General features: G+C 41.5%; 3 protein-coding genes and 1 long non-coding RNA gene across 6 annotated transcripts; 3 read left to right on the forward strand and 1 right to left on the reverse strand.

Moving 5' to 3' along the window:
* Positions 1–7,450: 7,450 nt before the first annotated feature.
* On the forward strand, positions 7,451–14,557 carry slc25a23b (solute carrier family 25 member 23b; the record flags this gene model as incomplete). 2 transcript variants are annotated; one of them, XM_024434002.2, is given in 9 exon segments in its annotated part: positions 7,451–7,574; positions 8,246–8,333; positions 8,419–8,530; positions 8,918–9,076; positions 9,267–9,419; positions 9,856–9,969; positions 10,109–10,276; positions 11,180–11,330; positions 13,025–14,557. In XM_024434002.2, coding segments are annotated over 9 exon segments (1,251 nt in total), but the record flags the coding sequence as incomplete, so codon positions are not given.
* An 8,126-nt stretch (positions 14,558–22,683) lies between these two features.
* Positions 22,684–27,446, reverse strand: LOC112259063. The gene is made up of 2 exons (XR_002954801.2): positions 27,136–27,446; positions 22,684–22,990 (listed from the first exon to the last, which is right to left on the reverse strand). It is a non-coding gene; the product is annotated as an uncharacterized LOC112259063 (long non-coding RNA).
* Positions 26,446–38,477, forward strand: pdxdc1 (pyridoxal-dependent decarboxylase domain containing 1). The gene is given in 24 exon segments (XM_024433820.2): positions 26,446–26,627; positions 28,015–28,091; positions 28,256–28,324; positions 28,457–28,537; positions 29,111–29,257; positions 29,334–29,523; positions 29,675–29,743; positions 32,013–32,091; positions 32,608–32,692; positions 32,796–32,844; positions 32,969–33,070; positions 33,283–33,408; positions 33,516–33,566; positions 35,372–35,432; positions 35,635–35,705; positions 35,781–35,886; positions 36,109–36,280; positions 36,431–36,471; positions 36,474–36,548; positions 36,697–36,818; positions 36,993–37,085; positions 37,195–37,291; positions 37,375–37,473; positions 37,610–38,477. Coding segments are annotated over 23 exon segments (2,343 nt in total). The 5' UTR covers positions 26,446–26,627; the 3' UTR covers positions 37,891–38,477.
* A 2,661-nt stretch (positions 38,478–41,138) lies between these two features.
* Positions 41,139–59,126, forward strand: gspt1l (G1 to S phase transition 1, like). Of its 2 annotated transcripts, none has more exons than XM_024433823.2 (14): positions 41,139–41,656; positions 43,607–43,654; positions 51,379–51,627; positions 52,015–52,048; positions 52,178–52,255; positions 52,370–52,550; positions 52,778–52,932; positions 53,231–53,371; positions 54,608–54,701; positions 55,023–55,103; positions 55,370–55,543; positions 55,685–55,774; positions 55,922–56,090; positions 58,302–59,126. In XM_024433823.2, the coding sequence occupies exons 1-14, from the start codon at positions 41,464–41,466 to the stop codon at positions 58,352–58,354; spliced, it is 1,740 nt and encodes a 579-aa protein (XP_024289591.1). In that variant the 5' UTR covers positions 41,139–41,463; the 3' UTR covers positions 58,355–59,126. The 2 variants fall into 2 exon arrangements, with proteins under 2 accessions (XP_024289591.1, XP_042172211.1); XM_042316277.1 differs by having other exon boundaries at positions 41,139–41,653; positions 58,302–58,851.
* The last annotated feature ends 2,720 nt before the right edge of the window (positions 59,127–61,846 follow it).

Raw genomic sequence — 61,846 nt, forward strand, 5'->3', positions numbered from 1 at the left:
AAGAGGCTTAGTCGTGCCCTCTTCACGACTGTGTTGCTGTGTGTGGACCACGATCCTTAGTGACGTGGACACCGAACTTGCAGCATTCAACCCTGTCGATGTGACCCGGGCGTGCTCGGCCCTCCGTTTGTCTTGCTGACATTGAGGGAGAGGTTGTTGTCTTGGCACCACACTCCCAGGTCTCTGACCTCCTCCCTATAGGCTGTCTCATCATCGTTGGTGATCAGGCGATTGTTGGGGATCAGGCGTTGGGGATCACCGTCATGTCATCGGGAAACTTAATGAGGGTGTGGGAGTCATGAGTGGACATGCAGTCGTGGGTGAACAGGGAGTGGTGGATGGGTTGTTGCCTACCCTCACCACCTGGGGGCGGCCCTTCAGGAAGTCCAGGATCCAATTGCAGAGGCAGGTGTTCAGTCCCAGGGTCCTTAGCTTAGTGATGAGCTTGGAGTGCACTATGGTGTTGAAGGCTGAGCTGTAGTCAGTTTATAGCATTCTCACATAGGTGTTCTTATTGTCCAGGTGGGAAAGGGCAGTGTGGAGTGCAATGGAGACCACCTGAGCTGTGGATCTGTTGAGGCGGTATACGGATTGGAGTGGGTCCAAGGTGTCTGGGATGGTGGTGTTGATGTGAGACATGGCCAGCCTTTCAAAGCATTTTATGGCTACAGATGTGAGTGCTTCGGAGCGATAGTAATTTAGACAGGTTACAATGGCGTTCCTGGGCACAGAGACTATGGGGGTCCACTTGAAACATGTAGGTATTACAGACTGGGTCAGGGAGAGGTTGAAAATGTCAGTGGAGACGCTTGCCAGCTGGTCAGCCCATGCTCTGAGCACGTGTCCTGGTAATCCGTCTGGCCCTGCGGCCTTGTGAATGTTAACCTGTTTAAAGGTCTTACTCACATTGGCTACAGAGAGTGTGATCACACAGTCATCCGGAACAGCTGGTACACTCATGCGTAGTTCAGTGTTGCTTGCCTCGAAGCGAGCATAGTTAGCTAGTCTGGTAGGCCTGCGTCGCTGGATTTCGTACTAGGATTCGAACTTATCCCAACCAGAAGCCATGGATTACAGTCAACATCTGCACTGAGCTAAAGGCTAGAGCTGCCGCTTTCAAGGAGCGGGACACTAATCATGACGCGTATAAGAAATCCCGCTACGCCCTCCGATGAACCATCAAACAGGCAAGGCGTCAAAACAGGACTATGTACTTACTGTCACTGTGGGGAAAATGTTGTCGATGCACTCATTAATGAAGCCGGTGGCTGATGTGGTAAACTCCTCAATGCCATCAAATGAATCTCCGGACATAATTCAGTCTGTGCTAGCGAAACAGTCCTCTAGCTTAAACTGTCATCACCAGGGATTTGGGATACTACTGTGTCAATGCACATCTGCACAATGTCATGAGTTCAACTCAGCCTGGCTGGCTGGATTTATGACTACTGAAGTCATCCCTTTTACAGGACATTTTCCATTCAGTCCAGATAATATGGTTATGATAGTAGTTGATGATTGGGGATTTCTCTTCACATAAAATTCTATACACCTTGCATCTGTGGTGTGCATAAACCGATTAGAAAAGTCCCCACAGAGCCCAGTAGAGTCACAGAGCCCAGTTGAGCCACATAGCCCAGTAGAGCCACATAGCCCAGTAGAGCCCAGTAGAGCCACATAGCCCAGTAGAGCCACATAGCCCAGTAGAGCCACATAGCCCAGTAGAGCCAGAGAGCCCAGTAGAGCCACAGAGCCCAGTAGAGCCACAGAGCCCAGTAGAGCCACAGAGCCACAGAGCCCAGTAGAGCCACAGAGCCCAGTAGAGCCACAGAGCCCAGTAGAGCCACAGAGCCCAGTAGAGCCACATAGCCCAATAGAGCCACATAGCCTAGTAGAGCCAGAGAGCCTCGCCAGATTCAATGGGTTTTTCTCAAAATGTGTACTACCGTGCACTGAGCGTGTAAATTGGAGCACAGGAGGGTCGGCGTATGAGTCCAAATCAAAGTATGCGAAACAAAGCACAGAGGTCACTTCTCGAATACGTGCTCTGTTTGTACATCATTTGAAGTATGCCTTGATGCAAGCTTCATTGCAAAGTATGCACAGAAATATGATGCAACCACATTAAAAATGATGCAACATTTCTTGAAATCAATGGCGTCCATTATTTGAGCTAAAGTGAGAGAAAATAAACGTGAACATTTTGTAATTATGTCATGGTGTAATTGTGGCCCAAATATATTTTGGCTGGTAAAAACATTTGAGTGGCTGGTAGATTTTTCCATCTACGCCTGACCCTTTCCTACCACACCGACTGGTCTTTCATGGCTGGCAGTGGCACATACAGTTCCTTCAGAAAGTATTCACAGCCCTTGACTTTTCCTCATTTTGTTTTGTTACAGCCTGAATTTAAAATGGATGAAATTGAGATTTTGTTTCACTGGCCTACACACAATACCCCATAATGTCAAAGTGGAATTATGTTCTTTGACATTTTTACCAATTTCTTAAAAATGAAAAGCTGAAATGTCTTGAGTCAATAAATATTAAACCCCTTTGTTATGGAAAGCCTAAATAAGTTCAGGAGTGAAAATGTACCTAACAAGTCACATAATAAGTTGCATGGACTTAGTCTGTATGCAAAAATAGTGTTTAACATGATTTTTGAATGATTGCCCCACACACACAATTATCTCTAAGGTCCCTCAGTCGAGCAGTGAATTTCAAACATTGATTCAACCACAAGACCAGGAGGTTTTCCAATGCCTAGCAAAAAGGGCACCTATTGGTAGATGGGTAAAAAACAAACAGACATTGAATAACACTTTGAGCATAGTAAAGTTATTAATTACACTTTGGATGGTGTATCAATACACCCAGTCACTACAAAGATACAGGCGTCCTTCCTAACCTTAGTTGCTGAGAGGAAGGAAACCGCTCATGGATTTCACCATGAGGAAAATGGTGATTTAAAAAAAGTTACAGAGTTTAATGGCTTTGACAGGTGTAAACTGAGGATGGATCAACAACATTGTAGTTATTCTACAATACTAACCTAAATTACAGAGTGAAAAGAAGGAAGCCTGTACAGAATAAAAATGTAACAAAACATGCATCCTTTTTGAAATAAGGCACTAAAGTAAAACTGCAAAAAAATTGCAAAGAAATCAACTTTATGCCCTGAATACAAAGCATTAGGTTTGGGCAAATCCAACACAACACATAACTGAGTAGCACTCTTCACATTTTAAAGCATGGTGGTGGCTGCATTATGTTATGAGAATGCTTGTCATCTGCAAGGACTAGGGAGTTCTTAAATGGAATAGAGCCCTACAAATACACATCGACTGGGATATTCTGTAATGATGCCAGTGATCACTGCAATTGCTTGTGTTAGAAATACAAAATGACCAAAGCCAAACCATGTTATATTTTTTAAATACATTTTAGACAGCTTGATGAGCAAGCGATCTTACATGATCTGTACCATAATATTCTAATGATCTGTACCATAATCTGTACCATAATGGTCCCTGGTTTTCAGATAACTTGGCAGAATTAATTAGAAAGAGAAACATCTCTTGGGATCAAGCTAGACATACAAGTGCTCCTGTTGACTGGGCCTCCTTCAGAGTGCTAAGAAACAAATACACAGGGTTGATCAGGAAGTCCAAATCATATTACTATCTAAATGCAGTCACAGAGAACCTAAACAACCCTACCAAGTTCTGGAAGCGAATCAAATCAGTGTCAGGTTCTAATGTATCCTCTGGCCTTCCTGACCATTTAATGATGGATTCTAATGAAGAGAAGAATAAAGCCCATATTGTAGGGGTTTTAACAAGCACTTCATATCTGCTGGTTCAGTTGTTGATAATGGTGGGGTCCAGGCCTCTAATGTCAGCTCTGTTATAGTCAACTATGATATAGGCCCTCATGTGAACCATTTTAACTTTGAGCCTGTTTCTTATACTGAGGTCTATAAAGCACTAAAGGGAATAGACACTACAAAGTCTGCAGGTCCCGACAACTTGGACCTCTACCTCTTAAAGATAGCAGCTGGTATTATTACTGAACCTGTGGCTCACATTTTCAACTTGAGTCTCTTGACCAATTACATACCCAGTATTTGGAAATCAGCTTATGTCCTCCCACTGCTAAAAGGTGGAGATCCCTCAGATGCTAATAACTATGGTCCTATCTCTAAACTCCCTAACCTGGCCAACGTCTATGAATCCCTAGTGAACTCACAATTAAAAAACTTCTTAATTGAAAAGAACATACTGAGCTGGGTTCAGTCTGGCTTTAGATCGGGGCACAGCAACACAACTGCAGCTATGGCAGTGGTAAATTACATCATTAATGGACTTGATATAAAGCAACATTGTGCTGCTCTGTTTGTGGATTTATCAAAGGCCTTTGATTTAGTTGACCATGAATTGTTGCTAGCTAGACTCAGAAACATTGGTCTTAGTGAAGGGGCAGTAAATTGGTTTAGGAACTACCTTTCTGACAGAACACAATGTGAATATACCAACAATCACAAGTCTAGCTTTCCTGAGATTAATAGAGGTGTGCCTCAGGGTTCCATTTTAGCTCCTGTGTTGTTCTGAATTTGTATTAATGATTTGGGAAATGGGATGCAACCAGCAAAGTTACATCTATATGCAGATGATACAGTTATATATTCATGTGCTCCTTCTCTGGTTCAGGCTGTTGAAGAGCTCCAGACTGCTTTTCAGTCACTGCAGGCCTCCCTTTATGGTCTCAAACTGGTCTTGAATATACAAAAAACTAAATTCATGACCTTTACCAGAGCTAGAACTCTGCCAGAGAACATTAGCATTGTCACATTTGGTGGCTTATCCATTGAAAAGTGTCATCCTACAAATACCTAGGTATTTGGTTGGATGACAAGTTGTCCTTTAAAGTTCATGTGGACAATCTTGTGACAAAGCTTCAATTGAAATTGTGTTTTTATTTTCGTAATAAGGCTTGCTTCCCTCTTATGACTAGAAAGATGCTTGTTCACGCCACTTTTCTCTCTGTAATTGATTATGGTGTATATGCATTACAGACTGGACTCTGTTTATCATGCATCCTTGCGCTTTATTACAAATGCCAAGTCACTCATCCACCCTTGCACATTGTACCAAATGGTAGGTTGGACCTAATTTTATATGTGCAGAAAGATACATTCGTATGTGTTTATCTACAAAGCCCTTTTGGTAAACTCCCTCATGTTTTAATTTGTAATGTTACCTCTGTATGTTTTTAGTTATTCTGTAAAGTGATTGTTGCAAGACTGCCTTCTTTTTTGCACTAGCGCATGGAATAGACTCCCTTCATCTAGATAGAGACTCTGAATTTAAAATATTGATGGGAGACTGTTACACAGGAGTGTAAATGCTTTTATTAGGCTGGATCATGTTGTTGTATTGTTGTATGTTTTAATTCTGTAATGTATTGATTGTTGCTGCCTTCTTGGCCAAGTCTCCATTGAAAAAGAGACTCTAGGTCTCAATGGGCTTTTCCTGGTTAAACAAAATGTTTGTTTTTTAAAGAGCTAAGCACAGGCAGAATCCTAAAGGAAAACCTGGTTCAGTCTACTTTCCAACAGACACTGGGAGGTAAATTCACCTTTTAGCGGAACAATAACCTAAAACACAACTGAAGTTGCTAATTAAGACAACATTGAATGTTTGTGAGTGGCTTAGTTACAGTTTTGACTTAAATCGGCTTGAAAATCTATAGCAAATATTGTACAATCCAGGTGTTTAAAGCTCTTAGAGACTTTCTCAAGACTCAGCTGTAATCGCTGCCAAAGGTGATTCTAACATGCATTGATTCAGGGGTGTGTTTTTACTTTGTCATTATGGGGTATTGTATGTAGATATGTGAGAGAAAACAATCAATTGAATCCATTTTGAATTCAGGCTGTAACACAACAAAATAAGTCAAGGAGTATGAATACTTTCTGAAGGCACTGTAGGTGATAGTGCACTTGCTTTAAGTAACACTCACACAGAAGCACACAGATAGCACTCCTCAGGTTACGTCTAATCAGTCATTTAGGTTAGCATAAAGGAAATTAGCTTAGGAGATCACTCCACCACACTCAGTAGTTTAGTTTAGCATCACTCCTTTCACATAGCATCATCCCTCCCCAGCCATGCAGCAGATTAGTTTAGCATTATCTCCACACTCAAATAGTAGGCTAGTTTAGCTAAGCATCATCACCCACAGCTGTGCTTGTCCTTCAAATCTCCTCTGGGAGTTTTCAGACACCACAGGCAATATCCCTCTGGACCAGAATGTATTTGTCTGGGAATGCTTAAATAGACTTTGCTCTGATTATATTTGTGTCATGGAGGAGGGGGCCAATTCAAAGGCATACTTAAAGTTATGCTTGTCATGTGTTATACAGACAGCTTCCATCAGCTACACTTAGAGTTACAATTCAAGCATTTATACCTAACAGAAAGTTGAAATGGTGAGGATAAGTGGCAAGATAAGCAAGGATATTCTCATTTGAATTTCATTACAATATGCAAATCCTCCCCACTATCTCATTAACAATGTCAAGGATTTTGTGGACTCTTGAACTGCTTATTCATTAAAAATACAAGACGGACAGACTCAGAAAGAACCCCTTGATAGGCTTAGACAAGATTCTGAAAACGTTGCTGCCAAGATTGAGCAAATCTCTCCTTTCCGTGTGTTGTGTGTATTGGTCAAGTCAGATTCCAGTAACATGTGATTGTTACTGAAGATTAACTGGACACTGGGCACAGGAGTGAAGCGGATTATGACAAGGTCAAAGTAGGGGTTCTCGCTCTCTTGCTCTCTTTCTATACTATTCCCTCGCTCTTTCTTTCTCACTCTTGTTCACACTCTTCTCTCTTTCTTCCTTCCTCTCCTTGTTTGAGGAAGCACTAGAGAGGATGAATATAGAACAGTTCTGCTGATTGTTTTATGTTTGCAGGTTATGACCTTTTAATTTGACCTTTATTTTACTAGGCAAGTCAGTTAAGAACAAATTCTTATTTTCAATGACGGCCTAGGAACTGGGTTCTTCCTTTCTTCCAGATTTCTCCTTGTTTGAGGAAGCACTTCAGTTACTAGTCCAACACTCTAATATAGAACAGTTCTTCTGATTGTTTTATGTTTGCAGGTTATGACCTTGTAAAATAATGATAAGCTTTGTTGTCATTTTCTCACACACTCCTTCCTGCTTCTTCCCTTCACTCCCTCCATTTACCTCTCACCCCCTCAAACTATCACCTTACCCTAAATCTCACCCCTGGCCCCAACCCACCCCACACTTTTTCACCTTGTCACATCCCCCTTAACCTCTCTCTCACCCCCTGTCCCCTACACTGTTTGACCCTTCACCCCCTCCCTTTCTGCTATTTTTACCCCTCCTCTCACCCCAATCCTCCTCCTGCAGATAGTGCGTGAGAGTGACACCAACCATGATGGCTTGCTGGACTTTGAGGAGTTCTCTCAGTACCTGTGGGCCCACGAGAAGGAACTGCGGCTCATGTTTCACACACTGGACCGCAACCATGACGGTCGGCATGGCCACCTCACTAACACACGCACATGCATACACATTTACATTTGACACTTTAGTCATTTAGCAGACATTCTTATCCAGAGCGACTTACAGTTAATGCATTCACACACACAGAAAATAAGTATTAAAATAACATTATAAACTGGGTGGTTCAGGGGCCTGAATGCTGATTGGTATGACAAAACATATATATTTACTGCTCTAATTAAGTTGGTAACCAGTTTAAAATAGCAGTAAGGCACCTTGGGGGTTTGTGGTATATGGCCAATATACCACAGCCCTTAGCCGTGGTATGTTGGCCATGTACCACACCCCCCCCGGGCCTTATTGCTTAGATAATCATGTATTTGAACCCAAGTCTGATTTAAACACACATAAGTAGACACATGTAGGAGGGCTATTTGGATACATTGTCCTTTCACTTACAAAACACTGTTTAAATTGTTCAAACATGCACAGAGCATTCTATGTCACATTGCACTGGTATGGTAATTTATCTGAATGTGTGGTATGACTGCATGAATGGTATTTAGTATCATACCACATTAATGCATGGAGTTCACCAAGTAGCCACACACACACACATCACTGTGCTCTAACTGTACTGTATGCCTGTAGGTACATATTACATGTTGTGGGCACTGATGGGATTCACTGTTTATGCAGGGCGCATTGATGTCGGGGAGATTCAACATTCGCTGCACAACCTGGGACTGGATGTGTCCACAGAACACGCCATCAAAATACTACAGAGGTGTGTGTTTGTAAGCGTGTGTGTGTTTTGTGTGTGTGTGTGTGCGTGCATGCATGTGTTGACACTGCTCTGTGTGTTCTCTCAGTATGGACAGGGACGGCACCATGACTATCAACTGGAATGAGTGGCGAGATCACTTCCTGTTTAACCCTCTTCACAACATGGAGGGCATCGCCCACTACTGGAAACACTCTCTGGTCAGTCAGTACTGCCTATCTATGCCTTCTATCTCTACACTTGAAGTTTAGATCTTTGCTTGACATGAAGTAGCACAGATATCATTACATGGAATTTTCAATTATTGATGTAATAAAATGTAATTACATATTAACTATAGAAACTAAACATTTTGCCAGTATCCTTTCATTAAAAATGTGGCCATTTTCTTAATCTATGTATTTATAGTTACTCTGTAATTACATTTTATGTTATAGTTTACACAGTTTAAATTGTTTCTGATGCTTTATCCAGGAATTTTAGTTTGGTAACCTTAGACAAGGGTTCATGTAATTTACATTTGGTGAATACAGATAGTTCTGGATGTCAATCAAGTTTATTTGATTGGCATCTCTGTGATTTCTCAGATGTTTGACATCGGAGAGCACATGACAGTGCCGCCAGAGTTTTCCCAACAAGAGCGCCAGTCGGGGGTAGTGTGGAGGCAGCTGGTTGCCGGGGCGATGGCAGGGGCGGTGTCACGTACAGGAACCGCCCCCCTAGACCGTCTCAAGGTCTTCCTACAGGTGAAGGGTTACTGTTGTGTTTACTACAGGCTCAGAGGTTAGAGGTCAGTCCAGTGCTGATTAGTAGAATTAGGTGTGCTAGAGCAGGGCTGGAACAAAAGCCTGCACTCCAGTAGCTTTCCAGGAGGAGGGTTAGCCACCCCTGATGTACAGAATGTTATTAGAGTTACTGACAATGCTGTCTCTCTAGGTGCATGGCTCCAGCTCTAGGGGGATCAACCTGTGGACGGGGCTGAGGGGGATGGTCCAGGAGGGGGGTGTACGAGCCCTCTGGAGGGGCAACGGCATCAACGTCCTCAAAATAGCCCCAGAGTCTGCCATCAAGTTCATGGCCTATGAACAGGTGAAGGAAGAGGACTGTACGCACCTGTACACAAATGTGGGTGTAAGAGGCCCCAGAGGTTGATTTGGATTTATTATGGACAAATGTACATCTGTAAACAAGTTCTGGTGTATGGGGTAGTCATTAGTGAAGCATAGGAATGAAGAAGTCACACACCCACACTGAGGTGTGAAATGTTGCTCACACACACACACTCTGTTTCTCACCCTGTCAGACACACCCTGTGTCTCTACGTGTTGTGTCTCTGACTCTCCTCCTCCACCCCAGTGTGACTCACGTATTCCCCCCTCACCCCCATCTCCCCCAATCTACACCTCCCCCTCACTTTGTATCCCTGCCTCTCCCACCTCCCACAATCTATCCCCCTTATCCCTGACTCTCTTCCACCTGCCTGTCTCTCCTCTCCCCCCTTTCTCCCCTGACTCCTCCATCTTAGATCAAGTGGTTGATCCGGGGCAGAAATGAAGCGGGTACTCTGCGGGTGCAGGAGAGGTTCATCGCTGGCTCTCTGGCTGGAGCCACTGCACAGACAATCATCTACCCTATGGAGGTGAGCGAGGGGAGACAGACCGACAGAAAGATAGACAGACTTTTTATTGAATAAAGAAACATAGGACTTTACCCTTATTTGCCTTCTCTTCCTTGTACACCCTCTCTATTTCCCCTTTCTCCCCCTCTTCACTTCCCAGGTGCTGAAGACTCGTCTGACCCTGAGGAAGACTGGCCAGTACTCTGGCATTGTAGACTGTGCCCGTCAGATCCTGAGGAAGGAGGGGGTGCGAGCCTTCTACAGGGGCTACGTGCCCAACACACTTGGCATCATACCATATGCTGGCATAGACCTGGCTGTCTACGAGGTGTGTGTGAGAAAGTGTGTGTGTGTGAGAGAGAGAGTAGGGCTGTCCCTGAAAAAAAAAAATATATATATCTTGCTTGACCGTAGTATATTTTTCCATATATAGACACACCTTTATATGTTTTAATAAAATCAACTATATGCACTGAGCTTGTCTGATGCTTTAAGCACACTGCTTGATGAAATAATTAAGACACACAAATGACTCAAGAGGGGGCCAGAGATCAAGATAACCAGAAGAAAAAAAATCTGTTCTCGACCCTCCTCATCCTGCTGCTGCTAGCCTTCGTAGATTCTGCCGGTACATTACTGAAGTTGCCAGTAATAGGATAGAGTGATGGACTGTGCCATCCCCATGGCCTCCTCAATGTTTTAGTCCACTGAGACAGGCACGAGTCAGACAAGTGTCTCATCTGCCATAAAAAAATACATGTCGACCAACAGCCTATCGACCAAGCAATCGACCTGTCAACTAAATGGGGTCAGCCCTGTGTGTGTGTGTGCCTGCCTGCCTGCCAGCTGTGTTTGATGTTTTCTGGGAGAGCTAAACCTCATCACTGGCCCTGTCCCTTGTACTCAGTAAAATGCCAGTCAGTATGTATGCTGCTGTTACTGTTGCTCAGCTCTCTTGTAAAAATGACTTTTATGTGTTTAAGTGAACTTTGAGTTTTACTTTTACTAGCAGTCAATGAGCCGTGGTTCTCTCTACTATGTCCTCATTTTTTAATGCAATAAAATATCTGTCAAATTAACAATGTGGACTATCTATCCCTTCTCTTATTCCTCTCTCATTTTCCACTCACCCCTCTACCCCCCTCTTCTTTCTCTTTTCTCTCTTTTTATTATTTCCTTGTCTCTTTTCTCTCCCCTCTTCTCTCTCGTCCCCTCCCCCTTTCCATCTCAGACTCTGAAGAATGCCTGGCTCCAGCGGTACAGTAAGGGCTCTGCTGACCCGGGGGTGTTGGTACTGCTGGGCTGTGGTACTGTGTCTAGTACCTGTGGACAACTGGCCTCCTACCCCCTGGCTCTCATTAGAACACGTATGCAGGCCCAGGGTGAGCCTGGTGTACAACTGAACTGCAATTATACCTTCTACCTTACTACATAACATAGATGATATTACATAGATAATATAGATTATATTACATTCAATAACATAATCTATAACAAATGAATTACTACCTACTATGTCAACCTATTACCCTATATCTACATCTACAGTGCAAGGGGTCTGAAAGTATTCAGACCCCTTGATTTGATCCACATTTTGTTACGTTACAGCCTTATTCTAAAATGGATTTAATAAAAAATCATATTCAGCAATCTACACACAGTACCCCATAATGACAAAGCAAAAACAGGTTGTATGACATTTTAGCACATTTATTAAAAATTAAAAACAGAAATACCTTATTTATATAAGTATACAGACCCTTTGCTATGAGAATCGATGTTGAGCTCAGGGGCATCCTGTTTCCATTGATCATCCTTGAGATGTTTCTACAACTTGATTGGTCCACCTGTGGTAAATTCAATTGATTGGACATGATTTGGAAAGGAACACACCTGTCTATATAAGATCCCACAGTTGACAGTGCATGTCTGTGGGAGGTGACCAAGAACCCGATAGTCACTACGACAGAGCTCCAGAGTTCCTCTCTCGATGGGAGATCCTTCCAGAAGGACAACCATCTCTACAGCACTCCACCAATCAGGCCTTTATGGTAGACTTGCCAGATGGAAGCCACTCCTCAGTAAAAGGCACATGACAGCCCACTTGGAGTTTGCCAAAAGGCACCTAAAGACTCTCAGACCATGAGAAACAAGATTATCTTGTCTGATGAAACCAAGATTGAACTCTTTGGCCTGAATGCCAAGCGTCATGTCTGGAGGAAACCTGACACCATCCCTACGGTGAAGCATGGTGGTGGCAGCATCATGCTGTGGGGATGTTTTTCAGCTGCAGGGACTGGGAGACTAATCAGGATTCCAGGCAAAGATTAACAGAGTACCTTGACCAAGAGACCTTTTTGAGATTTTTGTTTTTTGAAAACCTGTTTCAGAACCCAGGACCTCAGACTGGTATCCAATTGTTTTTAACAGGACAATTATCTTGTCACACAGCCAAGACAACACAGGAGTGGCTTCGGGACAAGTCTCTGAATGGCCTTGAGTGGCCCAGTCAGAGCCCGGATTTGAACCCGATCTAACATCTCTGGAGATACCTGAAAATAGCTGTTTAGCAAAGCTCCCCATCCAACCTAACAGAGCTTGAGTGCATCTGCAGAGAAGAATGGGAGAAACTCCCCAAATACAGGTGTGCCAAGCTTGTAGCGTCCTACCCAAGAAGACACAATACTGTAATCGCTGCCAAAGTTGTTTCAACAAAGTCCTGAGTAAAGGGTCTGAATACTAATGTAAATGTGATATTTTTGTTTTTTATTTGTATAAATTAGCAACAATTTCTAAAAACCTGTTTTTGCTTTGTCATTCTGGGGTATTGTGTGTAGATGGATGAGGAAAAAATACAATTGAATCAATTTGAGGATAAGGCTGTAACGTAAGAAAATGTGGAAAAAAGACTTTCAGAAGGCACTGTATTACTGTTCGGCTATCCAAACAGAGTTGAATGCATTCAGTTGTACAACTGACTAGGTATCCCCCTTTCCCCTATCTATTAATAGCTATCTAACGGATATAACTGAACTGAACAACAGATGTTTTCGCCCACTTTCCCTCTTTCCACCAGCCTCCACTGAGGGCGGGCCCAAGCTGTCCATGGTCGGTCAGTTCAAGCACATCATATCACATGACGGGGTACCTGGGCTCTACCGCGGCATTGCCCCCAACTTCCTGAAGGTCATTCCTGCTGTCAGCATCTCGTACGTGGTATACGAACACATGAAGAAGGCTCTGGGTGTGAAATCGTAGAGAGAGGAATTGAGAGGCAGAAGAAAGAGAGGGATATAGAGTGCAGCTCTTGGATTTCAAGATGGAGAGGAAGACAGCAGAGGATTGAGGGACAGAAGACCCTTTTCATACACATTCAGTAAGCTTCCTGTTTACACCTAGCTAGACAGATATACTCACTGTTTGAATCTCTCAGCCCCTCTGACGCTGTACCGTCATTAAAAAGAGGGAAGAGTCTGCTATCAGGCTGAGCTGAAGTCTGTAAGAAACGGCTGTGTCCGAGACAGATTAGGAGGAGGAGGTGTGAGAGCGAGAGAGAGGAATGAGAGTGAGAGAGGAATGAGAGCGAGAGAGAAAGTGGAAGAGAGAGAGAGAGAGAGAGAGAGAGTATGTGTGTCTCGGCAGAATCTGGGCCATTCTTCCTCTTTGTTTATGAGCTGTAAACCCCATTATAGTCACATGTCCACAATAAGTCTGTGTGTTGCCCTCCAACCAAACACAGTGAAGCACACAGTACAGTTTGTATACCTATATGTAGGCACTTATCTAAGGTCAGTTTCATGTTTTGTGAATATAAAGTGATCTTCCTCCAATGACCTTGACATGTACTCTGTATTCTCTCTTTACTACACAGCAGAATGTGTGGGGTTGTTCCACAGTGTGCTGTTGCTAGAACACTACCAAGCCAAAGTAACCCTACTCTTTATTTCAATATCTCAAAAGAGATTAGAATTGGATTACATGCACTATGTTTGTCTTCAGTTGCTATTCTCAAAAAGTACATTCTAATGGGGGAGATTCTAAAGTTCTTAAACGAGGAAACTTTGACGTTTACATGATGTACTGTATATTGATACAGTATGTATTTTGTAAGGGAAATATTCTGAACACATTTGTAAGAGATACTTATACATGGTCTTATACAGAGCTGTTCCTCTGACCTAGTCCATGAATGGCTTTGCACTTTTTAGAAAGGGAATGTTTCTCCCCTATTTTAAGTGGCTCTCAGTCAGGTCCAAAATTATTGGTACCCTTGATAAAGATGAGCAAAACATACTAAATAATGCACATTTTGACCTATATTGTCTGCTCCAAAAAATGTGAACATTATATAATTTTATACTAAGACAATTACTCAGAGAAAGAGATTTTGTCTAAAGCTAGAATCCTTAAATAACAAAGCGGTCAACCAAACACTTTTTTGGTAAAAAGCTGGGGGAAGGGCCTGGAGAAATGTAACCACTCTCAAATTCATAGACAGAGCTACGGATGTCAGGACTGACCATCAATGAGATGAAAGTGATAGTTTTAACCATGTTTTGAGGCTCTACATTTACATTGTTTACAAACATTGGAGTAAAACAAGCTTATATTTTGGGTTCTGATGGGGAACGACAGTTGAACTAAGCTCATGAGGCATTCATAAATTATATTCTTCAATAATCAATGGGTATATATCATTAATTTATAAGTCCAAAAATGGATGTAGCAACTAAGGATTCTTGCTTTAACAAGTAAAAAAAAAAACATTTTAAAAAGTGGTCAAATTTACTGCCACCACTGTTTTCATTACATTTCAGGCACTGAGCCTTTTTCTCAAAATGTTTTATGAGATTGGAGAACACATTGGGAGGGATCTTAGACCATTCCTCCATACCACTGGTTTTCAATGGGGTTCATGTCTGGAGACTCAGATGGTCATTGCAAAATGTTGATTTTGTGGTCAATTAACCATTTCTTTGTGGCTTTTGATGTGTGCTTGGGGTTATCGTCTTGCTGGAAGATCCACTTGCAGCTAGGTTTCAGCCTCCTGGCAGAAGCAACCATGTTTTTGGCTAAAATGTCCTGGTACTGGGTATAATTCATGATGTCGTTGACCTTAACAAGGGCCCCAGGACCATTGGTAGCAACATTGCCCCATAACATGAAATATCCACCACCATATTTTACAGTAGCTATGGGGTTATTTTCTGCATATGCATTCTTTCTTTCCACGCAAAATCCAGCACTGGTGTGTATGGTTAAAGAGTTATATTCTCATGTCGTCCATCAAATGTAAACGCCTGTGTCACATTCGTCATAACGAGGAGAACAAGGCGCAGCGTGATAAGAATACATTCTTCTTTAATAAACGAAGACCACTAAACAAACTGATCGTGACGCTGACATACAACTACACATAGACAATAACCCACAAAACCAAAAATGGAAAATGGCAACCTAAATAGGATCCCCAATCAGAGACAACAATAAACAGCTGCCTCTGATTGGGAACCAATTCAGGCCACCATAGACCTACATTTACCTAGACAAACCAAAACCCTATAGACATACAAAAAACCCTAGACAAGACAAAAACACACATACCACCCTCGTCACACCCTAACCAGAATAATAAAGAAAACAAAGATAACTAAGGTCAGGGCGTGATAGCCTGGAGTTTGTTAAATGGCATTGGCACTTGGATTTGAACCAGTGCTATGGTCAGATGACATGAAAATAGAGATCTTTGGCCACGCACACCAGTGGTGGGTTTTGCATTGAAAGAAATATGCATATGCAGAAAATAACCCCATACCTACTTAAAATGTGGTAGTGGGTCTTTCATTTTATGGGGCTATTTTGCTTCTGCTGGTCCTGGGGGATTCACACTTCCTGGCCTCAAAATCAGGATTATTGCCAGTTATCTTGTCCTGGTAGTTAATAGATCAATAGCTCACCCACCTGGTTTCCTAGGTCTGAATCAGTCCCTGATTAGCAGTGGTGGAAAAAGTACCCAATTTTCATACTTGAGTAAAAGTATAGTGAAAATCACCCAGTAAAATACTACTTGAGTAAAAGTCCAAATGTATTTGGTTTTAAATATACTTAAGTATCAAATTTAAAGTATAAATAATTTAAATTCCTTATATAAAGCAAATCAGACGGTGTCATTTTCCTTATTTTTTTTATGGATAGCCAGGGGCATGCTCCAACACACAGACATCATTTCTGAACAAAGCATGTGTTTAGTGAGTCCACCAGATCAGAGGCAGTAGGGATATTCTCTTGATAAGTGTGTGAATTAGACAATTTTCCTGTCCTGCTTTTGTGTGTTAGGGAAAATGTATGGAGTAAAAAGTACATAATTTTCTTTAGGAATGTAGTGAAGTAAAAGTTGTAAAAAATGTAAATAGTAAAGTAAAGTTAAGATACCCAAAAAATACTTAAGTAGCACTTTAAAGTATTTTTACTTAATTACTTTACACCACTACTGATTAGAAGGAAAGTTACCCATCTATTATGGGTTCCCGTGTGGCGCAGCAGTCTAAGGCACTGCATCTCAGTGCTAGAGGTGTTACTACAGACCCTGGTTGGATTCCAGGCTGATTCCAGCCAGCTGTGATTGGGCGGTGCACAATTGGCCCAGTGTCATCCGGGTTTGGCCGGGGTAGGCCGTCATTGTAAATAAGAATTTGTTCTTAACTGTCTTGCCTAGTTAAAACTTCTTATGGCTGCAATCCCATTAACGGGATGATATGACAACAGCCAGTGAAACTGCAGGGCGCCAAATTCAAAACAACAGAAATCTCATAATTAAAATTCCTCAAACATGCATGTATTTTATACCATTTTAAAGGTAATCTTGTTGTTAATCCCACCACAGTGTCCGATTTCAAATAGGCTTGACAGCGAAAGCACCACAAACGATTATGTTAGGTCACCACCAAGCCACAGAAAAACACAGCCATTTTTCTAGCCAAAGAGAGGAGTCACAAAAAGTACATCACTAACCTTTGATGATCTTCATCAGATGACACTCATAGGACTTCATGTTACACAATACATGTATGATTTGTTTGATAAAGTTCATATTTATATAAAAAAAATCTGAGTTTACATTGGCGCGTTACGTTCACTAGTTCCAAAAACATCCAGTGATTTTGCATAGCCACATCGATTCAACAGAAATAGATATACCTCTCCTTAATGCAACCGCTATGTCAGATTTCAAAAAAACTTTACGGAAAAAGCAAACCATGCAATAATCTGAGACGGCGCTCAGAAAAATAATCAAATTAGCCACCATGTTGGAGTCAACAGAAACCAGAAATCACATTATAAATATTCCTTTACCTTTGATGAATGCTTGATTTGTTCGATAATGTCTGTTATTTATGTCCAAGTAGCTACTTTTGTTAGCGCGTTAGGTATACAAATCCAAACGCTCGTGCAGGTCGAGCATTACTTCGGACAAAAACTTCAAAAAGTTATATTACAGGTCAAAGAAAAATTTCAAACTAAGTATAGAATCAATCATTAGGATGCTTTTATCATACATCTTCAATAAAGTTCCAACCTGAGAATTCCTTTGTGTCTAGAGTTCGATATCATGTGGAATGGCTCATTCAGCTCTTATTCAGTCCCACAACACAGTAGAAGCCTCATTCAAGTTTCTAAAGACGGTTGATATCTAGTGGAAGCCCTAGGAAGTGCAACTTCATTCATATCCCACTGTGAATTCAATAGGGCCTGGGTTGAAAATCGACCAACCTCAGATTTCTCACTTCCTCACTTCACTTCATTTCTTCTCAGGTTTTTGCCTGCCATATGAGTTCTGTTATACTCACAGACATCATTCAAACAGTTTTAGAAACTTCAGAGTGTTTTCTATCCAATACTAATAATAATATGCATATATTAGCAACTGAGACTGAGGAGCAGGCCGTTTACTCTGGGCACCTTTGGGCACCTTTCATCCAAGCTACTCAATACTGCCCCTGCAGCCAGAGATTTTAAATAAATACATTTGTCATAATCAGGAATTCCATGCTCTTGGTGGAAGTGAATGTGCTGTAGGTTATCTCCCAGTCTGGAGTGCATGCTTAGTCCATGTTCTGTGTAGAATGGCTCCTGCATCATGTGTGGTAGTTAGATAAAGATCAGACCTGAAAGAATGGGCTCAGTTTGAGGCTTGGCCAACCCATTTTGTTGTGGATATTAAGAAAGTATGTTTGTCCTCCATGACACCATTGTGTTGTGTATTTATTTAGTAGGTTTTGCACTACAGTAGTTTGTTTCCTAACTAACTAACTAACTAACTCCTCACTATAGTGTGGACCTCATAATAGCGTATACTGAAAGCAGTAGGATGAATCAAGGTATCTGACAGTGCCGCAAACTTTTCCATGACACCCTAATGCAAACATCGACATGTAATTCTATGAAATGCACATCATCATTATAATAATTTAATAGTCCAGGCACAATTAACTTTTGCTGTAGTTTAATATAGGTTTAGAATGAGAAAGTAGTTTAACCTTTAATTCTATGTTAAGTTATGTGATTAATAATTGTGCTACCCATACTCTGCCCTCGGTGTATTGGGATACAGTAATGGTCTCTGATGGATGTCAATAGGTTTAATTTAGAGCAGGAAATTGAATAAGCTGCTTAAGTGTGTTACATACTGATGAGAAAAGACCATTACATAGATTCTATCAAACATTGCTGCTGACAGATTCATATTGATTCATATGTCACACGTGTTATTTGTCATTTGGAAACCAATGACTTGCTTTCCCTGATGAGATTTCCACCATTGTGTCCATCATGACTATTGAAAGCCATCTATTTGCCTAACTAACTGGTGATTCATTTTTAAATATCTTGTCTAAGCCTTTATATCCTTGCTGGCTCTTTGGTCAGACTTGTATCACATTTTAACAGGATGGGAAATACGTGAAAGGGAGGGGTTTTAGATTGTAGTTCCTTGAAATGAAATAGAAAGGGAAAAGGGAATGAAAAGGGTAGATGAGAGAAGTTATTAAGAGATGACAGATGAGTGATGCATTTACTTGAAAAATACTGAAAGCAACTCCTGTATTTTAGATAAGAAATGAATTGAGCGTAACCTCCATAGTAAACAAATGTAATATTGTTTAAAAAAAAGATCAATTATTAACATTGCAAGCTATGCTTGTGAATGTTTGCTTCATGGAGTATTTTAAGATCATATTTTCTTTCAAAATACTTTGAATTCTTGCTTGAATGCTTCTTAGTGTTGGGATGCCTTGAATTTGCAGAATATGTCATCATAGAGCATGATTAGTGCATGCTAGTATATTTTAAAAAAAACATTAGACTCAAACTGTATTTTATGTCTTTAGACTGCTCTTTAGACTGCTCTTTAGACTGCTCTTTAGACAGCTCTTTCATAATAATTATACTTATTAACACCCTTTATAAAACTGTACAGTCTAACCCTCTTCTTTATAATATGATAATATATGCCATTTATAAAGGCTACTGGTGGAAAACTCTTTCCATTCACTGACTCGTCGCCATTCATTCCTGTTCAGTAACATCCATTTGTTCTCTCTCTGCACTTTATGAACAGCCATTAAGTAAAATTAGCCTTCACTCTGTTTTTATTGCATGAGTTGTAATTGCTTAATGACAGATAGTCTGTCATTGTTAATGTTCTCTGGAGCTCTTGCAGTGATTAAGGCTGCTGCTCCGTTCACACGTTTTCTGTTTACTTATCTTCCTGAATCTATTTTATATTTACTTCATCTACAAACATATAAAATATTTGCTGGATATAAGTTTTGAATATAACTGCTACCACCCCCTACCTGCCTTTTTATTCTAAGTAATAATATTCACTATATAATCATAGTCTTCATAACAGACATCGATGCGGGTGTAGATTGTATCAAGAAGTAAAAAATGGGAGACTAGCGAATGCACATTTTATTTTTTTCATTGCTTGATATTTTGAGGGCTACTGTATTGTATAGAAATCAGGGGTTGTTGGTTCTGTCTGGTATAAAACCAGAAACTCCAAAGCTGGGCATGTACACTACTGTAGCCCTCTTGGCAGTGGTCGTAGTATGTGTATCACAGGGTTGCTACAATGTGTTTATTGAACTCTGCGCTACATATACTCTGCAAGTATTTATCAGTATTATTCCTAAAATGATCTATTGTGTATGTGTAGAAAATGATACAGAACTGTAGTTATTGTCTACAGAAATGCATAGCCATGGCATGGTTGCTTGTATGGCACTTTTATTTTCAAGAAAATTGCTATTTACCTTGTCTGGTGAAGGTGGTGGATTGGGTTGGCCCAAATGGTATATCTACAAATAAATACATCATTTCAGGATTTTATTGCATGAGGTGATGCCTGTGCATCTCTGACTGCATATCTGCATTATATGCCAATATGATGTACATACTCTTACAGATACAGATACTGTAATTCTGAAATTGCTACAAATAAAGCTATTTTCAAGTCATTTTTCTTTGCAGTTTTCATTTTCCGTTCACTGTCTGTCAAACCTTTCCCACTTATAGGCTTTATTCTATTGACGTAACGAGAATGTTAAAACCTGCTGTATGTGCTCACCCACTGGGCAAACCACTTAATTTATTTATTTATTTATTTAACCAGGTAGGCCAGTTGAGAACATGTTGTCATTTACAACTGCAACCTGACCAAGGTAAAGCAAAGCAGTGCGACACGAACAACACAGAGTCATTTCAACGTGGAAAATGTGGGTAATTTTTGGATGAGATGTTGATCAATGAGATTTCAACCATTATTGACCCACTCAAAAAGAGAGCCAGAAGTTTGTTGAATTCACAATGTATTATCACTATGCATTCAACCATCTAAAAGCACAACCAAATTCTAATGGAAAAACAATGTGGGATTTTTGGTTTAGTTGTCATCTAAATGTGTTATCACTGCACTTTCAACCATTTAAAGGGACAACAAAGTTGAATTGGAAACACAATGTCAGATATTTTGTATTTATACAGCAATGTGATATCACTGTGCTTCATCTAATAGCACAACCAAATGACCTGAATTGCAGTTGAGGTTACATTAAAAGTACATAATGCAAGTGATCAATGCTGTTCAAGATTCTGTGCAGATATTTATATTGTGGATCTCCACCTCCGACCTTTGCCAGCCATCTTGAAATTCTATGATTACATAATAAGACTTTTATAGATATAGTACCCACAAAATGTGGCCATGGATGAGTTACTCATTTTATGGTTGAATTAAAACCGTTACATTAGTCTGTATTACAAAAGTCATATCGAATTGTGTTAGGTTGAAAACGCAACTATATATCAACATTTAAAGGAGATTGTCACGACTTCTGCCGAAGTCAATGCCTCTCCTTGTTCGGGCGGTGTTCGGCGGTCGACGTCACCGGCCTTCTAGCCATCGCCGATCCATTTTTTATTTTCCATTTGTTTTGTCTCGTTTTCCCACACACCTGGTTCTCATTGTCCCTCATTATGTGTTGTGTATTTAACCCTCTGTTTCCCCCATGTCTTTGTGTGGTATTGTTTATCTGTTTTGAAGTATACTCACGTTAGTCTGGCTGCGCTGGGTTATATATACCCGTTTTGTATTTCGTGTTCATTGTGCCGTGTGCTTTTGGTTCGCCTGAATAAAAGGCTCCGTGTGCTACCAAATACCTGCTCTCCTGCGCCTGACTCCCTTGCAGCCACCTACGCATACCTGACAGATGTATCTAATGCTTGGACAGTTACATATGAGCCACTGCCTTAATTGTAGTCTTTAACTTACATTGTTTTGTTAAGTTGGAGACGTGAATCCAAAATAATTTTTAACTTATTGACAAGTTAATAGGCTATTTACTGTATTGAAAAAGTTTATATTGTGTTTTGTTATCAACACAACCAAATATCAACATTTGAAGAAGAGGTATATTTTGTGCCACTGAATTAGTCTGACTTTAATTCCAGTTTGTCTAAAACTTTGTAATTGATGTTGGATTCACGTCTCCATCTCAACCAAAAGTCTAAGTTAAAGAATAGGACTAAATCAAATCAAACTTTAAATGTCCTATTTAACTTAGAAATTTGGTTGAAATGGAGACGTGAATCCAACATATTCATTATTAAGATTAAATTTGACATCAACCAAAGCATGAAACACATGTATTTATTTTTTTATTATAACCCTGGTTTGAATTGAAACAATAGCTGTTGATGACTTGACAAATTCTATATAGGCCTAAATAGTATCGTTGACTTATAGAGTAGGGTTATATTTTATTTGCTCTATTAAACCTACCCTTTGGATTGACTTCAATACCAACCGTGAATCTATTTAGTTATTAAGATATATCTCTAATCATTCTGATGATAGCACATTGGTAGTAGTCCGTGACAAAGCTAAGCAGGGTTGAACTTGGTTAAAACCCTGATGGGAGATCAAATTGATAGCTGAAGATCAACTCTCCAGTAGGAGGTTGTGGATATAACATTGAAGATCTGACGTGTTTCAAAAGGTACAAATCCAATATACATATGTTAAACAAGGTTTGTCTGTTTGACATTTGTTACCATGAGGACAATTCTGTGGTTGAAACAGTATGTTGACAAATTACGTTGAAACAATGTTGATTCATCCAGTTTGTGTCCAGTGGGCAGAATCAATACCTGATACATGTGAGGTTGAGAAAATGTTATACAATACAGCTTTATTGGCCATATGTTACAGCAAACAACAACAATGTGTCTCCTGCTCTGTACATGTGTACATCACCACATACAATTGAGATGAGCACAGGGTCAAGCTGCAGTGCAGCATCCCTGGATGGAGAGTGAGGTTAAGGACCTTGCTCAAGGGCTCAACAGTAGGGGAATAGCTTGAGAATGTGAACCCAGCAACCCTCCAGTTGCCGGATCAATTCTTCCCTTCTTCCAGCACCCGGCCCGGGACACCAACTCAACACTTTTCGGGCTACAGGTCCAACTCCTGCTGGGCTACCTATAACAGTTGAATGAACTTTGGTTCATCTGCATTTGCATGTTTTAACAGTGCAGCTATATACACTCCCCTATATATTTATTTAGACAGTGAAGATAAAACATTTAAATTTAGCTCTATACTCCAGCATTTTGGATTACAGATCAAATATATTTTTATTTGAGGGTATTTTTAAACATATCTGTTTTACAGTTTAGAAATGAATGCACTTTATGTATCTAGTCCCCTCCATTTGAAGGTGTCATAAGTGTTTGGACAAATTCACTGATATTGTAATCAATTAACTCACAAGTTTAATATTTGGTCCCATATTACTAGGAGGCAATGACTACATCAAGCTTGTGACTCTACCAACTTGTTTGATGGATTTATAGTTTGTTTTGGTTTTGTTTCAGATTGTTGTGCCCAATAGAAATGAATGGTAAATAATGTATTGTGTCATATTGGAGTCACTTTTAGTGTAAATAAGAATATATGTTTCTTAACACTTCTACATTAACGTGGATGCTGCCATGATTGCAGATAATCATGAACATTGCACACTCACTGGACACTACCCACCCATACTTCCACTGACACTCCAACACACATACACACACTAAATACACTCAAAGACACAAACCCCCACACACATGCATATTGACGCCCCACATACACACACTGCACATACACTGCTTCTACTCTGTTATTATCTATCTTGATTGCCTAGTCACTTTTACCCCAACCTAAATGTACGTACACTATACAGTGCATTCAGAAAGTATTCAGACCCCTTGACTTTTTCCACATTTTGCTACAATACAGCCTTATTCTAAAATAGATGTTTAAAACATGTTTACCTCCTCAATCTACACACAATACCCCATAATGACAAAGCAAAAACAGTTTACATTTTTTTGCAAATGTATTACAAATAAAAAACTGAAATATCCTATTTATATAAATATTCAGACCCTTTACTCAGTACTTTGTTGAAGCACTTTTGGCAGCGATTTCAGCTTAGAGGTGGTTATCCTTCTGGAAGGTTTCCCATCTCCACAGAGGAACTCTGGAGCTCACTGTCAGAGGGACCATTGGGTTCTTGGTCACCACCCTGACCAAGGCCCTTTCCCCTGATTGCTCAGTTTGGCTGGGCGGCCAGCTCTAGGGACAGTCTTGGTGGTTCCAAACTTCTTCCATTTAAGAATGATGGAGGCCACTGTGTTCTTTGGGACCTTCACTTCAATGCTTCATACATTTTTTGGTACCCTTCACCAGATCTGTGCCTCAACACAATCCTGTCCTTCAACCTCATGGCTTGGTTTTTTCTCTGACATGCACTGTCAACTGTGGGATCTTATATAAATAGGTGTGTGCCTTTCCAAATCATGTTCAATCAATTGAATTTATCACAGGTGGACTCCAATCAGGTTGTAGAAACATCTCAAGGATGATTAATGGAAATGCACCTGAGCTCAATTTTGAGTAAATAAGGTATCTGTTTTTTATATGTAATACATTTTCTAATATTTCTAAAAATCTATAAATTATGGGGTATTGTGTGTAGATTCATGAAGAAAAAATGAAAAAAATATTTTATCCATTTTAGAATAAGGCTGAAACATAGCAAAATGTGGAAAAGGGAAGGGGAAGGGGTCTGAATACTTTCTGAATGCACTGTATATACAAATGTATGTGGACACCCCATCAAATTAGTAGATTTGGCTTTTTCAGCCACACAGCCACGCAATCTCCATAGACAATCATTGGCAGTAGAATGGCCTTACTGGTCAGTGACTTTCAACATGGCACAGTCATAAGATGCCACCTTTCCAACAAGTAAGTTTTCAAACTTTTCTTCCCTGCTAGAGCTGCTAAGGTCAACTTTAAGTGATGTTATTGTGAAATGGAAACGTTTAGGAGCAACAACTGGTCAGCCGTAAAGTGGTAGGCCACACAAGCTCACAGAACGGGACCGCCGAGTGCTGAAGTGCGTAGTACATAAAAATTATCTGTCCTAAGTTGCAATGCTCACTAACAAGTTCCAAACTGCATATGGAAGCAATGTCAGCACAATAACTGTTCAGTCAGGAACTTCATAAACTGAGTTTCCATGGCTGAGCAGCCGCACACAAGCCTAAGATCACCATGCGCAATGCCAAGCATTGGCTGGAATGGTGTAAAGCTCGCCGCCATTGTACACTTGAGCAGTGGAGACGTGTTCTCTGGAGTGATGAATCACACTTCACCATCTGGCAGTCCAACAGAAGAATCTGGGTTTGGCGGATGCCAGGAGAATGCTACCTGCTCGAATGCATAGTGCCAACTGTAAAGTTTGGTGGAGGAATAATGGCCAGGGACTGTTTTAATGGTTCGGGCTACAATGACATTCTTCTGAGAAGCAGCAACAGTTTGGGGAAGGGGGACCAACTCCATACAGAAATGGTTTTAATGCCTGGCCTGCACAGATGAATGAAATGTTTGATAAGCAGGTGTCCACATACTGTTGGTTATGTAGTGTACTTCTGGCAACTTCAAATGGGGGGACTTCACAGTCCTTTCATTTCTAAATGGTAAAACAGATATATAGGAAAAAAACTCAAATAAATTATGACAGTCTGTACTGTTGCCTCATGTTAAATTTTAAAATCTCAAATTCAAAATGCTGCAGTATAGAGCCAAATTAAAAGTTTCAGCATTACTGTCCAAATAATTACATTGTAAATATGATTACAAACATCCATATTCATTATTAGTCATCATCATCTATTCTAGGATACTACCACTGAGATATAATAATAAGAACTGTACTGCACTCTGGGAGAATCTCAGTTGCATTTATTTGATTATTCACTTCTTCTTTCCCTTTGACCTCATCCAATTGGGAGTGGTTTCCACGAGATAACACAAATCTGCTTTTTGGTCTTAATTTAAGGTTAGGCATCAGGTTTTCTGTGTGGTTTTTTTTTAAATTTAACTAGGCAAGTCAGTTAAGAACAAGTTCTTACTAACAATGGCGGCCTACCAGAGAACAGTGGGTTAACCGGCTTGTTCAGGGCAGAATGACAGATTTTTGCCTTGTATCGAATCCCTGAGCTGACAGCAATTTTTCAGTTACTGGCCCAACACTCTAACCACTAGGCTACCTGGTTAAGGTTAGGTTTAAAATCAGATTTCAAGAAGATACATTGTAAAATATATCAAATTTGGACTTTTTGTCTGTTTCATTCTCCCTGTTTGAAAACATCCTACCTTCACTGAAATAATCACTTATCTGTCTATGATGGACTGGTGCATTATGCACTAGATGCCCTGCTTTCATCCAAATAGATCATTACTTCAATGAATGGAGGAATTAATTACTAGGCTATTTCAAAGTATTACAGGGACTCAATTTAAAAACCCTGCACTCACTGCCTGCTTGTCAGCTAAGCAGCTATCAGCCAATCAAGATACACACAGCACCACATTGGTGGTGGCGTAGCAATACGTCAGCTCTGCCAGCGTGGAATACGGAGCGCCAGTCCAGGAAGTTAACATTTACAGGAGTTAGCTGTTCAGCCGTCAATATAATAATATCCCCACGTCCATACAGACTGGATAGGCGGCGTATCCTTTTCCCAAGCTTTTCAACTGTCTGAAGGCACCGCGTCACAAGGTAAGCACAAACGAGCTGTCAATCTCGGTGGGGTCCAAGCGGTAACGCTAGGCAAACTATGGCTAGCAATGCTAGTTAGGCTAACAGCACCAACAGCGGTAAGCCAGCTGTCATTGCGAAGAATTACGCGGAACTAGATTTATTTCCTTTATTCACGCAATGCAATGTGGCATTTAACCCTTGCATGTCCTTGTTTTTTCATGGCTTATGTCGTCAATTAAGAAGCTGCCACTTTCCATTCATAATTGTTTTTATCATCGTGATGACGATGCTGCTAATTTATTATGGATGGTCACGGATAACTGATTGACTAGCGCAGTTGCCGCGTTCAAAACATCTGGGAACTCTGAAATCTCCGACTTCATCGACAACTGAGAACGCGACCTTCCGACGCTGTGTTTTAACATTTCAAAAGGTCAATAATCATCGCTTTCAAAACCGGTTTTTGAAACATGCTGAAATACCCCTTTTCATATCAGCAATAAATATAATAAAAATATACACTTACATTAGCAGTTTTGCACATACCCACAAGATGTGTGCTTCCAGTCGACGAACTACACTTTCCACAGTTACGATTACACACAGATTTGGAGCATGCTATTTAGCATAGGTGGCCACCTATGTCTTCCGTAAACAAGTAATGCAACTTGGAGATATGGCTGTGTAGTATTTTCATTTGATATGGAAGATACGTTCCTTATGTTTCCAAAACCGTACGGCAAGCGATGCGTGTTATAGAGCAAGCGTCTGGGCTCTTAAACTCCCCTTGTCAGAACACATTTCAGTAGACAGCCAGAGTCATCATGATCACGGATGTTATTTATTGGTTAACAGACATTTACTGAAAGACAAATATTTAGGCAGATCATAAATATATTGAGTGGTACATTGTAGAAGCAGAAAATCCAGTTTGATGAAATCAGCCAGGTAATCCAACTATCACATAACAGGTGTATCCATAACCACACCCATTATCATTTCAGACAGAAATTAGGGCCTTGAGGCACCACTGGTAATGAATAGAAGTTATTCATCAGACTGTATTTACTTTCAACTGCTTCTCCAGTCGCCTGGAATTGGCAATAACATGAGCTAGACTATGGTAGAGTCTGTTACATCATGCCAATGTCAATATTTGACTAATGTTAACAAATAGATTGACCTCTGTCACCTATACCTCTGATCCACCTCAATGTGCAGTCCAATAGGTGACAGAGGAGGGTAGAGGGAGGATTAGTGTTAAATATAAGGCTTTAGGGGGAGAGAGAACTGAAAGATGTGTTTTTAGCTAGCCTCTGGCAATGGCTCTGTCTAACCCTGAGATGGAATGAGGTATCCATCTGCTTTAGTGTCTTTTTGCTCAGTCTCTGACTTCTGACCGTAGATGATGGTCGACCCCACACTCGCTGAAATGGGCAAGAACCTCAACGAGGCCATGAAGATCTTGGAGGATGGCCGAAAGTGAGCTTTTATGAATTGGTGTTTGTTCATAAAGATGTATTGATGAGTATTACACTGGTTGTTAATGACACATCTCTTCGCATATACTGTATGTTAATACAAGTCATATGCACACACCTGAAGGACTATCTGACTTGTTGGTTTTGTTGTTTGTTTCTCTCCAGTGCATCAGATCCGGATGCAGATAGACGACAGTTCAGCAGGAGTAGTATCCCTGGACCCCTACAGGGAGAGTGAGTACAGTAGATAGCCCTGTTTCTCACTCTCAATCTAGTATCTTTCTGTCTCTCTCTCACACATACAAATGTGGATGTTATTTCACAGAAGTAATGCAATGAGTTGTGTGTTTTGTTCCAAACTTCCAGTGGGCAGGATGTGGCCAGTATACTCCAGCTGGTCCAGAATCTCATGCATGAAGATGAGGAGGAAGACAAGCCAAGCCATCGGTAGGTCTGACATTAAAACACCACTACTGAGAGCAGATGTCAGTTGGAAGGCCATCTTAGAATTTTCTTATCTGTATAATAAGAATTTTTATGTGAACAATAATAAGTTGTTGATAATATCAATAAAAAATCTATCCGGTTGATTAAAGTTGCAACAGGGAGACACCTCCAGATCAGAGGCAGTGAAAATGTCTATCTGGCCTCTTGGAGACAGGCCCTTTATATTCTAATCAGACAGTACCAAGTGTTCTGTAAAAAACAGCCCAAGAGGCTTGTAGGAAGTCAAAACAATTTGCAGTGACATTGTCAGCTGCTACAGAATCACACCGTGTTTCACAGAATACAGTAATAATCAGTGTCCTTGTACCTCCAGTCTGGCGTCAATCACTATCAACAGAACCTTGCACAAACAGAACGTGAAAACATATAAATATGCTAAGCATTGTGTTAATCACTCTTCACTGTATATGAACTTTATTCATCTTAAATATTCCCAATACAATCAGTATAATACAGTTTATCAACATCACGTCTTTTGACCTAACTTCCTGTGGGGGTCTTGTCCCCCAGCAGGATGCAGAATGTCGGAGAGCAGGGTCACATGGCGTTGCTAGGACACAGCCTAGCAGCCTACATCTCAGTGCTGGACAGGGAGAGACTCAGGAAGCTGATCACACGCATCGCGTCTGACACAACACTCTGGCTCTGCAGACTCTTCAGGTGGTGTCTGGGTCTGTCTGTCGAGTGCGTGTGTGTGCTTGTTCCTGATGCTTTGCTAATTTTGATGTCCTGCCAGGTATGAGAGTGGCTCAGCATACTACCATGAAGATGACAGAGAGGGCCTGCTGAAGGTGTGTCGCCTGGTCCTCAACACCCGCTATGAGGACTACTCCACAGAGGGCTACACCGTGCTCAACTCCAGACAGCCTGTCATTTACCAGAGTGCCACCTGCAGGCCTGGCCTGGGACAGCACCTCTGCAGCCAAGTAGGTGTAGAAACAGGCATAGAAACGCATTGCGTGTTCTTACATGAAGACACACAGACAGGCCTTTTTGATGTTACTTTAGTTTTATAAGAGCAGATATTTCAGAAGTTATTATGTAGATTGACTTTAACAGAAATCCTCTCTTCCTCAGCTGGGTCTGCCTCTGTCCAGCCTGTGTACTGTCCCCTGTAACACCATGTTTGGATCCCAGCACCAAATGGTACATCAGCCTCATTTAGATGGGGCTCATACTTTTGTTACATTACAAAGTATTTGAACACCTCATTCCAAAATGATGGGCATTAATATGGAGTTGATCCCCCCACTTTGCTACCATAACAGCCTCCACTCTTCTGGGAAGGCTTTCCATTAGATATTGGAACATTGCTGTGGGGACTTGCTTCCATTCAGCCACGAGCATTAGTGAGGTTGGGTGATTGGGCCTGGCTCTCAGTCGATTTTCAATGGGGTTGAAGTCGGGGCTCTGTGCAGGCCAGTCACGTTCTTCCACGCCGATCTCGACAAACCATTTCTGTATGGACCTCACTTTCTGCATGGGGGCATTGTCATGCTGAAACAGGAAAGGGCCTTCCCAAAACTGTTGTCACAAAGTTGGAAGCACAGAATTGTCTAGAATGTCATTGTATAATGTAGAGGTAAGGTTTCCCTTCACTGGAGCTAAGGGGCCTACCCTGAACCATGAAAAATAGCCCCTGACCAATGTATTCATCCACCAAACTTTACAGTTGGCACTATGCATTGGGCAGGTAGTGTGCTCCTGGCATCCTCCAACCCCAGATTCGTCCGTTGGACTGCCAGATGGTGAAGCGTGATTCATCACCCCAGAGAAGGCGGCGAGCTTTACACCACTCCAGCTGATGCTTGACATTGCGCATGGTGATCTTAGGCTTGTGTGCAGCTGCTCAGCTATGGAAACCCATTTCATGAAGTTCCTGACGAACAGGTATTGTGCTGGCATTCCATCCAGAGACAGTTTGGAACTTGGTAGTGTGTGTTGCAACCGAGGAAAGATCATTTTTAGGCACTTCAACACTTGGTGGTCCCGTTCTGTGACCTTGTGTGGCCTACCACTCCGCGGCTGAGCTGTTGTTGATCCTAGACATTTCTACTTCACAATAACAGTACTTACAGTTGACCGGGGTAGCTCGAGCAGGGCAGAAATTTGACAAACTGACTTGTTGGAAAGGTGGCATCCCATGACGGTGCCACGTTGAAAGTCACTGAGCTCGATTTTATACACCTGCTAGCAAAAAATAGCCAGACGTGCTCAATGGGATTGAGATCCGGGCTCTTCGCTGGCCATGGCAAAACACTGACATTCCTGTCTTGCAGGAAATCACGCACAGAACGAACAGTATGGCTGGTGGCATTGTCATGCTGGAGGGTCATGTCAGAATGAGCCTGCAGGAAGGGTAAAACATGAGGGAGGAGGATGTCTTCCCTGTAACGCACAGCATTGAGATTTCCTGCAATGACAACAAGCTCAGTCCGATGATAATGTGACACCCCCCCCTCCCAGACCATGATGTACCCTCCACCTCCAAATCGGTACCACTCCAGAGTACAGGCCTCAGTGTAACACTCATTCCTTTGATGATAAATGTGAATCCGACCATCACCCCTGGTGAGACAAAACCGTGACTCGTCAGGGAAGAGCACTTTTATCTGGTCCTGTCTGGTCCAGCGACAGTGGGTTTGTGACCTTAGGTGACGGTGATGTCTGGTGAGGACCTGCCTTACAACAGGCCTACAAGCCATCTGTCCAGCCTCTCTCAGCCTATTGGGGACAGTCTGAGCACTGATGGAGGTGTTGTGTGTTCCTGGTGTAACTCGGGAAGTTGTTGCCATCCTGTACCTGTCCCACAGGTGTGATGTTCGGATGTACCGATCCTGTGCAGGTGTTGTTACACGTGGTCTGCCACTGCGATGACGATCAGCTGTCCGTCCTGTCTCCCTGTAGCGCTGTCTTAGGCTTCTCACAGTACGGACATTGCAATTTATTTTCCTGGCCACATCTGCAGTCCTCATGCCTCCTTGCAGCATGCCTAAGGCACATTCACGCAGATGAGCAGGGACCCTGGGCATATTTCTTTTGGTATTTTTCAGAGTCAGTAGAAAGGCCTCTTTAGTGTCCTGAGTTTTCATAACTGTGACCTTAATTGCCTACCTTCTGTAAGCTGTTAGTGTCTTAACGACTGTTCCACAGGTGCATGTTCATTAATTGTTAATGGTTCATTGAACAAGCATGGGAAAGTGTTTAAACCCTTTACAAAGAAGATCTGTGAAGTTATTTGGATTTTTACGAATTCTCTTTGAAAGACAGGGTCCTGAAAAAGGGCCGTTTCTTTTTTTTGTTGAGTTTATGTATTTAGGACACTGGGGTGCTTGTATGTGTACTACCTACCATACTACCCTGATTTTTAAATGGAAAACAATATATTTCTCCATGGGTGTTTTGCTGTTTGCAGGACATTGCCTTGCTGGACAAGCTGATCAGAGAGGATGTGGAGACTGGGAAGCTTCCATTGCTGTTGATCGCCAACGCTGGTCAGTGGGGAATTCTATCACCTTTTTAATACAAGAAATGGCAGAGAACACACATCTACTCTTAAAAGTGTTTTATTTTCTCCAAGTTTGTGCTTATTGAAAAACCTAGCATGGTGACACACTTTAAAAAAAATGTTACCTTAATTTTACTTGTCAGTTAAGAACGAACTTGTTTTTTACAATAATGGCCTACCAAAAGGTCTTCCTGCAGGGATGGGGGCTGGGATAAAAAATAAAATGTGTTTATGTATGTGTACACACATCACAACAAGAGACAACGCAACACAGAGACAGACCTAAGACAACAACGCAGCAACACAACATGACAACAACATGGTAGCAACACACACAGTTTTACACTCTAAAGTGAAACAATGTTTACCCCTTGACCAACCAGGATGTTATTGTATGACTTACCTGGTCAAATAAAGGTTAAATCAACATGTCAATCACTGACTTATTGACCAAGACGTACTGCAGAGTGATTCAGAGCGTACTCACTGCCTGTCTTCCCAGGCACCCCTGGGGCGGGACACACAGACAAGCTGGGCCGTCTAAAGGAGCTGTGTGAACAGTATGGCATGTGGCTCCACATAGAAGGGTGGGTAACAACATTACACATACTTGTAATAAATGTTTTTAACCAACCATATTGGAGGGGTTTGTAAATGCTTTATAACTGCTTGGTATTTTCTGTCTCTCAGGGTCAACTTGGCCACTCTGGCTCTGTGGGAGGTCTCATCCCCCGTTATGGTACGTATAGGATATGCTCTCCCATTCTGTGACCCTCAGAACTCTAAACTTCACTGTAAGATGCCTGTATAGTACGGTAATGTAATATGTCTACTATGTGTCTTTGCCCCCTCCCTGTCCCCAGGCAGCCACCAGGAGTGACAGTATGACCCTGACCCTGGGTCCGTGGCTGGGCCTGCCTGCTGTCCCAGCTGTCACCCTCTACAGACACGAGGACCCAGCCCTGGTACACTTTATCCTTCCTGTTCTCTTCTTTGGTATCCCCTCTTAACTCTCTCCCTGTCTGTAGCTGTAGGGCCTTTAAACTTGCATCCTTCCTCCCTTGAAGTTACTAGAAATCTGATATGACTTGATTGGTGAAAGCTATGTGGTGGAATCTTTGCTTTCACCTATCCATTTGAGTTCTCTCTCTCTCTCTCTCTCTCCCTCCCGTCTTAGTCTCTGGCAGCTGGTTTGACCTCCAGTCAGCCAGTAGAGAAGCTGCGTGCCCTGCCTCTCTGGCTCTCCCTGCAGTACCTGGGCCAGGATGGGATAGTGGAGAAGATTAGACACGCTGTAGAGCTCGTAAGTACCTTAGGTTAGTAATTACCATGTTGGTTAGCGATCTGTATTCATTTCTATCACCTTACAACACAGGTCAGTTTGTTAGTAGTATCTCTTTTTGTCTGTAGAGCCAACAACTTCTGGAGAAACTGAAGACTCTGGCTTCCATAAAGACTTCAGTAGGTCCACAACTTGCTGTTTAACTATCTATTAATGTGTGTGGAAAGCATTTATGCATTGAGGCTGTTCTAAGCAGTCATAAGCTGTTTATTGTATTTAATAACGCACTATGGGTGTTAACGAAGGCACTATAAAGCCATTACACATAGGTGAGTCATGATGAAGGCCCCCAATAATATGAGCTTTTGCTTGTTGAGTTTTAAGATACGATAACTTAAGAAAACAATCATAAGATCACACTCCACTTTAACACATAACACACATTTATAAAGATGCGGGCATCTGACGTCTGTTTTGTCATCAGGATGAGCTTGACTCTGAGATCTCTTTCGTTGATGCTCTGACTATGGTAAAGAAAAGCACTGAGCCTCGCTAACAGAGACCTCTGTCATACTGTCGCTAAACAAAGACCTTGTTCACAGGCATCAGCTCTGAGCAGATGGTGAGCTTTATATAATCTGAAACAGAGTGTGAATATGATTTACACATGTAGACGATATAGAGATTCTTGGAACTGTGCAGTAACTGCTGAAGCTGATCTGGTGAACAAGCAGTGTGTTGTGGGTCTGGTTACTGTGTTGGTGGCTTTGAGTACCGTTTGTTGTGTGTGTACTGTAGATAGTGAGCTGTTGGGTTGCCTTGGTTACAGGGTGTGGTGTCTCTCTCTCGGATCCCGCTGATCTCAGGGGGCTCTCTACGGGACTTGCTGGGCTCTCTCATTCTGTCTATTGTAGGTGGGACCAACCCTCTTTTCCCTGCCTGCTCCCCCTTTCTTTCTTTCTCTGTTTCACTCCATACCTGACCATGTTTGTCCACCTGAATGCCCTGAAAGGCACTGTTTGAGACACCGCTCAAATCGAGGGCACTCATTTGCTAAAACTGCAATCAGTCCACTCCTGGTTCCTGTCCAATCATCACTACAGGCATGTTTTAGGCACAGCAGAGAATGTCCTGTCCCCCCACCACCACGTCTTCACAGAATCCTGATGACTCTAAAGTTGAACTTTGGCCCAGGCGTCATCAGATGGACCTCACTGTGTTTACATAACTACCCTGTTAGGGTACAACAGTAACAATCCAACATGTCACTTCAACCGGGGTGGCAGGGTAGCCTAGTAGTTAGAGCGTTGGACTAGTAACCGGAAGGTTGCAAGTTCAAATCCCCAAGCTGACAAGGTACACTGTTCCTAGGCAGTCATTGAAAATAAGAATTTGTTCTTAACTGACTTGCCTAGTTAAATAAAGGTTTAAAAAAACAGTCAATCCTGCTATGGGTACTGGGTAGTACATACATACCTTACTGTGAATTGTTAGAGGTGGGGAGAAATTACCAGGAGGAAAAGTAGTGTATTTTCTGTGCTGGGATTTTCTCCAAAACTAACATTTACCCGACTCAATGATTTTCATGTACAAAGTATACAAAGTACATACAATATAATGGTCAGTTGTGGATTTGTCGTAGGTTGTAAGAGTTAGTCATGTATATAAAGTCCATGGAAAACACAGACATGTCCATTGTGAATGGAAGTCATAGGCATTGACATTTATGCCCAAACATTTTACTTTTTTTAAAGCTGCATGATTTAACAATCTCCATGCAGACCACTTTGACTGCTCAAACAGAGGATGTGTGTCACAAACCCAGGCATCTTCATAGCATCACATCACACAGCTTCTCCGGCCCATTCTCACACAGTACACCTGTTTGCATGTTAATGACAACAGAGTTTTTTAAAGATCAAAGGTTATGATCCTGGATGTGTGGAACCTCACCTGTGTGTCTCTTACCTTTCCTGTGCTGCAGGTGGAGGATGAGCTCAACTCTCCAGTAGTAGTGTTTAGGTTCTCCCAGGAGACCAGTGCAGGTGAGTGGGTTAACATTACTCTTCCTGTTCCAACACATTTTCCTCAACTAACCAGGAACTCTTATTCAGCTGCATCCAACTTACTTTAGATGCAATGTGTGCATTCAAATGATGTAATAATGCATTCAAATGTACTATGGGTTTGAATTTGGCATGTTATATGTAATGGGTCATAATGCTATGCCTTCTTCCCTCTACTCAGAATCCAGTGGTGGTTCTGTGGAGGGCTACTTTGCTGGAGAGAGAGAAGTGCTAGATTCCCTCAACAGATGGGTGAGCATTTGTATACATGTGTAATGGGTGAGACCAATGTTGGTTGGTTGGTTGATTGATTGTGTCTGCCTGTAGCTGTGTGAGCGGTTGGCACAGCTGGTGCCCGCCAGCGGGGTAGACATAGTGGAGTTGGAGGACGAGGGCACCTGTGTCCGCTTCACCCCTCTTATGACCGCCGCAGGTAACACACACACACATCATAAAGAAAGGCACACACTCACCTGTAAAATAAACATTCACATGTAAGACACACCTGTTAGATATACCATAATTTGTATTACACACACTCACCTGTACAGTTAATGAAGAACACCTAATCATCATCAGTCAGGCACAACTCTCCTTTTGTTGACCCTTTAGCTGTTGACCTCTGAACTCTGCCCTCTGACCTGTTCCCTCCCAGCCCTGGGGACCCAGAGGTGTGACGTGGATCTGCTGGTGGAGCGGTTGATTGAGCTGGTTCCTGTGCTGAACTGTACGCTGCGTCTCAGACTGGACTTCAGAGAGGAGGTGTACCGCCACTCTGCCCTCAGTTACATAGAGGACCTCAACTGGCCTGGCCTGGGAGCCGTCAGGTAGGAATATACTGTTATTCATTCAGTATTTATATCATTAGTAGCTTTTAATTACCATTTTACCATGCCATTTCATAGTTAAAATTTGGTCATTTCTGTACAGTAAAATTATGTACAACTTGTCCACAAAATGATTGTGTATCCACTCAGGTATGAGCCGAGGGTTGAGGAGCTGAATGACAGTAAAGAAAGCTGGAGGTGGAGAAGATCAACAGTGAGCTGCTGGTGAAACTAGGGGAACTGGATGCAGACCTCATCTTCTCCACCGGTCAGTACTGTGCCTGTCCACAGCACAGAGCTCCTTTTATCACATCTGACACTCAAGGTTTCATTCTACACCTCAATTCAAGGAATGATTCAGACCTGGTTCTGATTCTGCCTGCTTTACCTCTTAACTTCTCTCCCTCCATCCTCAGGCCTGGAGTTCGGACCTGAGAAGGACTGCATATTTATTGGCATGGCAACGGAGGACCTAGACGTGGCAGAGCTAGTGGATACGATAGCCGCCCTGGGGAGGGACATAGAGGAGAACGGCAGGGTAAAGCTATCTCCTTCTACTCTGTTTACCTACAGTCTGTCACTTCCTCCAACATGGCTGGTACTTCCAGATTATATAGATTTTTGATGATAAAATGTAATAATCTATGCAATACTACAATCCTATTGCATTGATTGAGTTGTAAAAATGACTTCTGTCCCATCTTGTCACTAGCTATTAGAGAACATGACAGAGGTGGTGAGGAAAGGCATCCAGGAGGCAGAGCTCCAGCTCCAGAAAGACAACCAGGACAAACTCATGGAGGAGGTGTGTGTGCGTGTTTTTGTATATATATGACATTAATCAATGCTTTGTATACATGCACATTTTATGGACTGATTTGTATTAAAAGCAATCCATCATATCTCTCTCTTAGGGTGTGTTGAGACAGATTCCTCTGGTCGGCTCCGTGTTGAACTGGTTCTCTCCGTTCCAGAGCACTGTGAAGGGCAGAACCTTTAACCTGGCTGCAGGTACACAACTGTGTGTGTGCCTGCTCGTAGGTTGCTCCTGTACATCTGCATTCCGATGGTATTTAAGTGACTGTTTCCCATAGGTTCCCTGGACTCCACAGAACCCACCTACTCCATGAAGGCCCAGACAGGTGGGCTGGCGTCGCCAGAAACCCCTACCTCCTCTGCCAAGAGACTGCCAGGTATGGTCTCACAGAATCTATAGATGGGATATTCTTGTTTTTTTGCAGTCATTCTCTTTTAAAATCAAGGGACATATTTTATTTATAAAAATACTGGAAATCTTAGACTACTATTCTCTTTTTCCTCCACTTGCAGGACAGAGGCTGTTCCGGCGCGAGGGTGCGGGGGGCTCTGACTCCCACAGTGAGACCAGCTCCGTGGGCCAGGCTGAGGATTTCTCCAGGGAGAGGTTCCCACAACCCACCCCACCGTCCCCTGTCCCAGACGAGGCGGTTTCCGTGGTCCCTGAGAGCCCAGAGACCCCCCAGGTGCCGGCTGAACCCGAGCCCACGCAGGAGAACGGTGAGGTTGGTACACAAGAGGAGGAGAGACAGCCTGATGGCCAGGACGCACCAGTGGAGGAGACAGGCAGATAGGACAGCCCTCAGAGCAGGGTTATTTGAAACCAGCTCTGAAAGGTTCCAGGCCAGTCCAGCAGGTGTTGCAGAGCAGGGATTCATTCCGTTCTCAAATAATTCTTCCTTGCCTCTTTTCTTGACAACTGTCTCCTTATAGATCTAAAGGGACTGGAAACTGTGATGAGAGATAATTAGACAGCAAAGGCATCACTTAGCCTACCAGAAGGGTAGGGAGTGCTTTTGTCATTGTATCTCTACTTTATTCTTTCTTTCCAGTCCCTTGATGACTGGGAGAGGTCAAGGACAAAGGGAAGGAACCAGGTTTTCAGAATGGAATCCAGCCTTAGTCTCTTTGTGTCTGACTGTCTGAGGACTCGATCATTGTGGGTTAATAAATAACTATCTAGGAGTAGGACCTAAGAATTCTGGTCAAGCAGGAACTACACCTGAGGCAGGGAGTCAAAGGTGAAGGGTCGTCTGAGGACTTCCTGGTTCATGGCCTCCACTACTTCAGTCGGTCTTGTCATGGCCCGGAGGTAAAACAGCTTATATGCAAGCCAAGTAACATGTGACTAACACTGGAAATAAAACCATTTTATTTTGTATGTAATGTATGCGCACCTATTTCTATCCACTCCATCACCATCATGATCAGTAAAACCAGATCTATTTAGAGGGAAATGTAGTAGAAAAATGAAAGCATACTGTGATATGAATTGAACGAGAGAATACACACACCCACCTGCTTCTGATCTTTAAACACACACTACCCCAATAGACCCTCCACGGTTTGTCAAACACCCTCCTGTTAATTTTTTCACATACTTCAGTCTGATTGGTGGATGTTTTTTTAAACAATATAAATGTATGTTTTTAATAATATGACCAATGGGGCTAACATTTCCTTACATTCACAAGCAGTCTTGCTTTACATGCATTATGAGGAAATAGTTTGGTTATATATATTCCATTTGTTCTGTCCATTTATTACTGCACTACCTTATTTAATGTTGCACATTATTTGTTAATCAACTTTTTCAAGTCATGTATTTTTTAAATTCTCAATAACAGTCTATAATTTGTTGCAATAACTACTTTGATGAAGAATTATGATTCCTGACTTGAAATGACACAAAATATTTCCATCCTGCTTCCATTATAATCTCTTTGATTTTGCATACCTTTTCTCTAAGCCCTTTGTCAAGGATCCAGTTTTATGTTCCTTCTATACCATTGTTTTCAAAGGAGAAGTTATCTAGAGAATTGAACTATTCTCGACCTACAGCTCTAAGGGGGTTTACAACATGTTTTGTACACAGTTGTAATTATTGAAATGATAGGTGTTACATTCTCGTTGTCCAATCATATTTCTGCTATGGAGTCATAAAAATTGGGAGAACTTTAATGACCTAGGGTGTCAGTAGACTACTGACATTACAATGACTTTCAAATGTGATGAATCATTTGCTTATAAAACTGCTTTTGTATCCACTGTACAACACTGTGCCGTTAGACATTTTTCTATCCAAAGCAGACAGAATGGAATGAGCTTCTACTTTTAAGTTTTTCTTAATTTAGGATGTGCACTTAACTTGAAAATACAACCATAATTGTTGTCTTCTGAATTGGTACTATAAAGATGAGCTTGGTTCACTGTACTCTGTTATAATTTCCATTTGTTGTATATCTGTTTAATGTCGTAAGGCTTTGTTATTATGTCTTTATCACCTTACTTTGAGGACATTGTTTTCATGTTCATTAAACATGTCTGTACATGTTCCTTTTTATTCTGCTCATAATCAGCAATTCTGGTGCAATCTGCTCATAGCAAAGAGAAAAATAACTGATATTTGTTGAACCAGGAGTGTTATTTTTGATACACCATTAATTTAGTTTTCTGAAGTGAAAATATTTAATAAAAGATTAATGTTTTAAGGACATAGGTGGTTGAAGTACTGCACTAATCTCGTTGAATGAAGTGCAATGCCTGTTTCTCAAAGATGTCTGAAAAAACACTGGTCAAATGTAATTTCATGGGATGGAAAGAGGGATGTATTGAAGAATCCAATCAGCTTTATTAAAACATGATCTAAAACAGTTTTTGTCATCAATCATTTGCAGGGACTCTTTAATTTACAAGTCAAAGGTGTTAATCAAATTGTTAGTTCCAGTAATTTATCAGTAATTCCACATCATTGAAATCCTGATTTAGTACCAATGTCAGGTTGATGTGTTTCTCCCCGTCAGAAATATCCTATGGAATCAGTATGGGGAATTAAAGAACCCAAATACACACTGCAATGCTCAAACTTTTTCCTCAATGTTGTTTGCCCTGCCTTCGTTGATGCACCGGTTTGTGCTGCTGAAAATTGTGCTAGACATTGTCTCTCCCTAGTGGCAAAACTAGTACTTTGCACCAAGGCCTCAGCTGAACCTCAGCAGTGTCCTTACAGAACAAAATTATAAACACAACATGCCGTAAAATGTTGGTTTCATGAGCTGAAACAAAAGATCCCACAAATTATCCATACGCATAAAAAGCTTAACTCTCAAATTTTGTGCACAACATTTATTTACATCCTGTTAGTGGACATTTCTCATTTTCCAAATAATCCAGTCACTTGACAGGTGTGGCATATCAAGAAGTAGGAGTATTTCTGTCTATAATAAAGCCCTTTTGTTGGGAAAAACTCATTCTGGTTGGCTGGGCCTGGCTCCCCAGTCACGTTAAATCCATAGATTGGGGCCTTATGAATGTATTTCAATTGACTACTTTCCTTCTATGAACAGTAACTCCGTAAACACATTGAAATTTGTTGCGTTTTTTTTTTTTCAGTATGGTTCACGTTTATTTCAATGGGAATGAAAATGAACTAAACTTGCATATGTTTACCTATGTGAAAAAGACTGCAATGTCATTAGATACCCACTGTCTGTCAATAGAGAAGGCCTACACTGTGGAAAGAACTCACAGACAGGCCTATACAAAAATATCCAATGATAGTTTGTTGCAGATGCACTTCCTAGATTTTTGCGCGAGATGTCAATTTGAGGTAATGAAATTTAAGTTTAAACGGGATACGTGTGTTCTGTAAATAATTATTTTCAGTGTTCAGACTGGCCTTTGAGCGTCTCGTGCAACGTTTGCCGAATCGGAACTAAAAAATGTTGAACCTGCAAGATGGGTCAGCAACGTTGACATAAAAAGTGTGCTTTCCGTGTGTATGGAAATGTAGTTTTCTCGCTTCCTCCATTGCGTTCTACCGAATAACGGCGACACATGCAATGCACAGCATCTCCCAGTATGCAACTGGTTGTCGCTCCCATCGGTTGGGGAGAGTCAGCAGCACACGAGGACTTGCTGGGAGTGCTGAGTCGAATCTTGCTTTCGCGTATTCCTTTACCGAGAGAAACCGGCTATTTTATTGCAAGTAAATCGAAATCATATTAGACATTAGAGAGGGGAAGTTTGGTCAATTTTATAGGGTGACCTCAACAACGGGTTAATAATAGGGGTGGACACCAGCCAGTTCAGCAACTGCGTAACGCAAGTATTTATCCACAGTAGTGAACATCTAGCAAAGACCCACGATGGACCCGAGAGACGCTGCCCCTGATTCCTGGGAACAAGAGGATGATGTTGAGGCCCCGGTCGACGGGAAACTCGATTCCGAATTCGCCGCCCTCAACGTGAATGCCAAACCGTTTGTCCCCAACATAAATGCCGTCGAATTTGTCCCGTCCTTCTTTCAGAAAGGCCCCTCGGAAGATCCTGATTCCGGTGGTAAGTTCGTGGTCACTCACGTTTGCGTTTGGCTAGATGGTTAGCTAGCTTGTTAACTTGCTAACTTAGTTAGCTAGCTAACAAGCTCCACAACACACATGCGTCTACACTTTAGAGACAGTAGCTAGTTAACGTTAACGGCAAGCATTAGTTACCAAATTAACGGTATTTAGCTAGGCTAGTTAGTTAGCAACCGAACGTTAGTTTGTTAGTCAGCTAAGTTACTGTAACGTTAGCTGTATTCGGTAGTTGGATTGTTAATGTCTTGTTAGTTTGTAGCTAATATTTTCGGTAGGTTTGAGCCAACTATAGTAACGTTATGTTTCTAGCCACTACTTACTAGTTAGTTGCCGGTTAACTTGCTTTTAGCCAACTGTCGCCGACAGTGTCTATAGTTACATACGTTATCTAATATTAACTATGTGAGGTTTTGGACATTCGAGGTTTTAGTTAACTAGGTAAAGTAGCAAACGTTATCATTTTACCAAATGTTAGTTACTGGCATAACTTAGTTAACGTTAGTTAGCCTATCCTAAGTCAGTCGTGTGACAATTGTGTACCTAACGTTGGTAAGACAAACGGTCCCACATTTGTTTTTACTGTCTACGTGGGCTATGTAGTCAGAAATGTCTAGCTAAGACTTTCTTGGCCAATTGTGCTTTTTGGTCTATACCCTTCCCACAATGTAAGTTAGGATTTCAAGATATGTACCCAACTAGATACTGTAGATAACTAGTAATTATTTGAACGGGTACAACCTTGCCCCTTATAAATTGCAAGACATGACAACTTTAGGAACTGGTAACTAGTGTTGACATTATTGGTGTGACGTGGACGATCTTTCTTTACATAAGTGGAAGACAAACTTGTGAACAAAGTGTCCCATTTGAGCAGACCAAGAAAGCAGAAATAACTAGTCAGAGCCATTCATAGATGTCACTCTTTTACGTTTTGATGTAATGAAAATGAGCTGTGGCATGTTTTGGTCAGTTCTGTCTTCTGCCAAATCGAATATGGAGAGGGGAATATGTAAGGTGCTTTGTCTTGAAACATAAATTACCATCCTTTCTAGAAAAGCTCTTAGGTTGTGGTGGTTATGCATGATCTATTAGGCAATACTAACTTGTAGGTCATGAGGGGATTCAAATCTAGCTATTTTCCCAGTCTGATTTTTGACCTGCGGCTGTTTTCTTATCCTTTCACCTCAGCTTACCTGTTAACCTGCCGAACACGTCTGTACAGGCTTTCTGCTGTTGATGGACATCACCAATGTGTGTTTATACTAAAGATATTCAACTGCTCTTGAGGAAAATGGCAGCCCAGTAAAAGTATAGTAAACATCAAGCTGTTGGTGGGTTAACCTCTTCCGGTGGAGTGTTGTTGCGTATAGATGGGTTAGCTGACAATGTCACAAGTGGTTGACACTTCAATGGCGCAGAAGTCAGATCTTGTGATTCTGGATGGCCAGATGGCTACCAACAATGACAAGAAACTGCCATGTGGGGAATCGTGACTACTGTCAGACAGTTTTGGCTTGTTCTTGAGACCATGTCTTGTGTTAAGGTGTTTTAACTGATTCCATGTTAACTGAAATTTGCTAGCTAACCAGAACTGTAACAATGTATGTGAGATCACAAGTGCTGATTTTGCACACAAAAAAAAACATTGAAGAAATATAGTTTACATGTTGTCAATAATCTAAGCCAACCCATATGTTTTGCCCATAGTTGCACAGGCTTTGGTTGTTGCAAAACAACCAACCTGTCTATAGTACATATCGCAAACCAGTTTACTGGGGGAACTGGTGTTGCAGTTTGTTGGCCTCATGAGAACTGAAGAGTGCTGGTTGGTAGATTTCACACCAATCCCACCTTACATTTTATTTGATGAAAAATGTCTGATGAAAGAAGCGTTAATGTGAATACGCTCTACCTCCTTTTTTTTTTTTAGCTGACGTTGAACCAGTTGTTGCCACCATGGAGGTTGCAGAAACTGCAGGTATGTATGCGTGTGTGTTTTAAACCTGTGGTCATTTTGCTCTGTTCAGCATTATACATGAATAGCTTAGCTAGCCTCACAATCTATGGGTCTGGCCTCTAACAAAGACCTCTGTAAATCCTGTCAACCCACTGTTCAATGTCCACCAAGCAACTGTCACTGGTATGAATCACTAATTGATGCTTGTGGGCCTCGGTCTTCTCAATTAGTAGTCACAAAGTTCTGACATGTATCTAGTACAGCTTCTAGAACACATTTTTTGTGCACATTCATTGTTGGACACCGATTTGGCAGATTTTTTTTTTTCCTACACCTTTATTTAACTAGGCAAGTCAGTTAAGAACACATTCTTATTTTCAATGATGGCCTAGGAACAGTGGGTTAACTGCCTCGTTCAGGGACAGAATGACAGATTTTCACATTGTCAGCTCGGGGGATCCAATCTTGCAACCTTAGTTAACTAGTCCAACTGTATAACCACCTGCCTCTCGTTGCACTCAATGAGGAGACTGTCTGTTACGCAAATGCAGTAAGCCAAGGTAAGTTGCTAGCTAACATTAAACTTACCTTATAAAAAACAATCAATCATAATCACTAGTTAACTACACAGGGTCAATGATATTACTAGTTTATCTAGTGTGTCCTGCATTGCATATAATCTGATTGAGCATACAAGTATCTGACTGAGCGGTGGTAGGCAGCAGCAGGCTTGTAACCATTCATTCAAACAGCACTTTCGTGAGTTTTGCCAGCAGCTCTTCATTGTGCGTCAAGCATTGCGCTGTTTATGACTTCAAGCCTATCAACTCCCAAGATGAGGCTGGTGTAACCAAAGTGAAATGGCTAGCTAGTTAGCGGGGTGCGCGCTAATAGTGTTTCAAACGTCACTCGCTCTGCATGGGTAACACTGTTTCGAGGGTGGCTGTTGTGTTCCTGGTTCGAGCCCAGGTAGGAGCAAGGAGAGGGACGGAAGCTATACTGTTACACTGGTAATTCTAAAGTGCCTATAAGAACATCCAATAGTCAAAGGTTCATGAAATACAAATGGTATAGAGGGAAATAGTCCTATAATTCCTATAACTACAACCTAAAACTTATTACCTGGGAATATTGAAGACATGTTAAAAGGAACCACCTGCTTTCATAAGTTCTCATGTTCTGAGCAAGGAACTTAAACGTTAGCTTTCTTACATGGCACACATTGCACTTTTACTTTCTTCTCCAACACTTTGTTTTTGCATTATTTAAACCAAATTGAACATGTTTATTTATTTGAGGCTAAATTGATTTTATTATATGAAGTTAAAATAAGTGTTCATTCAGTATTGTTGTGATGGTCATTATTATAAATAAATAATACTAATTAATCGGTATCTGCTTTTTTGGTCCTCCAATAATCGGTATCAGCGTTGAAAAATCATAATCGGTCGACCTCTACTACAGACTCGAGTCACACATGCGCATTTGTCTTTGTAAGAAAACAGCCTAGGCCTACACAGTGTCTGAGTCATGTTTACATATTGATTTTATATGTTTTATACCTTTTCATTTAAGAAAATACAAAGTGTTGGTATTCCTGATTGTTCTCTCATCAGGTATTATGACTCATGATCATATATGGAATTGGTAACTGTTGGCATTTCATTTTCCGCTTTACCGAACCGTGACCCCAAAACTGCAACACCCACTTAACTGGGTTTGGTGAACTGTTGCAGCCCTTGGCAACAGCGATTTTAATATGCAAACGTTGGCTATTTGGAGGCAGAGTTCTTTCAGTAATTATGTCGGCATATATCGAAAGATTTCATCACAACTCTGAACGTTTTGCGCCAATGCAAAGTGCAGACTACGTCTTGCTTGTGCTACAGCAATATGTTACAACAGACAGAGCTTTCATATATATTTTTGGAATGTTCGTTTCAATCAGCTTTCTAGAACTGAGGCAGAGAGACGAGCTACATGTCAATCAAATTGGTTGAGGGTTCATTAAAGTGTGAGTAAAGCATAGTTTATTTCACTTTTGTATATTATCTACTTCACTTGCTTTGGCAATGTTAACATATGTTTCCCATGCCAATAAAGCCCCTTGAATAGAGTAAAGAGAGACTTGAATGTGCGTGTGAAATAAAATGCGCAGAACATGATTCGGCTCATTCGTTTTGAGAAGTTAGGGGCGGGGGTGGAAACTCTGTATTTGTAGCCTCTGCCTATTTCATTTTCCACTTTACCCCTAAGCATGCACTTAACCTTATGGTGAAGTATAATTAAAGTTTTACTGATGAAACATCTGCATACCAACCATTTGATCTCAAATCAAATTTTATTTGTCACATACACATGGTTAGCAGATGTTAATGCGAGTGTAGCGAAATGCTTGTGCTTCTAGTTCCGACAATGCAGTAATAATCCAACAAGTAATCTAACTAACAATTCCCCCCCAAAAAACTACTGTCTTATACACAGTGTAAGGGGATAAAGAATATGTACATAAAGATATATGAATGAGTGATGGTACAGAGCAGCTTAGGCAAGATACAGTAGATGGTATCAAGTACAGTATATACATATGAGATGAGTATGTAAACAAAGTGGCATAGTTAGTGGCTAGTGATACATGTATTACATAAGGATGCAGTAGATGATATAGAGTACAGTATATACGTATACATATGAGATGAATAATGTAGGGTATGTAAACATTATATTAGGTAGCATTGTTTAAAGTGGCTAGTGATATATTTTACATTTCCCATCAATTCCCATTATTAAAGTGGCTGGAGTTGAGTCAGTGTGTTGGCAGCAGCCACTCAATGTTAGTGGTGGTTGTTTAACAGTCTGATGGCCTTGAGATAGAAGCTGTTTTTCAGTCTCTCGGTCCCAGCTTTGATGCACCTGTACTGACCTCGCCTTCTGGATGATAGCGGGGTGAACAGGCAGTGGCTGTTGTTGTCCTTGATGATCTTTATGGCCTTCCTGTAACATCGGGTGGTGTAGGTGTCTTGGAGGGCAGGTAGTTTGCCCCCGGTGATGCGTTGTGCAGACCTCACTACCCTCTGGAGAGCCTTAGGGTTGTGGGCGGAGCAGTTGCCGTACCAGGCGGTGATACAGCCCGCCAGGATGCTCTCGATTGTGCATCTGTAGAAGTTTGTGAGTGCTTTTGGTGACAAGCCAAATTTCTTCAACCTCCTGAGGTTGAAGAGGCGCTGCTGCGCCTTCTTCACGATGCTGTCTGTGTGAGTGGACCAATTCAGTTTGTCTGTGATGTGTATGCCGAGGAACTTAAAACTTACTACCCTCTCCACTACTGTTCCATCGATGTGGATAGGGGGTGTTCCCTCTGCTGTTTCCTGAAGTCCACAATCATCTCCTTAGTTTTGTTGACGTTGAGTGTGAGGTTATTTTCCTGACACCACACTCCGGGGGCCCTCACCTCCTCCCTGTAGGCCGTCTCGTCGTTGTTGGTAATCAAGCCTACCACTGTTGTGTCGTCCGCAAACTTGATGATTGAGTTGGAGGCGTGCGTGGCCACGCAGTCGTGGGTGAACAGGGAGTACAGGAGAGGGCTCAGAACGCACCCTTGTGGGGCCCCAGTGTTGAGGATCAGCGGGGAGGAGATGTTGTTGCCTACCCTCACCACCTGGGGGCGGCCCGTCAGGAAGTCCAGTACCCAGTTGCACAGGGCGGGGTCGAGACCCAGGGTCTCGAGCTTGATGACGAGCTTGGAGGGCACTATGGTGTTAAATGCCGAGCTGTAGTCGATGAACAGCATTCTCACATAGGTATTCCTCTTGTCCAGATGGGTTAGGGCAGTGTGGTTGAGATTGCATCGTCTGTGGACCTATTTGGGCGGTAAGCAAATTGGAGTGGGTCTAGGGTGTCAGGTAGGGTGGATTTCACAGGGATTTTCATTTAGATCTTGAGTTCTACAGTTTGGAAGTAGCCTACAGTTGTCTAAAAGGATGAACAGTAACCAGGTTTCCATCCATTATTTTATTTATTAATGTGAGTAAATACGTCGGTTAAATGTAGTGACAGGCCTGATGGGAGTAAAAAATGTAGGGAACTTTCAAAATATTGACAGATTAACTACGCTAGACAATGTGGGATCTTTTTGTTGGTTTAACTGAATTATATGAAATGTCGTGTGCGCAAATATTGATATAATAACCATCGTAAAGTTGGAGTTAGTCGATGACATGTTTGGTCCTCCCACTACGACTCGTTGGGAAAGCATGCGGTTTAGGCCTATTAGACTACAGATGAAATAAGTTCTGAACTTCACAGGGTGGTGAAAGTAGAAGTGATGAGCTTGATGCTCCTTTCCTATAAATAATAAATATTCTGGTGACATGATGATCAACGCTTGGTTGCCGTTTTAACAAAATTTAAAATGATCTTGCTTTTTTGTCTAAATAATAATATCAGGTAGGCTATATGTGCTCTTTAGCCAAAAGCATGCAGATAGCGCTGTTGGCTAGGGCACGCGTGCCAATTCCATAACGCATGTTTTTTTGTGTGAGAAACCCATCAGTTGAAAATGTGAAGGAAGCCCATTTAACTTGTACCACAAAGGGTATTTTTATGTGCAGGGTCATCACGCACAGCCTTATAGCTGCAAGGGGTACATTTGATGGAAACTCATCTCTGGTGGGGAAATGTGCATGTTGGGTTTTATACAGATTTGAGAATGTTAACGTGAACCTGTGGCCACTTGGATGGTAACCGAGCCAGTGAGAGAAGTTTGGAGCAGATGGTGTTAAGAAGCTGTAGCATAGCCTACCTGTGTGTTTAGTTTAAATCAAAGCACTTATTTTGAGTTTTGGACAAGAGTAACATTATACTAGTTATTATATTATGTAGAAGACTATCATTATGTGATCTAGCAGACATTGAAATCGCTTTGATCTAACTTTATTGAATGAGCACCATTCGTCTGAGTAGAGCAGAGACCTTTCGCTGTTGGGAAGAGGGGTCCAGAATGATCCCCAGCCACTCCGTTCAATTAGTCTGACTTTTCCTGTGACTGGCAAAATGACTTCAGCCTTCCTTACTGTTGAGGTCTTACATCGTTTACATTAGGCTAAAAGTTGTTAATGTGCAGGATGGAAGAAAGGCTTGCCAAACATGTCCAGGGCCAGGCTGCCTTGGAGCACTCACTGACCTCTAACCCATATTCTACTGCAAGTGTTTCCTGGTCCTGGGGACCCAAAGGGGTAGACATTTTAGTTTCTCCCCTAGCATTACACACCTGATTCCACTAATCAACTAAATTAACCTTTGGTTAAGTGGAATCAGGTGTTTGGTACTAAGTTAACTAAATGTGCAACCCTTTGGGTCCTCGGGACCAGGATTAAACACTACGGATTTCACTGTCTCATAGTTGGAATGATGAACCATGCTCTCAAAGTGTCAGCATGGTCTGTCATCACTACTACGGTCTTTAAAGCCTGTAGGGTGCTGAATGATTACACTATTTCAGATGTTAAATGGCTTTTTCTAGAAATCAAAGAAGGAAAATTGAATCAATGTTATTGGAATGAACTCTGACCTTAAGCTCTAATGTTCTGTAGATTTGGCATTCTGTAGTTTTAGCTGTAAAATCTGGTCAAAACTGATGCTAGAAGTTTAGCTGTAGTAACCATTAACAAGCTTCATAGAACAATACCCTCATGGCTAATTAATATGCTCTAACTGTACTAGAGGTCGACCGATTTATGAATTTTCAACGCCGATACCGATTATTGGAGGACAAAAAAAGCCGATACAGATTAATGGGAAGATTTTTGCAGTGTGTGTGTGTGTATACACTTTTGTAATGACAATTGCAACAATACTGAATGAACACTTTTTTATTTTAACTTAATATAATACATATGGGCTTTTGGATGGGTGTTCTTAAGGTGATTCCACAGGTTGGTGGTATTTTTTTGGTCAGGCCGTTGCTGACCCCATGCTTACATCTTTATCACAAATAAGACACCTTGCTTTCCCTGGTACCAATTCCATGTAATAGTCCCACACTGGTGCTCTGCTTTTCTCTGCCATCTGTAAAACACACACACACAGCTCTGAAGTGACAATGACACTGAAGAGTCTGCTTAGAAGACAAATACTCTCAACTGTTTGAATACAAATAGAGTTTAAGTTACCTGTGATGAATGTTGAAAACAAAAACTGTAATTTCTATATGCAGGAAATCCTATTTTTAATAATGGACATGGTAAGAATTGACGACCAAAGTGCGACTCATAATACCCATGACAACTTCTAGCAAAATCTGAAAAGCGGTTCCTTCATTTATTCCATAGGATATTTTTGGATTCACTTAAAATAAGGTCTGTGTTTCGTGTAGGTTTACACCACCTTGCCAATTTTATAACTGTAGATATCCATAGGACAAGGTAACTCTGATCAATATTGGCTAAATATAAGTGAAGATATTTTTTGTAGAGTGGATTTATGAAAATATTTTGACAAACGTTACCTTATCCTAGTGAGATTTACACGGGTGTCAAAACGCCAAGGCGGTTTAAGCCTAGACGAAACACAAACATTATTTGAAGTAGGTCAAGGCATTCTCTATGGAAGGCATGAACGGTAAAATAACGAAGGAACCCCTTTCAAGTTCAGCCGCAAGTTATTACAGGAATTATAACGTGTCGACTATTTCTCTCTAAACCATGTACCTAAACCATATAACTTTGACTATTACGAGCCTACCACCCCTCAGTCAGACTGCTCTATCAAATCATAGACTTAACTATAATAAACACACAGAAATACGAGCCTTAGGTCAAATCCGGAAACTATCACCTCGAAAACAAAACGTTTATTCTGTTCCGTATTTTATCTAACGGGTGGCATCCATCAGTCTAAATATTCCTGTTACATTGCACAACCTTCAATGTTATGTCATAATTACGTAAAATTCTGTCAAATTAGTTCGCAAAGTGCCAGGTGGCCCAAACTGTTGCATATACCCTGACACAATTTCACCTGGATAATATTGCCTGCTTACCTGGATTTCTTTTAGCTAAATATACAGGTTTAAAAAATATATACTTGTGTATTGATTTTAAGAAAGGCATTGATGTTTATGGTTTAGTACACACTGGAGCAACGACAGCCATTGATAAGTTTAATGCTAGCTAGGAACTTACCTTGGCTTACTGCATTCGCATAACAGGCAGGTTTCTCGTGAGGCAGGTGGTTAGTGTTGGACTAGTTAACTGTAAGGTTGCAAGAATGGATCCCCGAGCTGACAAGTTAAAAATCTGTCGTTCTGCCTCGTTCCTAGGCCGTCATTGAAAATAAGAATGTGTTCTTAACTGACTTGCCTTGTTAAATAAAGATTAAATATAGCTGTAAAAAAAAAAATTAAAATGGCGCCCAAAAATACTGATTTCTGATTATGAAAACTTGAAATCGGCCCTAATTAATCGGTCGACCTCTAAACTGTACTGTATGAGTACTCTACATCATTGCCAGCCTGTAGTGTAGCCCTAGTTAGGTTTCCCCTTTGAATATGAAAGGTTATGGCAAACTAATCACATGTATTTTATCTAAACTAAAACATTTGAGTAGAAACTTAATTTACCAAATTCTTAGCTACGGTGGTAGCTGTTTTCACATCAGACCTGAGACCAGAGGAATCTATTTTCAAACTCATATCATGATTATTTATTCCACACGACTAATGCTCTGTTCGGTTTGTCCCTGGTCAGCCCCGGTGGAGAATGGTGACTCTGAAATGACCACAGAGGAGACATGGGACCTGAAAGGGGTGGAGCCCAATGAGGAAGAACCAGGAGGAGGGCCTGGTGGCGACAGGGGACCAATAGTTGTTGAGGAGATTCTGGAGGAGGAAGTCCTAGAGGAGGAGGAAGACGTGCCAATCATACCTAAAGTGGTCGCCCTCCCACCAGACGCGCCCAAGAAGGAACATGTGAACGTGGTGTTCATCGGTCATGTTGGTGAGTGGGGGCACATCTGCTTCTTTCTTCCTCTTTTTCATGGCTATTGCAGTGGTTTCACATACTATCACTTAGGTGTGTGGGTCATCTCGGTGTTGCTCTGTTATTTCTTGGGGTTTCATTTGATCCAATAAAACATGTTTATTGGCAGCCCTATATAACATCCATGGTGTATAGTTGTCACTGTCACACCTGGATTGCTGATTGGGGGTTCTGTCAAAGAAACAAATCTAGGGGAAACGATGCTATTGCCTTAATAGGAAACAGTGGAAACCAGGCAATGTTTTGTATTTATTTTTCATTTAATCAGCCCTGTTACAAGGCTAGACAGCACAGGCCATTTGTATCTGCTCTCACCACTCCCTGTTGTCCCTCATCTCTCCCTAGATGCTGGCAAGTCTACCATCGGAGGACAAATCATGTGAGTATCTCTTTCTGTTGTGGTTATGATTCATTCAGTCCAATGGGGCTTTTAACACCTGTTGCATTTCTCACCACACTTCCACTCTTTGCTCCTTCCCCCTCTGGTTATCCCCTTCCTCACTGGTAGGTATTTAACAGGCATGGTAGAGAAGAGAACTCTGGAGAAGTATGAAAGAGAAGCCAAGGAGAAGAACAGGGAAACCTGGTGAGTTACACTCTGTTATTTACCAGGGTCTACTGCAAAAAGTATATGAAATGGCATGACTAAAGCCTGTCAGTATAACAAGGGTTTAACCCCCTCCCTTTCTCTGTCTGCCAGGTACCTCTCCTGGGCTCTGGACACTAACCAGGAGGAGCGAGACAAGGGGAAGACTGTGGAGGTGGGCAGAGCGTACTTTGAAACTGAGAAAAAGCACTTTACCATCCTGGATGCGCCAGGCCACAAAAGCTTTGTGCCCAATATGATTGGAGGAGCGTCGCAAGCTGACCTGGCTGTGCTGGTGAGTCCATGGTGTCGTGCTGCTGTTTTTCAAGGGGGGGTGCCTGAAATAACTTGTGGCTGCAAATACCAAAATATCCAGCTGAGAGACAAAGATGTCTTGAAATGGTAAATATACAAATAATGATTTGAAATTAAGGAATTGATTGTAAAATACATTGTTTTGAAATCTACACAGCAATGTCATGGTTCCTTGAAAGATTTTCAATGTGTATTTCTCCTGCCTAGGTGATCTCAGCCAGGAAGGGAGAGTTTGAGACGGGCTTTGAGAAGGGTGGACAGACACGGGAGCACGCCATGTTGGCCAAAACGGCGGGGGTGAAGCATCTGATCATCCTCGTCAACAAAATGGATGACCCCACAGTGAACTGGAGCCTAGAGAGGTGCGCATTTACCACTTAGAGCACAGAAATCACACCAGGCTACGGGAAACTGGTAGTCACGAGTGTGTCCTCCAGTTTACATCAACAAGAAAACACCCATTACAGACAAGATGATCTGGCGATGGTCAAAGCCTAGGGTGGAATCCTTTGTTGATGTAGGGTCTTTGTAGAACCTTAACGGAAATCATGAATACATTGACATCATTACAAGATTTGCTCAAGAGTTTAACATTTATTCTCATGTATCTGAAATCCAGCTCAAGCCACAATTTATTTTTTGTTTAACCTGAAACCTCAGGTACGAAGAATGCAAGGAAAAACTAGTGCCATTTTTGAAGAAGGTTGGCTTCAACCCGAAGAAAGACATTCACTTCATGCCCTGCTCTGGCCTCACAGGAGCCAACCTCAAGGAGCCTGTTGAGTCGTGCACTTGGTATACGTGAGTATCACCAGCTTTTACACTGCTGTTCCTGGACTGTGTTCATTAGGTACGAAACGGAAGAAAACAGTCCAAAATGGAGAGGTACTATCTGTTCTTATCCAGTAAGAAACGCTCCTTTACTTTACAGAAAAAGCAAACCATGCAATAATCTGAGTACAGCGTTCAGACAACAAAGCAGCCAAAAAGATATCCGTCATATTGAGAAGTCAACATTAGTCAGAAATAGCATTATAAATATTCACTTACCTTTGATCTTCATCAGAATGCACTCCCAGAAATCCCAGTTCCACAAATGTTTGATTTGTTTGATAAAGTTCATAATTTATGTCCAAATAGCTTCTTTTGTTAGCGCGTTTGGTAAACAAATCCAAGCGCGTGCAGGTCCAGCTGAACGTCGGATGAAAAGTAAAAAAATATTATATTACAGGATGAAGGAACATGTCAAACTAAGTATAGAATCAATCTTTAGGATGTTTTTATCATAAATCTTCAATAATCTTCCAACTGGAGAATTCCTATGTCTGCAAAAAAGCAATGGAACGAGAGCTAACTCTCTCGTGACGGTCAGTCACGAGCCTGTGGCACTCTGCCAGACACCTGGCGCATTCCCCTCTCATTTGGCCCCACTTCACAGTAGAAGCCTCAAACAAAGTTCTAAAGACTGTTGACTTCTAGTGGAAGACTTAGGAAGTGCATCATAACCAATATCCCACTGTATCTACAATAGGGGCTGAGTTAAACTACAAGCCTCAGATTTCCCACTTCCTGGTTGGATTTTTCTCACGGTTTTGCCTGCCATATGAGTTCTGTTATTCTCGCAGACATCATTCAAACAGTTTTAGAAACTTCAGTGTGTTTTCTATCCAATAATACTAATAATATCCATATATTAGCATCTGGGACAGAGTAGCAGGCAGTTTACTCCGGGCACCTTATTCATCCAAGCTCCTCAATACTGCCCCCCTGTCACCAAAAGTTAACGAAGAATATTCAATCCATTCACACTGGAACGTTATAGTACCTTTCGTGTGGCTTCGTTAACTTTTGGTGACAGGGGGGGCAGTATTGAGGAGCTTGGATGAATAAGGTGCCCAGAGTTCCTCAATACTGCCCCCCCTGTCACCAAAAGTTAACGAAGCCACACGAAAGGTACTATAACGTTCCAGTGTGAATGGATTGAATAGTCTTCTGACGCTACTGTCCTGACCTGTTTATCTCCTCTCTGTCTTCCAGAGGGTTACCATTCATTCCACATCTGGACAGTTTGCCAAACTTAAACAGAGCGAGCGACGGACCAGTCAGATTACCCATCGTAGACAAATACAAGGTGAAGACGACCACATGAAACCTTAATATTTTATTCTATTGCCATTAATATGGCAACCAACCCATTATATTTAAGTGTTTATTTAGATACGGTTGTCCTTTACATGACAGTATTTTGATGGTCAACAACTGTAGTGAGCCATGTCATTCGTACTGCCCACATCAGCAGCTACACTGTACATCCTGTACATCCTATTTCCTGGTAATAAAAAGCCTATTAAACCACACTAGTTTTTAAGCCTCTCACACAACTGTAGAAGACCTTTTTCTGACTTGTGTTACTTAATCTGGCTTCTTTCTACTGTTGTTCCCCACCCTATAGGACATGGGTACTGTCATCCTGGGGAAACTGGAGTCAGGGTCCATCAGTAAAGCACAGCAGCTTGTCATGATGCCAAACAGGGTAAGACATTCTCCAGCAGTCTGCCATGGAACATCCAACGCCCATCAGAGCATTAGAGCTATAGCTAATCCTAGGTAATGGGGTGGCAAGTATCTTAAGCCAGAGTTGTTTAGTCATAGGTATTTTTTTCTCGTATTTACCATTTGTCTGTGCCACACGGTATCGCCCTCTGTTGTTTTTTTACCACAAAGGTGTTCGCTCCAACTCTTATTATGAACGTGTGTTAATGGCTACGTGTCCCTTCCTCCTTCCATCCCTCCCTGTAGCACACAGTGGAGGTGTTGAGCCTGCTGAGTGATGACGTGGAGACAGACGATGCTTCTCCTGGAGAGAACCTGAAGCTGAGACTGAAGGGCATCGAGGAGGAGGAGATCCTGCCAGGCTTCATCCTCTGTAACGCTGAGAACCTCTGCCACTCTGGACGCACCTTTGACGCCCAGGTACGCCAGTCACCACGCCACCACAGACACTAAGGCAGTTGGAGTTGGACCGTAGTCCTGTCTGAATGTCGCCCTAATGGCAAACATATTGGATTTATTGGTGTTTGTTTTTACTCAGTATCGTGTTGTGTGTTCTCACAGATTGTCATCATTGAACACAAGTCCATTATCTGCCCTGGTTACAATGCTGTCCTCCACATCCACACCTGCATCGAAGAAGTGCAAATTACGGTAATGATACTGTCATAATGTCATAACCTTCAAAAGGAACCATCTTAATTTTGAATCTGCAATGTATTCCCTTTGAACTGCACCTGACAAATAGTGTTTTAAAGACCTGCCAGTATAGTTATTGTGATGGTTCTGCTCCACATCTAGGCCTTAATCTGTCTGGTAGACAAGAAGTCGGGAGAGAAAAGTAAGACGCGACCGCGCTTTGTGAAACAGGACCAGGTGTGCATTGCCCGTCTGCGCACTGCCGGAACCATCTGCCTTGAAACCTTCAAAGACTTCCCCCAGATGGGACGGTTCACCCTACGGGATGAAGGTACGGGCCTCTGCTATCACTGGGGCTGTTAGTCGGCGGCAGGTAGCCTAGCGTTGAGCCCGTAAAGGAAAGGTCTCTCGGTCGAATCCCCAAGTTGACTACTTGAAAAATGGCAATTTGCCCTTGAGCAAGGCACTTAACCCTGATTACTTATGTAATTTGCTCTGGATAAGAGCATCTGTTGAATGATGAAAGTATTTATGTAAAATGTTAGTAGTCCCTAAATGGCCATGCTGGAAGGAGCAATGGTTTAAATGTAGTCCAAACTAAAACAAAGGTTAAAGTAGGGCTGGGTGATATACCGGTGTTGATGCAAGGACCGACCGGTTTGGGTTTTTTTTCTTCTATACCGGTATTTGAATGTTTGGTTTGTTAAATGTGATACGCCATGTGTAATGTAATTTTTATAGGTTACTTCACTACTTGTCATCTCTCCGCTCTTTCTCTCCTTGCCACTTTCCACACAGACCTAGCCACGCCCCCTGTCACTCAAGGAGCACATTTGATGTTCCTCAACCACTAGACACTTGCGTTGAGTCTGCATGGTTAATGCAGCACATGCAACAATGTTGATGACAACGATGCTGTTTTCACTTTGATTCTTAATATAAATCCACTAGCGTTCTATAATGACACTATTAGTTTGTTTCTTACATCAGCAAACAGCTAGTTTGTCTTTTCGTAGTAAGTTGACCCTAAATCTTGAGACACTAATTGTTAGCAACTAATGCTAATAGCTAGCTAATAAATGTACTGAGTAAGACTAAACGTAGCTAGCTAATACAGCCTGATAATACCAGCGCTGGTGTAGACCTAAATCAGCATTTTTGTGCAACAGTATCTTCTAAATCAAAGAGGAATATGCAAAGCAAGAATATGTTAGCTACATGAAGTAGTTAAGAGAGAACATGCAATGTAGCCAAACCTTATAGGGTTCCCTAGGAAACACGTATCAACACTTTAGTTCCTACACTGTCACAATAACTCCTCCCTGGCATTTTAATTTGTTGTCATCTCAAACACTGTATTCAAAGTGCCCACTATTATATTCTAACTATAGAATTAGAATAGTCATTATATTTCCATGATTCAAACAGTTTTACTCTAATTTGCAGGTCAAGTTGCAATTGCAACATTTGGTTAAAAATAAGTCCTTGATTAATTTCCCATATCGTGCAGCCCTGCATGGAAGTATGGAAATTCTCAATTGAGCAGTGGTGTAAAAATACTTTCAAGTACTACTTAATCTGTTTTTTTTGGTAATCTGTACTTTACTATTTTTTCATTTGACAACTTTTACTTCACTACATTCCTAAAGAAAATAATGTACTTTTTACTCCATACATTTTCCCTGACACCTAAGAGTACTTGTTACATTTTGAATGCTTAGCAGGAGAGGACAATGGTCCAATTCACACACTTGTCAAGAGAACATCCCTGGTCATGTACTGCCTCTGATCTGGAGGACTCACTAAACACAAATGCTTTGTTTGTAAATTATTGTTGAGTGTTGGCGTGTGCCCCTGGCTATCTGTAAGCAAGAAAATGGTGCTGTCTGGTTTGCTTTTAAAATTATTTTTACTTTTGATACTTAAGTACATTTAAAACCAAATACTCTTACTGAAGTAGTATTTTACTGGGTCATTTTCACTTTAACTGGGGTCATTTTCTAGTAACGTATCTTTACTTTTACTCAAGTATGACAATTGGGTACTTTTCCCCACCATTGCAATTGAGTGCAGGAGATGCAGAAATGATAAGTGCTGACATTTGTTTTGGTTGAATTGTTTTATACTGTTCAATCAGAATGGGGAAAGACTCATTGAAATCACTTAGAATGTATATGTTGCCACCCTAGGATCACTCACTACTCATAGGGCAAATGTACAACTATTTATTATTCAAAACTAAACAGTCATACTGTTATTTATTTACATACAGTGATAGAATATTTTGGTCATATTGGCCAGCTCTAGATTAATGTCTGTTTGCTGTTGAGTTGCATTTGTGGTGAAAAGTACTGTTGGTTGGGGAGTGGAGTAGAGGGGATGGGTCATTCATTGGGATCCTAAAGAGGGAGAAAGTGTAGGAGGGAGTCGGAGAGTGGAGGGTCTCCACTTATGACGTTTTGATTTGAATTTAAAACTAGCCCATTTGGACATGAGTAGACAGGGGCTTTGCTGTTAACCTACATCTGTGTCCTCTCCCCAGGTAAGACCATTGCCATTGGTAAGGTGTTGAAGCTCGTTGCTGAGAGGGACTGAAGCGGTTGCATGGGAGTCCCCGGTCATAGTCCGGCACCATGGTGGGGTGGGGATGAAGAAGAGTGGGGTCAGGGGTCATCGATGGGAACACAGGCGGCGGTGACTGCAACTCTGCTCGCGGCCCTACTCTCTTCTCTCCCCCTTGACCTATCGATGATCAGCTTAAAAACTTCTCTGAAAAAGAAACCTGTTTTTAAGCAAATGAAAAACGAGATCAAGTACACACGAGTCAGCTTTCTCATATTGAGAGCTCAGCTATGCCATTTTTGGGTTAGGCCCTGCCCCCAAACCCATTCCCTCACACCCCTACTCTGGTCTACTCATGACCATAAAACACAATTGTTTTCTCTTACAGTTTTTTTTTATTTTTCTTCCATTGAACATTTTAAAATGGCAGCAGTTATATCTGTAACCAGACAAGGACCAGGATTTGCTTGTAATACAGAAAAATATATTATTTACAAAAAAAGATGTTTGAGAATTTAACAAGTTGAAACCAAAATGTTATTATCTTGGTTGTATAAAGGGTTGAAAATATCCACTAACTTCCCAAAATTCAGGGGGGAACTAGGCAGGAAATCTGGAATCCTCCAGCCAGGATTTCTGGGAATTTTGTGAAAATTAATGAATTTTTGCAACCCTAGTTGTACATGTCTCCCATTGCTTTTACCCACTTTTGGTTTCTCTTATATGGCGTTCTGGCAGTGTGCTTGAGCGCCTTCACATGTTATTAAAGCAAACTACTATGACAATAAAATAAAAAATTGGAGAAGTGCTAGTTCTTTATTTGTGCTGTTTCACAGAAGTGTTTAACCATAGAGGAAATATATAATAAAGTTGACATTAAATTTATAATTTAATCTTTATCATGCATACCAAAAAAATCATTTACCCTGTGAGAAAAATGGAATTTAGTAGAGCTCTTTCATGGCACAAGTGTGTTCAAGCAGTCCTTTTCAAAGCCTAAAATACTTCATTTCAACCCATACAGAATGTGCCCTACAGCTGGATATTTGCCTGTGTGTAATGTTGACCACTTGTGTACCTTTTGTACTCTACTAAATTACATGACAAGTAGGTGGCTCCTCTTCTGTCTTTAGAGTTTTACTCTAATGGATATTGTTTTAATCACAGATCAATTTAATAAATCAAACATGACTTGTATTTACGCTAACCTAATTATCCATACACAACTGACATCTGGACCCAATTAGAATGTCTACTCTCCCACACCATAAATGACCCATTCTTCATAAGCATCATGCCCTTTTCAAACTTAAATTCTATCAATTTGTAACATTCAAATGTACAATATTCAATTGATTTTATTTGTAGAATTTGGCCATCAGGCCCCATCAAAAAAAGTCATGATGGCATGCCCCTGCCATAGCCCTTCTGACATCTTAGAAAGAATAATGTACTGTTCCATTTTCCCATAATACATAGCCTAAAATGCCATGTGGGGAGAATATACCGTATGTCAACAGGGCACAAACTGGAGCAAAGCCAAGATCGTCATAACATGGAGGGACACAGAGCGGGATCGGGAACTACAGGGTGGGGTCGCTCTTCTGTGTGGGCGTGGCTTTGGCTGTAGTAGTGGTTTTGATAGTCATCAGAGGAGCAGCCAGCCAGCCTCTGACCAACACTGGGCAAAGAGCGAGATAACACAGGCGAAACGCCTAATGGTAAGTGAGGACATGTTTTTTTTTAATGGTTTTGAATTAAACTGGAGACTACAGGATTTGATTGAAAAAATGGGATGGAATTTTTCAGTGTATTTTTATTGCAATTTTAACAATCAAATAATATCTGAAATGGTGAGTTCTGCCATGACAGATTGGTTGATAAAATAGTACATCTCTGAATGTATGTCTGTGAAGTATCAGTGCTTGATGAAGTCCTATACTTTTAAGTGGTGTCTGTTCTGATTTGTTATCCCTTCAGCACAACCCAAGGATGCAATCCACAGTGGTCACGGTGTCAGACATGGATTTAAAACCAGCCGCACCAGCACCAACCATGAGACCCAGGACACTGAAGCAACGACCCCACTGAACCATGTCCCTGACGGGGTCAGCCTGGGCACTAATGTCCCCTGCTGGTACTACTTCACCAGGCCCATCCTGGCCATCCTTATTGGCGGAGTGCTGTTTGGCTTGGGCACGGCCCTCTCCCTGCTCTACTTCACCCAGGTGGGGAACGTGCCCTACCTGCTGGGTCCTGTGTTCCTTTCTGCTGGGGCTCATGTTCCTGGTCACGGGGCTGGTGTGGGTGCCTGTGGTGAAACAGAGACTAGAGCACATGGCTCTGACCAAGGTCAATGGCAAGGTGCTCCAGGTGCACAAACAGCACCGAAGAGCCATGGACTCTTCAAGCTAAAACTATGTTGTTTTGTAGAGTAGGTCAACCATGTTAGTGGTGTTTTCTCCCAATTCTCTCCTTAATTCTGAAAAGCACACTTCCTAAAATATGTATAAATGTTTTTGAGGAGGCTGGTGTGTAACATAGATGGATTTGTATTTATTAAACCTTTATTTATGCAGGTTAGTCTTATTCATATAGATTCCATTTTGTAAGAGACCTCTGTGAAATACACTGTTTATCTTCTGTATGTAGCTGTCCTTGATCTCGGCCCTAATACAAATATGGGATTGAATGACCTCGTCCTGTAGAAGGGAACATCATGTGATTGCTCTGTTGGGGGGTTTTAACATGATCCGAACATGGCCGTGCTGCTGCGGCCCAGGCTATCCCATCTGTCTGTCTGATTGTGATCTGTAATAGTTGTTGTTTTTCCACCATAAACTGCTGTTTTCCTTGTAGCTGCTGTTGTTGTGGATTGCTAAATCCTTTAGAAACAGGATTACAGAGTCAGAAAATTCTACTGGACATTATTATAACTGATTGTTGAAATCATGATGGACAGTTGGACACTGAGTGGTAGTGGGTGCACCCTCGCTCTGTCCCTCAATACTGCTGCTGGATTAAATTATCTAACCTTTTCTGTTTCTGGGTCAAAAAGGCTGTGTCCATCTGGTCAAAAGCAACAAAAAAAATGTTTAAAGGAGGTGGGGCCAGTGGGATTTGAATTCGGTCTAAGTTAGCCAAAATGTTAACATTTTTACCTAAACTTGAGATGTTAGGTTTCCATTGCATTGTGCATTTGTTCATTCAATCATTCATGTAGGCTACTCTGATTCCATGTGATCTCCAACCTTGTGAGAGCAGCCAGTCTTCAGGTACCCTTTATCTTCTTTCTAAATGTGTCATTTTATTTATCAACATAATGCAGCAATTGTGTAATAAATAATAAATTAGATTTGATATACAAGTCTTTCATTTTCAATGTACAGTAATAAATTGTATGGGGGCACATGTTTTTCTGTACAAAAGACCACAAGGTGGAAATAGGCCTACATGCCATTATTTAGCAGTCAGGTGAGCGGTTGGGTGTAATCACATTATACTAAGGCTGCAGACAGACAGTCC

The sequence above is a fragment of the Oncorhynchus tshawytscha genome, unplaced genomic scaffold (genome assembly GCF_018296145.1).
Source record: "Oncorhynchus tshawytscha isolate Ot180627B unplaced genomic scaffold, Otsh_v2.0 Un_contig_2394_pilon_pilon, whole genome shotgun sequence".
Classification (NCBI taxonomy): Eukaryota; Metazoa; Chordata; class Actinopteri; order Salmoniformes; family Salmonidae; genus Oncorhynchus; species Oncorhynchus tshawytscha.

Coding starts and splice junctions, on each gene's coding strand:
- gspt1l (XM_024433823.2), top strand. CDS start 41,464: ATGGACCCGAGAGACGCTGCCCCTGATTCCTGGGAACAAGAGGATGAT. Junction 41,657..43,606: donor GGAAGATCCTGATTCCGGTG/GTAAGTTCGTGG, acceptor TTTTTTTTTTAG/CTGACGTTGAACCAGTTGTT. Junction 52,256..52,369: donor GAGAAGAACAGGGAAACCTG/GTGAGTTACACT, acceptor TCTGTCTGCCAG/GTACCTCTCCTGGGCTCTGG.